At 46.2% G+C, this 68,420-nt stretch overlaps 2 protein-coding genes across 3 annotated transcripts in view; one reads left to right on the forward strand and one right to left on the reverse strand.

The window, feature by feature from the left end:
* Positions 1-3,232: 3,232 nt before the first annotated feature.
* Positions 3,233-36,237, reverse strand: LOC141975605 (cryptochrome-1-like). 2 transcript variants are annotated; one of them, XM_074936116.1, is made up of 11 exons: positions 36,166-36,237; positions 33,664-34,096; positions 32,038-32,154; positions 26,639-26,789; positions 23,296-23,436; positions 22,052-22,222; positions 19,955-20,095; positions 18,968-19,119; positions 17,995-18,092; positions 12,810-12,920; positions 3,233-6,512 (listed from the first exon to the last, which is right to left on the reverse strand). In XM_074936116.1, exons 2-11 carry the CDS (start codon positions 34,083-34,085, stop codon positions 6,415-6,417), a joined length of 1,602 nt encoding a protein of 533 aa, XP_074792217.1. In that variant the 5' UTR covers positions 34,086-34,096; positions 36,166-36,237; the 3' UTR covers positions 3,233-6,414. The 2 variants fall into 2 exon arrangements, with proteins under 2 accessions (XP_074792217.1, XP_074792218.1); XM_074936117.1 differs by having other exon boundaries at positions 36,170-36,217.
* Positions 36,238-48,160: 11,923 nt separating this feature from the next.
* The window catches only part of UBE2T (ubiquitin conjugating enzyme E2 T), a 20,410-nt gene continuing 150 nt past the window's right edge, over positions 48,161-68,420 (forward strand). Inside the window, exons 1-7 of the mRNA XM_074935991.1 lie at positions 48,161-48,200; positions 58,037-58,149; positions 59,493-59,562; positions 60,264-60,369; positions 62,212-62,310; positions 62,515-62,598; positions 68,210-68,420. The exon at positions 68,210-68,420 is cut by the window's right edge and continues 150 nt beyond it. Of these exons, the coding sequence (XP_074792092.1) occupies positions 58,041-58,149; positions 59,493-59,562; positions 60,264-60,369; positions 62,212-62,310; positions 62,515-62,598; positions 68,210-68,338 (597 nt within the window). The 5' untranslated portion in view covers positions 48,161-48,200; positions 58,037-58,040 and the 3' untranslated portion in view covers positions 68,339-68,420. The remainder of the gene's footprint in view (positions 48,201-58,036; positions 58,150-59,492; positions 59,563-60,263; positions 60,370-62,211; positions 62,311-62,514; positions 62,599-68,209) is intronic.

Here is a 68,420-nt window from a genome sequence, read left to right on the forward strand (position 1 = left end):
CAATCTGGGTACCCTGAAAAGGCTTTTGGGAAACTGGCAGTTTATTACATCATTGCCACCATTTGGAATTACAAACGGTGACTTACCTGTGCATATATTTTACCTGCTTTAACTTCTCAGTAATTCTCATTTCCTTTTCTTAGCTAATAAACCTTTAGTTAGTTTACTATAGAATCAGCTGCCAGCATTGTCTTTGGTGTAAAGATTGAGTACCAATGGATCTGGGGTAAGTGACTGGTCCCTTGGGACTGGTGTAGTGTGATTTTTGGTTTAAGTACCTTTTATCACAAAGTCCAGTTTGTCTGGGTGGCAAGATAGACTGGAGAGTCTAAGGGGACTGTCTGTGACTTGATAGTAAGACTGGTATAAGATCCAAGAGTTTACATTTGTCACTGGCTAGGTGAAATCTAATTATAGAACACACCACCAGTTTGGGATATCTGCTTGTTTTCTGACAGTCTGCCCGGAGGCAGGCACTCTCAGTTGTGAGCCACTCCAGACAGTGTGACGGGGCAACTTTCCCAAGCCTGACTCCCTTTGTTCTTTAATGGATATATTCTAATCCAGCACGCATAGAAATTCAAGGAAAGGCCAAAGTGAGTACAGGAAGATGGACATCTCTGCCCCTTGGTGCAATCTAAATGGGGGTGGGGATGGGGGGGTGGGTGGTTAGCCTCATTAATAACCAAAGCTGCTTGATGTGATTTATACATGACTGTCTGTCAATACAGAAGGGTTTCTTGAAAATCTGTTTTTTAAAATGAGCCAAAACAAATATTGCCACTCTACCCGGTCAAAGGCCTTCTTTGCATCCAGAGATAACAGTAAATAAGGTTTGTATTCTAATTGGGTTGAAAGTACTAGATTTACTACACACTGAACATTATCTACTCCATGATGTCCAACTATAAGCTCCACTCAAACTCTGTGGATAAGTCTTCTCCATGACAATATAGATTGCAGACAATCTACTGGAGTGCTGAAATTGTGTCTAACTAAATTCTTTAGTACAGCTGATTATGCAACTTCTAACAGTGACACTTTGTATTATACATGCCAGAACCCTATTTTCAATGACTTAGAACTATTTTTTCCCCCAAATTCTACATTTTGAACTCTAGCGGCAAACAATATGAAGTTTGAAGTTTTAAAGTGTAGCCAAATTTGAGTTAACTCCATGCAAACAAACCCACGAAAGACCAAACTCAGGCCTTATCTAACAGATTACAATGTCAATGGAAAGATTTAGGGCCTGCTTCAATGGTGATGAAACAGTGGTTATCTGCTTGGTTTACTAACAGCTGAATGAATTTTCATGTAACTTTAAAAAAATCTTTTTGCTGACACCAAGTATAGAAATTTCCAAGCCTAAAGAAATATTTCTGAGTGAGTGAGAAGAGATGTTTGTAACTGGGCAAAAGTTGCAACTTCATCTGTAGGATTGACAACCACAAAATCTGTTACACAGTGAAAAAACTGAAAAAGAGTGGTGGTTCTGTAATCCAAATTAGAATTTGCAGTCCTTTGTTTCCTTCTGGCGGCTGGTCCACATGAGACATTTATAAGTCTGCTAATGTGTCCAGCTAATGGATTACATATAAAATTTTCAAAATGGCTAAGTGACTAGGCTCCTAAGTCCTATTTTCAAAAGTGACTTAGGTACTTAGGAGGGTAAGTTTTATTGAAAGTCTCTGGGGCTTAGACTCCTAACTCACTCAGTGATTTTTGAAAATTTTACGCTTCATCCTTTAGCTCAAGCTGTGAAGTTTCTACCATTGAAGGTCTTGGGTTTGAACCTTATTATCAATCCAAGCAGGGTTAGTGTGATGAAGTGGGACTGTTCTTAATGTTTCCTCTGAATAATGTGAGGGTGCCTCATTTTCCCCTATGCAGTTCTTAAGTATCTAGGTGGTGGGGTAAGAGTGTATGATCATTGCAGAGCCATAGAGGGCAGGTGTATGCAGGGGTCTGGACACAGAGAATGGCCAACACCCTGTTTCCTGGCAACTGATGGCCTGGCCCTTCCCCCCTGCGAGGTGAGAGCTAAAGGGTTGGAGGAACAAAGGAATCAGGTGATCTCCTGGCCCGGGAAAGGGACAAAGCCCAGAGGAGGAGGGGCTGGAGGGAGTTTCAGTTTGGGGCTGGCTGGAGACATGGAGTGAAGGGCAGACGTGGTCTGGTTCACTGCCCCCCAGAATGGACCCAGCTGAGGGATCCGGTTCTCTGCACCTACAAGCTCTGTTGTAGACCATGTTCCTGTCATCTAATAAACCTCTGTTTTACTGGCTGGCTGAGAGTCACGTCTGACTGCGAAGTTGGGGTGCAGGACCCTCTGGCATTCCCAGGAGCCCCGCCTGAGCGGACTCGCTATGGGAAGCGCACGGAGGGGCAGAGGATGCTGAATGCTCCGAGGTCAGACCCAGGAAGGTGGAAGCTGTGTGAGCTTTGTGTCCTGAAGACAGGCTGCTCACAGAAAGGAGACTTCCCCAGAGTCCTGACTGGCTTCATGGGGAGCAGTTCCAGAGCATCGCCCAGGGACTCCGTGACAGTTAGTTACAAAAATGTTGCCCTATGCAGGGCTTCAACTCCAGAAGACCCCATATGCTCAGGATGAGCTTCACCAGATGGAGGAAGCATGTAACTCACCCTAGGAAAGAAACTGCCTTTGTCTCCCTCCAGGGGCTAGTCCACAAATACAGGTTTATGAATCTGCTACTGTTTAACAGCTAGTGAATTTATTCTGTTAGCTCAAGCAGTGATGCTTGTGCTTTTAGCAGTGAAGGGCCCAGGTTCAAACCTGTGGTCAACCTAAAGGGAGTCAGTACAATCTCTTATTAACATTCCTGGGTCACCCTTTATTACATGATGTCGTTTAGAATTTAAGAGTGAGATCTTCACTCTTGCTCTGGCCAATTTACACCACGTAAAAGGAGCAGAGCAGAGTAAAAGGGCCCTAAAAGCTTGGATGCAGTTGGGGAAGGAACTGCAGAAGACAATAAGTAAGACGGCAAGTGTCCAATATAGGCAACTTTGGCCCCAATGTAAACACAGACCTTCGCAAAGATAAGCTGCATAGAAAAAAAATAGCAGGGGCTATAATAAATGTTATTCAGCCTGAAAGCACAAGGTTGGCTTTCTTTGTGTATAAAACAAACATAACATCAGACAATATGGTGAATTATTTTGTATTTAAGGCACTCATCACTTTGGTAGCTGAGTGCGCTTTGCATAGCTTAAATCCAGTCAGTACCATTGCCAAATATGAACAGTCAAACATCACACTCAAGAGAACAGAGAAAGGCTGATCAGTTGGCTATGTGCTCAGGATATCATAACTCCCAATAAGTGGGAAGCCTGCACAGCGGGATGTGTGGCCAAGTTTACATTTAATTATTGTTGGCCTTTTCCCGAGCAGTAGCAGATTTCAGGGTCTTTTAGGTCAGGTTCCCCCGGAGAAGAAATTGGTGATATGGATTTTGTTTATTTACAACCTGTTCCCAAGTCCTGTTCCCTTGAACAAGTGGTCACAAACTCTACAAGGGTAACTGCCTCCTGCAGAAACTTCAGCTAAAACACCACTGCTTTGTGACCAGGAAGCAGATGTCTCGGGTCTCCATTTCTTTTGGAATCTTTGTGCTCAATACATTGTTCCTTGCTCCTGCTTCAGCTTCTGGGCTTTACCTGGGAACCTCCATGTCTAAACCTGCTCACCTAGCACTACATAGCCTCAAAAGGTGAGTGTGGGCATCAACCCTCCTTCTGTGCAACTGCTTTACAATACAAAGGAACTTCAGAAAGTGTTAAACTGCCCACAAGAGAGTGTTTTAACCCACACAATCCCCTTACTAGCTGCTCGGGTACAATGACTAGATGGTTAATTTTAACTCTTTCTATGGAGAGTTTCATCCTGGGTGCCTATACAGATGCCCCCTGACTTATGCAATCGTTCCGTTCCGGAAAGCCTTGCGTAAGTTGGAAACATATACCCATACGTTACGCAAAAATTTCCACAACTCAAAAATCCTATTTCTGGTTTATGGAACTTTTTCCGTAAGTGCGTATTTGCGTAAGTCGGGTCTTGCGTAACCCAGGGAGCATCTGTACGTCAATGATTTAATGTGTATGAGATCAGCACCTGTTGGCATAACAATACCTTGTCTGGTGGTAATGAATTTCAGAGGTATTGAACTGCTACTAAAGGTCCTACCTCTGGCCATCCCAAGTGTCACCTTTAAGACAGTTAGTTACAGTGCTCTTGATAAACTTAGGTCAGAGAGGGAAAGGTGCTCTTTTAGATAGTGAGATTTTAGGTCCAGACCATATGGGGCTTGTGAGTAATGACTGACACCTTGTGTAGTGGGGTGAGTACCCCACTCCTGCCCTGATGGGGTTAAAGCAGCCCAGGAGAGGGCTGTGAATGGGAAAAGCAGGCTGATTGGGAAAGCAGCTCTGTGGCCACCTTAATCAGCGTCCACCTGGCCCTTATAAGAGGGCTGTAGGCCAAAAGTGAAGACAGACACTCTCTCTAGCTTCCTAGAGAGAGAAGGACCTGGCTGCCTGGGAAGCTAAGAAGGGTACCTAGGGTGGAGCAGTGCTGGGGAAAGGCAGAGGGAGCTGGGGAGCTCCAGCCTAGCAAAGCCCCAGGCTGAAGGCCTAGTGAAAGGCCTATGAAAGGGTCCTGGGGCTGCAGAGGGGCAGCCCAGAGATAGGCAGAGGCAGCTGGTTCAACCCCCCTTGCCGATGATGAGTGGTTCATAGACTGCAGTCTGCCCCAGGGAGCGGGGACTAGATGGTGACTGGCAGTGGCCACTGAGGCAAGGTGGGGGTAGAGGGTTGGGGGATCCCCTGGGTGGGAAGAGTTGGATTGTGGGTTACTGCTGGGGCAGAACCCGGATGAGGAGGGCACCGGGGTCCTGGAGGGACACGGGGGCCAGCGGCAGGCAAGACACTGGCTGCAGAGGGCACTCCTGGCCGGAAGGGCTGATTCCCAGGACGACCAACAGGAGGCGCTGCACCGGTGAGTCGTCGCCCCACGACACCTTGACTATGATGAGTCAAGATCCACATCCAAGCTCCCATTTCCACCTGCAGTTGGCAAAGGTTTTCTGGACACTAATGCAGTTTGTACGGCTAGGAGAAGTGAGGAGTCTAAACCCCAAGACTGTGGGTGTTGACCACATCTGAGCAGATGGAGCAGTAACAAATTGCACCAGTGCTTCCTCTCAAAAATACTTTCCCTTGCTAATGAGCAGCACCTCCATCTTCTCCCACATAAGCTTTAGAGAACTGGCTTTCATCCAGGTCCCCTGGCAACTACTGTGTCTGATGAAGAACCATAGAGCTGAATACCATCCGCATGCCATCTCTTCTCCCAGCAGCTTCATGTAGACTTTGTACAGCACAGGTGACAGGACTGATCCCCTTCAGGCCTGTGTAGCTATGGGATTTTATTCATTCCTGCCAGGTCCTGCAGATGTGCCAGCAACGTCTTGTCATGAGCATTGTCAAAGGCCACTGGATGATCCAGCATTATCACCAGAAATGTCTGACCTCTCTCCATGGCCCATTGATTGTCATGATTCATGCCATTTCCATACTAGGTTCATGGGCTCTTTGGGGTGAAGGAACTTGGAGATGCCAGATTGCTGATGGAGTTGCCCTTCCCACCAGTCCCTCAAGGAGCTGTCCCAGAGACACAGGAGGACACCGTGCATGATGGTGGATTGTTCTGTGGACTCCACTTTGCGTAAGTCAGAAAATTCAACAACAACAACAAAAATCTATTTAAAACAAAAAACTACCAACCTCCTCCCCAAATAAAACCCCCAACAAGACAATGGGCTACTCTACTTCTCTTTGAAATGTCACAAACATGATGTTTCAATTTAAAGTGACTTTTTGCTTGCATTCAGTTTTAAAAAAATCACTATCCCATATTTTTGCAGGAACTTACTGTGATGGCACATAGTGCTGTTATAGGAAACTGGGTGGCAGCCCCCGTTTCACAAGGTATTTAGCACGTCTAACTTTAAGTACACGGGTAGTCGTATTGAAACCAATGGGACTGCATGCGTGCTTAACATTTCCACTTGCACATTAGTACACATTGCTGAATCAAGCACTGTGAGCTGACAGGTAGGGTTGGCACACGCAACCAAGTGCAGTTTTAGGGCTGGTCTACACAGAGCAGTAATGTAAACGCTGGGATGGGAGTGGGATTTTTAAAGTGCACTGCATTACGCATTAGTTGGTCCGTGTAGAACGTGCCAGTGCACACTAAATGTTCTGAACTGTGCTTAAATGTAGTACAAGCCATTCATCCAGTACAATCACTAACTATTTACATGATTCCCCCAACAAAAGTCTGGATCTTCTCTTTGCCATTCTGCAGATCTTGGTAAGTCCTTACAGAATCTATGTCTGTTCTCTATTCCGGGCACGTTTTCCTTTCTTTGGATTTTCTTCAGAGAGTTCATGCTTTAGCCCCATTTCCATTGGATCATCCATGTCATCTAGGGAGGGGGAGAAAAAGGAAAAGCATAAAACCACTGCACAAAAGCAGCTTTGTGGGTAGAGCACTGGACTGGGACTCAAGAGATCTGGGTTTTATTTCCAGCTTTGCCACTGACTTGCAGGGGGACCTTGGGCAAATCACTTCCCCACACCGCCGCAAATTTCAAGTGGCTAAAGCAGGACACAGCACCACTCAGGTTTGGCCTGTCTGCCCCTCTGTAGATGGAGACAGAGGGACAGCTGGACCAAACCTGAGTGGCGCTGCAACCCTATGTGCCAGGTCACAATGCCACTTAATTTGGGGTCCTACGGCAAACTGTCATTCCCGCCGGCAGCCTTGAATGGGGGAAATGTTCACTTCAGCTGGGACGGAGAATTTTGGGGGTCAAAGCAGGAAAGACCTGGGACTGTTGGAAGGTCTGCTTCCCCTGCTCTGTGCCTCAGTTTCCCCATCTGTAAAATGGGGATAATGATACTGTTCTCCTTTGCAAAGTGCTTTGAAATTTACTTAAAGTGCTATATAAGAACTAGGTATTATTATTATTCCTATGGCTCTATCAGATGTGACGTTCAGTGATGATTGGTCGTAGGTGAAATCACAGAGCTCAGGTACAAACGTCTTTGCAGGCAATATGAATGATCTGGAAGCCAGGAACTCTGTAGTTTCACTGCTGGCTCTGACACTGACAAGCCATTTCTATCTGTATAATAGGGATAATAATACTTGCCTACATCACAGGGTTGGTGGGGGGATTAACTGGTGAATGTATAATTCTGACTGTGAGGAGCTTACAGCTAATATGCATTCATCTTGGCATGGTAATGCGCAGGAATGGGAATGATTTGTTCCGTCTGAACATACAAATTAATAAGTAGATGCTTAGTCTCTAAGGTGCCACAAGTACTCCTTTTCTTTTTTAGAAATATCAATCACTGTATATTTGATTACGGAATATCTACACTGATCACTGGAGGACACTTAGATCTAATGATACTGTTGTAGCTGTATTTCTGGGTGGGATTCCCCTTGTGCAGAGGGGCCAGCACAAGACCTGGTCCCATCACTTAAATTGTATTTCAAGGGCTTACGTGGGCCTTGAGTGGCACAGTGGATAATAAAACTTTCTGTGAGTTCAGGCTAATCCAGACTAGTTGGGTTTTCATCCATATTCTCCAGAGAAGCAGCAGAATCAAGGAAGCTGTAATTTCAGGCTGTCATTCATAGCCCTTTCTCTCCCTACTTTGTCAGCAGTGGAATCAAAGAGACACCTCCTTTCATTGTATTCACTTTGAAACCCACTCTGCCACCCTTAGTTGGAATGAATACTATTCACTGCCACTGAGCTTAACGGGACAAGTCTTCTGAGTAAGTACTACTTAACACGACCAAGGAATGTGGAATTTGGCCCAGGTGAAATAATATGAAAGAAGCCACCTATTTCACACCACTGTATTTAGCCAATGACTTCTAGAGGGTTTTTTTGTTTGTGTGTATGGCAGGAGGGATAGGGGAGAGAGAGGGCTTTTTAAAAGATCTTGTTTCACAGCCTATAAACCAGTTCTTTGTGAAATTTCTCAAATATATTCGGGTACCGACAGAACCTTTCAGATTTCCATTACCATGGGATACATACAATTACCAAAGAAAAAAGAATATGGAGAAACTTCTGTGTGGAATCATCTTCAGAAAAGATGACCCAGGAGAGATACCTTTGATCAAAAACTTTTATTTCCCTGTTCCAATTGTTCATTCACTAGCTATTTATACTTTATCAGCTGTCTTACAGCTTTACACATCTCCATACGATGTGCAGTCTCAGGTTTATTGTGTAAGATCTCCAAAAACATTTGATTCCCTTTGATATACATTTCTTTCTAGAGTCATGTGTTGCGGTTCAAATACAAGACAGGACAAGGCTTTAAGCAAGCAAGCAGGCTGGTCTGCTGACGGGCTGGTCTGCCTATCAGCTTTTCCACCCTCTCCTTTATTTCTCTCTCTCCCCCCGCGCCTTACATACTCCAACAGATAAAAGGAATACACTGGCTTTGTATAATATTCTTATTTACCAATTTCTATCTACCGCATTCCTTGCTCTCGGGCCTTGAGCCCAGTCCTGGGAGGCTTCCCACGGTTCATGTCATCTGGGCGAGATTCCAAGGTTCATGCCCTTGAGAGGAGCCGTGTGTGCACTGCTCCTACACAACACTCCGGGTGTGCCCTGAATGTTGCCAAGTGCATGAACCTTGCATGAATGCTACAGTCATGATTTTTTTTATCAGACCTTAAAAGAAATTGAGCAAATGTTGTTCTTTAAAGGCCCTGATCCTGCACCTGGATCTGCGCAAGCAGACCTCCATGCCCATGTACAGCTCAACTGAAAGGAGTACACAGAGAAGTTTCCCAGATAATTTTTGTGGTTCAGATTTCTTTATCCAATATATCACATTTGGAGCACAAGCACCACATTTACTTACATCAGGTGCATTTCTCAAAATATTTTAGGTCAGATCCTTAGCAGACGTCAATCAAGGGAGCTCCATTTCAAAGGAGCTATGCAGATTTACATCAGCTGAACATCTTACACTGAGTCTCATTAGTTAAGCGTGGTACATGCTGATCTATGAACATAAATCCCATAGTTACAGTATTAAGAAAAAAATTATTAGGAAGAAAAAATTGAGGCTTGAGTTGCAGGAAGGAATTAGACTAATTTGATTGAAAATGTTCACCTATTTCTTGAATCTGAATGGTGTGGGGCACAAGGGGCTTCAGAAGATCTCTCAGACATGCCTATACAATGTCTGCTCCGACTCCTTGATTCGTTATATATGGAGTTAATCCATTTTAGCAAAGAAGAGAAAAGATTAATATATTTAGTGTTGTAAGACAGCAACTCCACTCGACTCTGTCAAAGGCTTTTCTGTAACCATCTTTTTCATAACTTTCTCAAAAGTTTTCTCTAGGCTAAAATCTTCACGTGTGGTTAGCTCAAAGGTGATTTACCACACTGGATCAGATCAATGCTATATACAGTCCTGTATCCCACCTGCTGTCATACTGGATCAATTCAATGGAACATCTAATCTAGTACAATGTCTGACAGGTTTCTGGGGGATGCCCAATATTTGTGGGGCACAGAGCTCAGCTCTGAGGGGGCACACTAGAAGGCAAATGGCAGATTTTCAGTCCTTCTCACTTGTTGAGGTTGCATAAACGGTTGCCGAGCCCCCTCTAGCCATTAGCTTGGAATAACCTATGCAGAGGCACTGATATACACAAAAAGCTGATCAGCTGAGTAAGAGGAGGCCATTTTTGAAGTGAATTTTCAGACCAGAGCCACAATTTAAGATACCTAAGATAAAACTGTCTTTCTGATGGCTCAGCTGGAATATCTCTGAGCTAAGAGAAATTCTTTTACCTCTTGGCTTCAAATTGACAAATTCAGACTTCCTAATTTACCATTCAGCAAGATGGGACAAATTTCTACTTTGGTAAAATCTCACTTTGTATTAAGGGAAGAGTAGGCCTATGGCACAAATTATATGCCAAACATAAATTTAACAAGGAAGTTTATAGATTTCCACAGAAATAGGAAATTAATTCCCTAATAAACCTGGCATGGGAGGGAAAAGTTTAATCTACCTAGAATAAATATGATATTTTAATGATCTGAAACAAAAACACTGAACAGAGTTTTATAACTGTACAGTCTTCATGTTCAGCATCTTTCAATAAAGGCTCCTTAGTTTCACTGCAGCCCCTTGAAACACATGTCTTTAAAAGCAGTTGTACTTAGCAATTCTATTAGGTTTAACACTAACCACTAACAATAAGACCTTGACATCAATATGACACACACTCAGGAATAGGCACGGGTTCTAGAAAGAGCCCAGTAAGTTATGATTTCAAACAAACTCAGGCTGATATTTGACAGAAGCATTTCATTCTGACATCATCTAGCATTTTTCACAAGATTACAATAAATTTATGCAAGAAATGTAAAATGTGAGCCCTGTATCTTTTTCATTCTATATCCATGTCTATATCGATCTATATCATCCAAAATCCATGACCTTTGGGAAGGAATCTGCTCAGTCATACTCCAGATGTTTCAGTCCACAATTTTTTATGAACTCAAGGTCTCTTTAGAGTGTAATAAGCCAAGGAGTCTAACTAAATCCCATATTAAAAGTACACCATGCTCCTTTGTTCTTCCCAAAACAAAATGGATACTTAATATACCACCTCTGGAAATCTGGATGGTTCTGATGAACTCTTGTGAACACTCAGTTTCTGTGAGCTAACCATTTCGTTTTTACATTCCTCAGCAAATGTAACCCTTTCAATGCCTGTGCACATACAGAACTTTCTTCTGTTTCCATTCACTCCCACAAAGTTGTAATCCTTTCAATGACAGCATAAATGAACCCATTCCCCCTATCCCCCCCATTTCTTTGGGCACTATTTTTTTGTGCATTTGTGTGACTGTGTATATGTGCAATGGATAGAGAAGAAATGAGAACTCCGCATTCCTCATTGTTAAAAGACATTTTATACAGAGGTGATCATTTGGTCCACTGGTGACCAGATTTGTAGATTAGTATTTACAGTAGGTAACTGGTGGTATGTAATCTATATTGGCTGTACAGATGAAGTATACTGGCTGGTGAGATTGTAGTTCGGTGTAAGGGGCATATGGGTGGATACATACAGGATTATTTTATGTGTATCTCCTGTGTGACAGATATAGCAATTTCCTATAATATCTTTGGGAGATCTTACTATATTAAGTTTATGTATCATTGTGGGCTAGGGATTGTATGTGATTCCATGGGGGATGGTATGCACAGCCTGGACAGGAATTCAGAACAGTGGGAGGTGATTAGGAAAATTCACTCAGGTTGTAAAACCTCTAGAGAGGTACCACCTGATCAAGAAGCTGCACATACTGGTTCAAACTGGATTTTCTAGAGACCAGCAGACAAAGAAAGGACTTTTGGATAAATAGCCTGAGTTTAAACTGACTCAGGGGCTGTTTTCTGACCTAGCAAATGGACAGGACCATCTTTTCCAAAGGAGGCCCCAGTTCTTCTGGGGAAGGGTTGGAAGGATTTGACCTACTTATGAAGGTTCTTGTTCTGAGCCAAGATGGTTACTAACTTGTGACTGCAGAAAACCCCTTGGTGGGGTTTGAAGGACTGATCACCTGCCAGAGCCCTTGTTGGCGTGATCTCTGGTAAGCTTGTTAGCATGGGTGTGGGTTCTTTTACTGTTTTTAATGTGTTTTCTCTATAATGCTTTAGCAGAAAGAGCTGTGCTGTAAGTTAACTGTGGATAATTACACTGTTTATAGTCTGAGGAGAGAAGTAACGCAGGTCTGCTTAGGCAGTCTGACTTTGCTGGGGAATTCACATTGTAGGCTGGGAGCTGTGCAGCCTGGAAATACCCAGGTCAGAAGGAGAGCGGCACGTGTCTCCGCCCAAGAGAGGTATTGGCTGGGGATCCAGAAGCCTAAGAGTGGGTGACCTGGCTGGACCACAGAGTGGGAATACAGGTGAGTTTGCCCTGAACTATGACAATCTATAATTCATTGTGTCCTTCTGAGCAGGTGTGGAAGGGCATTAAGTGCACCTTGCTGAATCGAGTACTGAAAGCACAAAGGTAGGTTTAGAGTACACGGCCAGGTGCAGATTTATAAACCCATTTGCAAATCTCTCTGAAATGTCTTACAAATCGAGAAATGAAGTAAAATCCATAATATTACTATATGCATATTATAATGTTCACATTATTAAAAACAACCGGTACACATCTGGCATTTCAAAGAAAGAGTAACTTATAATAATAATAATTATTAAAACTCTTTCTTAAGATGAGTTAACACCAGCTGGGATTGAACAATACCACTGTGGCTAAGAGCGCGTTTTATCATCAGTAGAGCCCTGCAAATCTGCAGATATCTGCATCTGCGGATGTGGTTGTATTGTTTACCCTCTTTGCGGATTGTGCATAGGATGCAGATCCAAATTTTTGTATCCACGCAGGGCTCTAACAGTGAGATAGGGTGCTGGTGCCGATATGGATATGTATAAAATGTGGAGTGCAGATCATGGTCTGATACAAGTTAATTATTGCAGCTGCAGATCCACTTTTTTTTAATCTGTGCAGAGCTCTAATGATCAGTTATCTGCACAATTCCAATCACACTGAAAGAGAATCACACTTTAATTCACAGCCACGGCTAGTACTTGTATTGCAAATCACACTGAATGTGCAGTCTCTTAGCTTATCTTACCTCTTGTGAGCTGTGCTGTTCCATACTGTTCTTCTCTGACCTGTTTCATGAGCTGCAGATTACGGTCACTGGCTTCCTTGTGGTTTACCATAGGGAGTGGGTAATCTTGACCTGACAGAAAATATCGGCAGCCATTTCTACAAATGTGATTTATTTAAACACTATCTTTTCAAAAGGATTTGCACCAGAAATTAAAGTATTCAGGCCTTTTTATTTTTTACTTTTCAACTGAATACCAAATGGTAAGCCCGGGAAAGCTGGGAATTAAATTCCCCCCTGTACCGAGGGTGTATGCACCACTTCAGTCTGCGTTTTCTGCTAGTCTCTGCACAAGGGTGAGATAATAAGATAACCAGAAACAAGAAGACCTTAGTGGGACCCAAGAGCTTCTGATGCCAAGTGGCAAGGGGGGTTACAGAAATATCCTGATTCTCAGTATGTACATTCTAGTTCACCAATGAATGTTGTGTGAGATCTTAAATGAAAGCCGGGGTAAAGATGAGGATACTACATAAGGATAATCTATCAGGAGTCTATATATATATACATACACACTGAAAATATGTTTTAAAGTCTGTATTAAGGCAGAGTTGACAAACAGGTTTTCTGTCAGACAAGGGATGTTTATTCACTGGTTTCTCTGTTGAAATGTACGTGAAGTATTGTCTCACTCACAATGGGTCTCCCACTACCTGTTTAAGCTGAACGCAGATGAAGGATTGTAAGAATTTCAGAAAGGAACTAACAGGTCGAGAAACACAGCAGAGGATTATCTTGAGATACATATCAAGGCTTCACTGGACTTTATCTGGGAAACAAAAAAGACACCTCATTATCCTACACCTAGGAAGTAAATGGGCAGAATGTTTGCATTAGTGAAAATGGGATCACAACTAACCTCCATTGAAATGCTGCCCCTGTGACGTTAGTTTTTTGGGGGGGCGGTAAACATTTTTAGACAGGTTAGCCTGGTAAGTTTAGTCTCTAGAAAGCATGTGATGATTTTGTTTTATACATAACTTTTTATTTCCATTATCCTTACTCACTATCTCTTGAATCTTGAGTCTTTGGTAATACATGTATCCTTGTTTTCACTATCAGTGTATCTCAGTGCTGTGATATTGAGCCAGGTGCTGATCCTGCATTGAATCGCACAAGCTGGCGTGCGCACTGTCCCCTTGGGGACAGCAGACCTGGTGATTCTCTGAGTGTTCTGTGGATAAGGGGCAAGACGCTATAGGGGATCATGTCAAAGGGGCCTGAAGACTGGGGGGCACCGGTTGTTAACCTGCAAGGCAAAGTCAGGGCTGGCATTGCCCAGAAGAGCGTGGTTAGCTGGCAAACAGGCTGGTGATGTCAGGGAGCCGACACCCAGTTAAGCTCCAGCAAGTCTCCTTTGCGTTGGAGGCAGAGGTGTAACGAGGTGACTCACGGTCCTGGGCACCACAAGAACCGTCACACCTAGGTCTTAGTTCCCCGCGTGTCTCTGACGCATCGGGAAGTCCAGTTCCTCCACTGACTATGGTTGCTTGCTAGTTGTGGTACTTCCTCCCCGGTGACGCCAGCACATTCAGTATCCCCCGTCACTGTCTTCTGCCAGCTCTTTCTTGGCTTACTTTGCTTTTTTCTCCCGTGGGTACCTAATTCAGTGCTTGCTTAGTACGCCTCCCGTCTTCCATATGGTGCATATGTCCTAACCACCTGAACCTTCTTTCTGTGAGGGTATTTTCTAATATGTCCTGTTCTGTCCACACTTTTGCTCTTATATTTGTTATTTTGTCTTTCTATGAAATGTGTAATATCATGCTCAGCCATCTGTAATGGGCAGCCTCCAATCTCTTTTTGTTAGCCACTGTCATTGTCCAATTCTCTACTCCATACAGCAGCATGCTTAGTACAACTGCATGGTATAATCTAATCTTTACTTTGGCATAGAAACCTCTGTTTGACCAGATGTTCATTCTTCCAGAAGTGGTGTTTGCTTTTCCTAGGCTCATATGAATATCTGTATCACAGCCACCTTCAAATGTCAGCACACTCCCCAGATAGCTCCCCAGAACTCTTCTACCTGTTCAATTTATTTTCCATCCACCTACAGCCTTGCATCTGTTGTCCAGCTTACTTCCTTCATAATCTTGGTTTTCTCTGCATCTACTTTCAATCCAACTTTTGCTGCTTCTTGTTCTAACTCTGATGTAAGGGCAAACATTCTGGTCCACGTCATGCTTAGTAAAGCAATGTCGTCGGCAAAGTCAAGGTTGTGTCACTCATCTCTGCTAACCATCTTACACCATCCATAATGCCTTTTGTTGCCTGTTTCATCACCCAGTCTATTGCAAATGGAGTAGTGATAACGCACTCTTGTCTAAACTCCTGTCACAATACTGAACCACTCACCCAGGGCTGTATCCAATCTTACCATGAATCGACTTCATATAAACTCCTTATTATGTGGATCAGCTTTGTCTGGTATCCCATAGCTTCTAGCAATATTCCACAGGGTCTGTCTGTGGTCACCACTGAATGCTCTCGTTAAGTCAGTAAAGTTGATCAAGATGGCCTTTTGCCAAGCAGTAGCTTTTTTGATGCTCTATCAAAGACTGAGTATCACTTCACAGAATGATCTCCCTGGATGGAAACCAGCCAAGAAGTTGAGTTAATTAGAATAGTTATTTTAAAATATATTTTGAATTTTTAGCCTGGCAAAACCTGCCTAATGGAAACAGTATTGGTATTTGGGCACCTTTTGGGCAGAGACCATCTTTTTCTTCTGTTTTTGTACAGCGCCTAGCACACTGGCACAGTTGCAGCCGCTACTTGAATATTGTGTCCAGTTCTGGGGCCCATGCTGCAAGAAGGATGTTGATAAATTGGAGAAGAGTCAACAAAGAGCCATGAGAGCCATGAGAGAGATTAAAGGATAAGTGATTGAGCTTCTGGAATCTAGGTATTTAGCTTAACAAAAAGAAGAGTATGGGTTGACTTGATTTCAGTCTATAGGTACTTACACAGGGAACAAATATTTAATAATGGACTCCTCAGTCTAGCGGAGAAAGGTCTAACACAATCCGATGGCTGGAAGTTGAAGCTAGACAAATTCAGACTGGAAATAAGGCGTACATTTTAACAGGGAGAGTAATTAACAATTGGAACAAGGGTTGTGGTGGATTCTCCGTCATTCACAATTTAAAATCAAGATTGGATATTTCTTTGAAAGATCGGCTCTAGGGACTATTTGGGGGGCAGGTCTCTGGCCTGTGCTATGCCGGGGGTCAGACTAGATGATCCCAATGGTCCCTTCTGGCCTTGGAATCTATGAATTGGGGTCCTGATCAATAATTGGGTCTCTAGGTACTACCTCAGTGCAATTACTACTAATTCCCTTACACTCTTTGAAATCCCAGCCAAGATATCATGCTGCTATTAGGCGCATATATAGAGAGGGACAAATTACAGCTGTTCCAGTGCATGTCTGCTAGGGATGGGAGAGAGGGTGCAGATAAACCCTTCCCTCTTGCAGCAGGTCCATGTTGGAGGTGTTGGTACTTTAGGCTGCAGACAACTAGGCCACTGGTGCTGCTGGTTATGCTAGTGGCCCTGGAAGAACTATGTCTGGGCAGGACGTTACTGGGATTAAGATTGCAGCCGTGATCTCTCCATAGGTCTCATGCTGTATTGAATGGCCCCTCTGCTGGAGGAGCAACCAAGAAAGGCCCTTGAGGCAGAAGTGAGATTTGGAAGCTTGATCCTCTGAGTTTCTTTGTTCTCAGCATCAGTTTTAGCATTCATAGAATCATAGAATATCAGGGTTGGAAGGGACCTCAGGAGGTCATCTAGTCCAACCCCCTGCTCAAAGCAGGACCAATCCCCAATTTTTGCCCCAGATCCCTAAATGGCCCCCTCAAGGATTGAACTCACAACCCTGGGTTTAGCAGGCCAATGCTCAAACCACTGAGCTATCCCTCCCCCATCTCTTTGGCCCGGTGGCTTGCTTAGTAAAGCTCCGAGTGTTGTGCCTGGCATTATAGCCACGTCTATCAATAGGAGAGGGGACACTTAAAATCAGAGAGAGAGAGAGTGGACAAGTAACAGCTGTTCCTTGTTGAAATTTGACATAGCTGAACTGTTCAGTGATAGAAATCAGTTATGCTTTTGTCTGTGGCTTTCTTACTCAAGCACTCAGAGAGGATGCTGCTGGCATAACCACAGCAGGCTTGCTTGTCATGTATCTATCTTAGGTACTTATATGGCCCCCGTTTCTATAGTATCTCAGTGCTTCACACTCTGTAACGTATGAATCTGCACAACACCCCTGTGAAGCAGGGAATTCTGTTTTCCCCATTGTTCAGATACAGAACGCACAGAAAGGCTAAATGAGTTCCCTAAGGTCACAGAGGAAACCTGTAGAAGAGCAGGGACTTAAACCCAGGTCTCCCATGTCATAGGCACCTGCCCTAACCACGGGCTACCCTTCCTCTCCCCGGTTCATGCCTCAAATACAGAGACACAGCAAAATCCTGGCTCCATTGAATAGGAGTTTTGCCATTGACTTTCCGGTTTGCAGCCACAATCTCAGCAAGTTTTCACTGTGCAAAAACCATTACAAATCCCCACAACCCTCCAGCCCCATCCCTCTTTATCCCAGTGTGAAGACACCACAGAGTGATGTATAGCGGCATATTGAGAGGCAGGATGGCTTAGTGGTTAGGGTGTTAGCCTGGGACTTGGGAGCAGTAGATTCAGTGCCCAGCTCCACCGCAGACCTCCTGGGTGAGCCTGAGTCCTTTGTTTCTCTGGGCCTCAACTCCCCATCTGTAATACAGGGATGACAACACAACTGTAACTCACAGCGGCAGAGGAGGATACGTTGAACATTGCGAGGCATTCAGATACTATAGCAATGGGGACCATGTGAGTACATCTGACAGACAACAGCCTGAGGGACTGCATTAGGTTTGGCACATGAGACAATATTAAGGCACAGCAGACCCTGAAGGCATATTGCAGTTTGTAATAACGAGTCATCTTTATCGGAGAGCTGAAACAATCGAAAATGTTAGGCTAATCCATTTCAGAATGTAAGGGCCAAATGCTTGCTGAAAATGTTACGTTTTCATCTCTAGCAAATACTTATTTCACACAACCCGTATCAGTAGCAAAATCCTTAACACGGCCTCAGAATTACCTATAATACATCCTGCCTGCTTCTGGGCCTCTTCGGGTGCTGTCCAAGGCTCGTAGATGTACTTGGAAGGAAAATTCGTTAGCACGGGGAGGTACTTTCTACAAAAAAAAAAAATATACACACACACACTATATATATATATATATATAAATTCTGTAGGCAAATACTTGAGTATTACAGTGCAGGGCACACAAGAGTGCTAAGCAACCATGTTGGTATTTCAGCATGTCTCTCTCAACTGTATGAGTTTGGGACAGATCTAAATGAATCAGACAGCAGGAGGTGGCAAGGGAAAAAGGAGAATGCATGCTTAGACACAAATATCTAGTTAGCGCCTGATCCTGTTCTTACTGAAGTCTATTGTAAAATTGCCAATTACTTAAACATGAACCTGCTCAATATTTTTATCAGCAATGATGGGAAACTAATGATCTACAGTGTTTTTCCATCAGCAACTCTCAAAATGTATTACAAAGATGGTCAGGAGCGGGATCCCCATTTTACAGATGGGGAAACTGAGGCACAGAGCGGGGAAAGTGACTTGCCCAAGGTCACCCAGCGGGTCAGTGGCACAGGCAGGAATAGAACCCAGCTTTCCTGAGTCCCAGTGCAGGCTTCTGCTAAAACGCACAAGGACAGGACCAGAAAGCGTGGTAGGGATTGATAAACTATTGCACTAGAGAAGAAGGATGGCCCAGTGGTGAGGGCGCTGGCCTGGGACTTGGGAGACACACGCTCAATATCCCGTTCTGCCACAGGCTTCCTGTGTGACCTTGGGCAAGTCCCTTAGTCACTCTGTGCCCCATCTGTAAAACATGGATAATAGCTCTGCCCTACCCCACTGGACTACAGGATAATGACAGTTAAGACTGCAAGGTACTCAGATACTACAGTAGCAGGGGCCAAATAAGTACCTAGAATAGTAAAAAAAAAAAAAAAAAAAAAAGGGTTGTTACATTGTGTGTCTTCTTACCGGATATATTGCCCTTCTGGATCTGTGCGTTTGCCAAAGCGGACCGGGCAGAAAATGCGTGTGTACTGATGGAAGAAAGCGCTGGCTGACAGCCACATCCAGTTTCCTGCATTGATGCTGTAGTCTGCATCTAACAGCATCTCTTCAAACACCTGTATTTCATGAGAAATTAAAGAGAGAGAAAATAACACATCTTGGGGGTGGGGAACATTTATGTGGCAAGGAAGTAAAGAATGCAGGTCTGTGAAATAAAGGGCAAAGGCTGGTAAAAAGACACTGGAATAGGGTGCTACCCCTTTAAGAGCAGCTGAGGCTGGGAACTATCGGGATATATTACTAGAAGGAAGTCAGCCTGGGCAGGCTATGGTGAAGGAAAGACCTGCAGGCACCTCGGGGATCTAGGAGCTGGTTAGGAGGCATCAGTAGAGACTATGCTGATTTGTGTATATGTATTTGTTTTTCTCTCTTGTGGCTAGTAAGCTGGAATTAGGCTTTTTATACCTGGAGTCAGGATTCAGGAGACCTGGATTCTACTCCTGGATTTGCTACGGGTCTGCTGTGCGACGCTCAGCCCATCACTTCTCTTTGTGCTTCTATTTCCCCTCCCAGTCTTGGTCTGGTTTATTTAGATTATTAGCTCTGCAGGGCAGGAACTGCCTCTTATGACGCATTTATCTGTTCAACGTCTAGCACAACAGAGCCCATATCTCAACTGGGGCTTCTGAACACTATTGTATTAAAAATAATATAATACTTCTAATGTAACCTTACCACAGGTGCACAATATAATAAAACATTGCCATGGGTGCAGGGGACTGGACTAGAGGACCTTTCGAGGTCCCTTCCAGTCCTACAATGCCAGTCCTTCCAATTCTACAATTCTATGCTCGACAATTCAAATCCTCCAGAAGATTTGCATTTCACAGGGGCTTCTTCAAAGCACCTTTAGGAACAGGCCAATGAACAATGAAAGAAAAGATTGCGAACCTTCATGCCCTCTTCCCAGCTGATCCAGAGGTCTCCTCGAGTCAGGAAGCAGGCAACAGCATGTCGAGCAAGGTGGTGAATCCAACCTTCCTGGTGAAGCTGAGTCATGATAGCATCAATCCATGGAAACCCTGTCTGAGCCTAAAACACACAGAAGATTTCAGTCCTCCTGCTCAATACACACAGTACTCCATTCCCTCCTTCACCCCCGGAATTGCTTCTTCTCTCTTGCCCTTTCTTTAAACACACAGGCCAGTCACTTTGTCAGAGGATCAGGCATTAGGGGCCCAAACTGGAACCCTTGTTCACACTTAAGAGTGACTTCGCCACTGAGGTATGGGATATTCTGGCACAATGGGCTAGGGAGCAAGAATGAGAATGATTTTAGAACAGTGGTTCTCAACCTATTTTGTATTACCTGGGACGCAGGTTGAGAACCACAGCGCACCCCTCCCACCCTCCAGTAGAGTGGGGCAAGGAGTGGAGCCCTGGGCTGGGGGCCGGGCAGCAGGGACCCTGGACCCTGCTTTGTGGAGCTGGGCAGCAGCCCCAACCCTGGATCCCGCCGCGTGGGGCCGGATGGCAGGGCAGCCAGGTGGCAGCCCAGACCCCGGCCCTATGGGGCCAGCTGGTAGCCCCGACGCTGACCCCAGACCCCTGCGGAGCTGGGCGGCAGCCCCAGACCCTGGACACCCGCTGTGTGGGGCTGGGTGGAAACCCCGGGCCCCCGCCACACAGGACTGGCTGCCAACCCGCAAACCCACTGCGCCGGGCCAGGCAACCCGGACCCCGCCGTGCCGGGCAGCCGGGAACCCGGACCCCACTGTGCAGCTCGGCAGCCTTTAATTGGGCTATGGGTTTAGAACTGCTGCTTTAAAGCCTAGTGCTTAGGGCACTCACCTAGGATGTGGGAAATCCAAGTTCATGTACCTACTCCAATGACTATTTATATACACAAACTGGAGCAGCATCAGCAGGAGAGATTGAGAGACCAGTGGCTTGGGCCCTCACCTGCGTCGTAGAAGACCCATGCTCAAATCCCTTCTCCACGTCAGGGAGAGGGGGGAATTGAACCGGGGTCTCACATCCCAGAGGAATACCATAACAACTGCACCAGAAGTTATAGGGAGCAGGCCTCCTCCTCCCCACAAAGTTTTTTGGGCCCAAACTATTCAGCAAATTTGTTTCGAGTCAACCAAAAACTGCATGTTTCAGCAAATAAACTATTTGTCCAAATTTTTTTCCCCAGCTCTGTGATTCTCCCCTGGCTAGCAACTTGCATCATCATAGACACCTGTGCTAAACAGGTGTCAAGCATTACCGAATCGGAATGACAGCACTTTGTGGAGACAACATAGGATGCAGGGTTGTGAAGGTTAAACCTGTAGCAGTAGGTCATCAGGGCCATAAGAATATGCAAATGATAAAAATGTTAATGATGGTTATATGGACACACTGCACTGAGGGGCCTGGAGCGGGCTCTTTGTTTGTGTATGAGAGCTAGGTATTAATAATTATCATTGTGTACCTCTTATACAGGTTAGGCTCCCTGGGTTTTATTTGGTTGGTTGGAAAACTCTCCGAAGAGTCAGCAGGAAATAAAAAATACCCAGGGGCCATGACGGGTGAAACATTACTGCAAGATCCTGGGGCAGGAATGCCAGCAGAGTCCTTCATTCCCATCTCTTTTAGAGGCAGATATTGAAGACACTGTTAGATCTCCTCCTCTTTCAACCCTTCTGAATTTTCTCATTGGGGTATTACAGACCATCAGGAGAACAAGCGGGAATAGGACTCAGAGTGCCCTGGCTTACAGCCCTGTGCTCAGGTGTCTAGAAGGTGGATGGGCTATATTAAATTCTCTGGTCAATATAAATCTTGATGAAATCAATCTCTTCTTAAGTATTTAACTCTCTATCGTACTTTGGGATACCTTTTGCATGAAAGATGCTCTATAAAATGTATGTTGTACCCAGTGGCTTGATTTTATTTAAAATGCTATTCACAGTCCTATGGCATACAGTGTGGTGCACTAGAAACAGCCAACAAGAGAAATGAATGTATCGGTTCTCCTCAAATGGGAATTCAGCCCTTTACCATTCTCCACTTGTAGAGTCTCTCTGCATCCTGGTACCAGTTGATCTGAAGGCAGATGGGGTTCCCCGCCATTCTGGTAAAGTTTGGTGTTGCTGATGCCACAGTATAGAAAAATTCTCGCCATAGAAGCTGTCCTTGAAGTGATACAGGTGGCAGAGAGTGGTTCTTTGACTGCAACAAAGACACAGTGCCAGAGCCTCAACTTGTGGAAGTCATCGTAATTCCCTTGACTGCAGCTGAGCTGCAAGAGGTTAACCAGCACATGAGCTGGCCCAGACAGCACAGCTGAAAACGTCAGCGAGCTTTATAGCCTTTCCCTTTTGAATCCAAGGAGCCAAGGTCTGAAACAAAGTTTGCAGCACCGAAACAGAGTGAGCTGGAAACCCCTAAAACTCAATATTCCCTGGCCAGCTGGGATAATTTTCTGCAACACCCTGACCTTCTAGGATAGATTCATACCAGGATTTCTTCCCGAAGCAAAAATAAAACCCCTACGATTCCTTAAAGCAGACACGCACGGACTGGTCTCTAGTTGCTCGGATTCACGCACTGAAGAAGAGTAGCCGTTTTTAAACAGTTCATGAGGAAACCCTGGTTTATGTTAATGAAACAGTGAAGTCTCATTCCCACAAATGGACCCCTGCGCCCATGCAGACTGTGACACAGTCTCCATGTAGGGTGGCATTTTCCAGGCTTGTTCTCAATGGTAATTTCTTCTCAAAGAAATTGTGCAAATTCTGTACATCTGTTTTTGAGTTATGCACTGATGGAAACTGACATGTTTGCATACACAAGATTTAAGATTTGCAAAGGAGGACAAACTTGATGTTGTTTAGCTTGACCTGCAGCCAAAACACCCATAGGTCTTGTCGACAGAGAACCTTTGGGACGTCACTCTGGGACGACACCTTTAGCTCAATTTTAGCTGGTTGAGCTACACCCTAGGCTTCTCCTCCTCCCACCAACTCAATCACTTTAAAGCCTGTACTAAAGGACAATTGCTTTGTCTTGGCTACAGTTTTAGCAAGTGTTCGTTAGATGGAGTTTGGTAACACGTGCTAACATCACACCTTGAAATCCTAGTCAGGGCAAGGCTTTAATCTGTTTAAGGATAATATTTCAAACAATATCGAAAGCCACTTTGCACTGTTAATACGACTGTTGCTGAGGAGGAGACTAGTCTGCTCTAGGAAACTGTTAGATAACCATTGCGTTGGCTTGATTTGCCCACAGTATTTTCTTACCTGAGCATAAATGTTTGATAATCTATAAAAAAACCTCCGAACTGACAAACAGCCCAAGCTGAAATAGGGACTCAGTCCAGTAGTACTTGGAAGCAGAGAATTTGGAATTGTTCTTGGTTTAGTAAAATTTGCTATCCAGCCCTAAAAACACAAACAAACAAACCAATTTTAGGCAGAACACCACAATGTATTTCCTGTTAATGAAACAGAAAAGAGCTGCGGGCAATTGGCTTCCCCACTATACTCCAAACACAGGCCACACAAGTTGTGCCCCTTCCTGGAGTTGGGCATTATACGTGAAAAGAACTCAAATCAAAATGAAATACAAAATGTAACCCAAGTCTTTTCCTTAGACTTGGATGACCCGGGGTTCCTCCTTGAGGAGAGCTCAGCCCACACTCTAAACCTCCCATGGAAAGCCACTCCCACTTTTCTTATGGCTAGTAGGGAAATTTCCCCACTACAATAGTGAATCAGCAAAAGCCACTTTCCAGCAGTATCATCACCTGCCTAGAGGATGAGGCTTTAAAGCCTGTTACAAGAACCCATTTGATACCTATGAGACAAGCCTATCTAACCAAACATTGCACTAGAAGGTGACATGTGAAGTCTCTACTGAGAGCCTGTAGCCCACTGGTCATCAGAATCACTTCAAAATGAATGTATTGATAACTGTTTGCAGTTTTGTTGTAGCCATGCTGGTCCCAGGATATTAGAGAGACACAGTGGTTGAGGGAATATCTTTTATTGGACTAACTTCTGTTGGTGAGAGACACAAGCTTTCAGGCTCCACAGAGCTCTTCTTCAGATCTAGAAAGGCAATCTGAGTGTCACAGCTAACTGCAAGGCGGGACATATTGTTAAGCATAAGGACTTAACACAAGTTACAAGAGCCTATTCAAGATATAGTGGGAAATTAACATCTCTGCAGGCATAGGACAAAGGAGGGCTAGTGGGTTACAGAGTGTTGTTACGAGACATAAAACCAGTATCTCTACCGAGTCCATGATTTTTAGTGTCTAGCACAGTTAGGAATTTAAGCTCCCAGGCTCATCTTTATGAGTTAAGGCAAGTCACCAGAAGGTGATAAACATGCTTCTGTTAGGCAGGAGGAAAGAGACCCTCATCTCTCTCTGGGAGGTCATGTGTGTATTGTATACGTTCTGCTACACAATGGAGGCCCATCTACAGTCTGAGCTGAATGCTAATCAAGAGACTGTAAAGTCAACAAGAAAGGAGCACATAGGAAGAAACAACTGGGGGGGGGTGGGAAGGGGAGGGAATCCTGTTTATAAATAAAGACAATGGGTTGTTGGGGGTTTAGAGACATGCTTCCCTCTTCCCCCAAGGAGATGAACTCTCAGTGTGTTCTGTCCTATGAAAGGAGGGTCACAGCCAACCTGGCTGGAAAACGACAAAGGGACTTTGAGTGAGCTAAACTTCGTTGGACAGGAGGCATCTTGTTAATTTAAGTCTAGGCTCTAGGATATGTGTTATGATCGTATTTTACATGTAACCATTTGTTTCCAATACTTTTACTTGCTACTTCTCAAATCTCCATTTTGGGTTAAATATAGTTTTGCTTGTTCTCACTGTAAACCTGCCTAAGGGCTGTGTGTTAAGGGGAGCTGTGATCTGAGGCATTTTTGGTAAGCAGGAGGGTACTGTTCCTTTGGGAGCAGTGAATCTGTGAATACAGTGCGTCTTCAATGGAAAGGGGGCTGAACCCTCCAGGGAGATGCTCAGAGGGCTCGGGGGTTGGAGTGTGCCTACCGCTAACCTATAGAGTACAGAGAGACAGCGGGGCCTGCATAGGCCTAGAGAGGAGTGCTTGTGCTGGCTAGTGGAGTTGGAGAGCTGACCCCCGGCAGGCACAGACAAGATGTCCTCATGCTAAGGGCAGGTGGTAGCGAGGTGCCTCGCGACCCGGGGTACCCCGGCAAGCGTCATACTTGTGGCTATGGAATTGGCTGCGGACCGTGCTCTAGACTCTAAACTTTCATTTATACGTGACCTGGCCCTTAAAGTTGCAAAGCAAACCTTCAAAATATGAACTGAAAACAAACTAAGGCAGAGATGTCTTCCAAGAACAGTGGGATAAGTGGAATAATTCCACAGTCTAGGATAATTGCTCTAAGAGAGGGGTGAACTATGCCATTTGTTAATTGGGTGTTAACTCTGAAACCTAATTTTGATCATTAATGACATTATCAACTATTTTGCTGATGATTTATTTGAGCAAAAATGGCCAGCTAATGAGCTTTTCCTACCATCCTAAAGAGCCCAGCTGGCTCCTCAAGGACCAAAAACCCCTACTGCCTCCTACCCAGCTACCAACAATCTCCAGTTTTCCCCATGACAACTGCTGCAATGCAATCATGTGTTCTCAACACACAATCCCATGGCACCTTAAAGTGACAGTCTGGAGGAGGTATGAAATAAGCTGAATTTAATATAACAATAAATAACTCAAGGGAGACCTGGTTGCTTGCACTGTATATTTTCTCATTTCTTTCAGTAACAACACCTCCAGTTTTGAATTTCCCTGAAGCTGCGGCAGAATTTCCTGTTTGTCACACTGCAGTATTACGGAGCCCCGCGGTCATTCTCACGGAACACGGGGCTAGCTTGCAGCAGGCCCCATGAAGCCTTGCTTAGAGTTCATGGCATATGAAGAGCCATGCCACCCTGGTTTATAAATGCATCTCCTAAACTGACCTGCATCAAAAGGGACCGGGATAAAGACACTGCATTCCAGCTGCTGCCCCAGCTCATTCCTCCCAAGCTTCTCTGTGCACTATAATCCAAAGGCAACAACGACATCCGAGGTAGAGTGGCCATTGTTAAGTCAAGTACCAAAGGCACAGGAAGCCCCATCTGGAATACTTAGTTCTCCAAATACATCAACCTTCTGTGTGAGGCCAGAGACCAGGCTGCTTCTACTCTATGGGCCCTCCAAACCTCAGGTTCCCCCAAAAAGCTGACAGGTCTTGTCAGAGGAGTATTCTGAATTTATAAGAGGCTCCACTTGGGTGTGACTGTACCAAACTACACATCTTTTCCACTTAGCCTGGTGGGTGGCTTCTGAAATGCCAGGAGGACGTGAGTTGTTTGCTTGGAGACACCTATGCCAATGGATGTCAGCCCTTCCAGGAGCCAAGAGTTGGGATGAAGCAAGGTGCTTTGGTGCTGAGTGATCCTTAAGGGCCAGCCTCTCCGCCTGCTGGGCTCAGACCCAGCCATCTGCAGCAGGGCTAAGGGCCATAATCACCTGGGTCAGTTTGGAGCTATTAGCCAGCAGAGCAAGAGGAGAAGGAACGCGTACAGAGAAAGCAAGACTCACCTGATTTTTCAAGTGTTGTTCTAGTCGCTGTAGCCCTTCAGTTTCTCCCCCTCTCCAGGGGGACTGGCTCTCTCGGGGGATTTCCAAATCCTCGGGGAGGGGCACCCTGTAATCTTCAGCCAGGCACAGCTCAGGAGGAGGCTTACATCTCCTAATTTAAAAGAGAGGCTTCTTTCAAAGAGAGACCATGATGAAGAGGAGGGAGGAAGAGCACTTCCCATCCGGCGTGCCAAGGAGATCACTCCTGTCTCCTCTTCAATCATGGTACAGGGCAATGCCACCAGAGCAATAAGCAGAGCAAGAGGTGTAATGTAGTCAGGAGTCCCCGTCGGCAGCCTCCTTGAAAAACGTTAGCGGGGAGTTGTGATCAGGAGGTGGAATGAGCTACTCCTGCAGCCACTAAAGAGACAGCAGCAGCATAGTGAAAAGTCGGGGGACATGCCTCCTTCACCTCCCATGGCTGTACCTCTGAGCAGACCCTTCCATGATGAATGAGTCCAAACAAGGACACAGGGAGACCCACCATGGGGTGACACTGGATCTGGGAAAGCCAGGGTGAGCAATAGGATGTGTCTGAGCAGGGGATGTGCTCACCCCAACCTGTAGTGGTGGCAAGGGTGGGGACATGGACAGATCATTGCCACTGGGACGGGAGTGCAGAGAGGCAGTTCTCAGTCCCGTAGGATGCAGACAGAGGGAGACAGGAGAGCAACGCTCAGGTCTGGGTCCAGCAACTGGCCTGCTGAGCTCCCTGCCGCACAGCCCTTGCACGGCACACCGTTTCACTCCCAGTCTGCTGTGTTTGTGGCAGAGAGGGCCAAGGTGCTTTCCTTCCAGCCCCTCTTCCCCAGCTGTCTTCTCCTAGTCTTGGAGACGGGGAGGGAGAGCCTCCTCCCCTCCATCCTCAGGCTTGTAGCTCCTTAGGACAGGTTCCAAGCCCCCTGTTCCTGCCCTACCCTGTTGCTGTCTCTCCCACCTCTGGAGATGGGCCTCCCTAGGCTGTAATAGGTTTTATCAGGAGCAGGAGGCAAAGTCGCTCCTTTCAACTGTCCTCCACATCTGTCCCTTGCTAATCCATCAGGAGGTTCCCCTCTGCGCCTGCCCTTAAGGGTGCTCCTGGTCTCCCAGGGCAGTGGCCCCTTGAGCAACCCCACATTTCTGCTGCTGGGGCTGGCCCCACCCCCTGCGATGATGGATGCGCAGCGGGGTGGGGTGTCTCCCTTCAAATAGGAAGGAAAAGAAGAGGGTCAGTCAGGGGCCCTGAGACATCCAGCACCCACATCAAAAAGAGAGTTAGGTTACAAAAGGCCTTTTTACTCACCCTGAAACATGGGCACAGCCACGTTTCAGTGGCACCTGGAAAGGAACTGGAAGGCAGTGCAGAGCTCGGAGCACTGGTGTAATGTGAGCCCTTCAAGGAACACAGCACTAAGCAAGCATGAGCCTCTTTAACTTTCATCATGTGTTTAAAAAGATAACCAGGAATTAAAACAATAAGGAAAAGTAAACAGAGTGTAAGAGAACCCATAAGTCAGTCTATCTATCCACTCACACAGCTCTAACCACTGTAATCACAGAATCATAGGACTGGAAGGGACCTCGAAAAGTCATCTAGTCCAGTCCCCTGCACTCATGGCAGGACTAAGTGGGAGTCTCACCATAATCAATCAATTCTATCCTTGCCACACCCCTGTGAGGGCCATGTTACAGATGGGAGCTCAAGCACAGGGTAGATTAAGTGACTGGCTTGTGATTACACAGGAAGTCTGTGGCTGAGAAATTCCAGCCCAATGCTCTATCTACTACACCATCTTTCCTGCCCTGGTGCAACTCCCCTCTGGATCACTAACTTCACTGCTTTCAGACCAAAATAAAAAAATGTATCTCTTTGACTCAGCTTCCCTCAGTAATATCTGTGTGCATGAGAGAAAACACACATGCACACAATGTACTTTCGTCTGCTACATCAGCAAGGTCTGATGAAGTAAATGCCCATGTAACCTTAATCATGGCCCCTTGTGCATTAAATGAATAGAGTTTAGATCCCAAAGGGGCCACTGTGACCATGTAGTAGAACCCCTGGCAAAACCCAGGCCACAGATTTTCACCAAGTGATTCCTGCATTAACCCTGTGATTTCCGGGTTAGCTACAGTGTATCTTTTAGAAAGAGACAGCCAAAGATTCCAGGTGATGGAGATTCCACCACATCCCTTAGTCAGCCATTCCCTTCCTCCTTCAAACGCACAACAGACCCACCAACGCTCAAGAAACCCATGCTAGTTACATCAGGTGGTGCCAACTACTACCCAGGGCCAAACTTCCCATTCCTAAGCAAGCTCACAGAAAAGTTAGCTAAATGCAAACTACAAGCTCATCTAACTGAATCCAATAATCTAGACCTGGCAGCATTTGGATTCAGGCCCAGAGAGGGGACTGAAACTGCTTTAGTGGCACAGATGGATGATCTCCTTATGTCAATCGATGAAGGACAAACATCCATTTTCATCCTCCTGGACCTCTCTGCAGCATTCAACACTGTCAACCACTGGGCACCACTGTCTCACCTGAGAGAGGTGGCAGGGAAACAGGGCAGTACACTAAAATGGTTTCAGTACTTCCTGGAGGGATGCACCCAACAAGAAGTGATGGGAAACTAAACCTCCACTATTAGACCTCTCACCTGTGGAATGCCACAGATATCAATTCTCTCTCCAGGACTTTACCACACTGACATGCAGCCACTAGGTGAACTGGTCAGAAAACATGGACTCAGCTGCCAGCAATATGATGGTGACACGCAGCTCTATCCATCCTTCACCACATATGACCACACGACTACCACCAAGATGGCCCAGTGCTTGGATGAGATCAGCTCATAGATGAAGTGTAGCTGGCGGAAGCTGAACCCGAGCAAGAGAGAGGTGATGCTGGTGGGCAGAGCATTTTGAAGAATTTGGTTGAACGTTCACACCCACAGTTGGTCAGTTCAGTTCACAGTCAGGAGTACTCTTGGACTCCTTGGTGACGCTAGGCTCTCAGACAGCAGCACTCACAAGTAATGCTTTCTATACTGTCCGATTGGTTAGGAGACTCCGTCCCATCCTGGTGGATGATAACCTGGCTTGTATTCAAGACTTTGTCACTTCTCAGTTGGACTACAGCAATGCAACACACCTGGGCATGAGCTTCAGCACTTGAAAAACAGAACTAGTCCAGAACACTGCTAAGTGTCTCCTTAGCATCACAGGCTACCTGGAATATATGACACCCATCCTCTGTTCCCTACACTAGCTTGCCATAGAATGTTGAATCCAGTTCAAGGTCTCAGTCCTTATCTTCGAGGCACTCCATGGCATGGCCCACAGTATCAAAAAGAGCCTAAAGCTCCAGGATGTAGACTGTGGTCAACAAATCCACTCCTCTGGTCCAATGGAACTATCTACTGTAAGGGTAAGGCTTGTCTGAGCAGGAGACAGAACTTCCTTGGAGGTCAGACTGAGACAGTGGAATGAAATCCCCCAGGAACTAAGGCCCATCACAAACCATATCACCTTCCACTCCAAGAGACCTTGCCTTCTCTAACAAGCACACAGTAACATGTATTTTTTTTAAAAATATCTATTAAACAAGACATTCTACTGCATATGCTTTTCCCTGGGGGAGAGAATGAGAGACCAAGCAACACCCGATGGATGTTTGTCACTGCTTAATGCACTGTGGGATGGTGCTGAGATATTATGATGAGACGCATGACATAAGACTTATATAGAATAGAGTTGTTCCAGTGGTTAATTACCTTCACTTGTAAAAATTTATCTGATTATGTCTAGCTTCAACTTCCAGCCATTGACTCATGTCATGCCTCTGTCTGCTAGATGAAGGAGTGTTCTGCTAATAGAAGACACTTCCTGAAGTAGGTCTTTATAGACCATGACCAAGTCACTGTCTTCTCTTGGATGAACGAAATAGCTTGTGCTTCATTAACGTCTCACTGCAGTGCAGGTTTTCCAGACCTCAAATTAAGCTTGTAGCTCTTCCCTGAACCCCGTCAATTATTTCAACATCCTTTTTAAAGTATGGACACCAGAAGTGGGCACAGTATCCCAATAATGGTCTCACCAACATCACATACAGAGGTAATGCCACCGATATTCCCTTGCTTACACATCCAAGTATCACGGTCTTTTTGTTCTGTGTTTGCCCAGTGCCTAGCACAATGGGGACCCGGACCATAACTTGGTCTCTTAAAAATATCTATTAAACAAGACATTCTACTGCATATGCTTTTCCCTGGGGGAGAGAATGAGAGACCAAGCAACACCCGATGGATGTTTGTCACTGCTTAATGCACTGTGGGATGGCACACTTGCTATAAAATAAATAATAAATAAAAATAATAATGCAGTATTAATTATTATTATTATTATTTTAGCCCTCTTAGCCACAGCTGCACATTCTTTATACATACAACCCATTATTTAATTACATGTTCAAATAATGCAATATATCATCTAATAGTGCAGAGGTGGGCAAACTATGGCCTGCGGGCCACATCCGGCCCGTGGGACCCTCGTGTCCGGCCCCTGAGCCCCTGGCCCAGGAAGCTCACCCCCAGCCCCTCCCCCGCTGTTCCCCCTTCCCTGTAGCCTCAGCTCACTGTGCCGCCAGCACAATGCTCTGGGCGGGGGGGCTGCGAGCTCCTGGGGCAGTGCAGCTGCAGAGCCCGGCCTGACCTGGCGCGGTAAGGGGGCAGGGAGCAGGGCGGGTTGGATAGAGGGAAGGGGAGTTTGGGGTGGTGGTCGGGGGGTGGATAGGGGTCGGGGCGGTCAGAGGGCAGGGAACAGGGGAGTTGAATGGGGGCAGGGGACCTGGGGGGGCAGTCAGGAAGGAGGGGGGGGTTGGATGGGGCGGCGGGGGTCAGTCAGGGGCAGGGGTTCCAGGGGCAGTCAGGGGACAGGGAGAAGGGGTGGTTGGATGGAACAGGGGTCCAGGGGCAGCAGTAAGGAAGGAAACGGGGAGGTTGGATGGGACAGCGGGGGGGCAGTCAGGGGCGGGGGTTCCAGGAGTAGTCAGGGGACAGAGAGAAGGGGTGGTTGGATGGGGCAGGGGTCCTGGGGGGGGAACGGGGGAGGCGGGTTTGAATGGGGCAGGGGTCCTGGAGGGGGGCTGTCAGGGGGCGAGAAGGGGGGGCGGATGGGGGTGGCGGGCCATGCCTAACCAGCTCTCCCCTAACCAGCTCTCCATACAATTTTCAAAACCCGATGTGGCTCTCAGGCCAAAATGTTTGCCCACCCCTGCGATAGTGTCATTTAAACTGGCCAAATCCTTCCCTCGTGATGACAAGAGAGAAAGAGCTCTTTACTGGGTTGTCTGTTTTTGCTGTATGAAAATTACTTACTGGAAATCCTCAGCTATAAGGTTTCGTACAGGCATGTCAGGGTCCCCGAGTACAGAGAGAATATGAAGAAATCTTTTGTATGTCAAGGGGGGAGTCCCACCATTCATGTCCAAAATCCTGAGCAAGACAAGACAAGAGCTCTTGTAGTATGAATATAAACCAAGTAGAAAATGGAAGTGGCAGGTGTCAGTCATGCAGGCAGAGCTGATGAATAAACTGGCTACAGCATAGAGATGGAACATCCCTGTAATGAGGTTACCGGTACAGATGTCACAGTCCAGTGCGTTCATGCAAAGCCCCACTGACTTCAGCGGAATTCTGTGCAAGTGTCCAGGTCCACTTGGACCAATCCACTTGCAGGGTTGCAAGTTTTACAATTTTTAAAACACAATATGAATAGAACTGGAAAGACTTGGTTACCCATGTTGGTTTCCAAAATGTTTTTTATTTTTAAATCCACTTAAAATCTTTGCACTAGCAAGAAATTTAAAAGAAAATGGAATTCTCCTGGTCACAGATGACACCTGCAAGAATGAAAGGCCACACAACCCTTTTTGTGGGATGTGGTATGTAGAGGAGTGGAGGAGAAATCAGCCTTACGATGGAAGATAGTGACCACTCAAGGCCTCGATCATGCAATTTGCTTTGTGGGGGCAGAGCCCAGCACCCAGATGGAGTGCCAGTGACTAAAATGGGCCTCTCTACTGCCACAGGGAATTCTCCCCATGGAGAACAAGATGTAGTTTCAGAACATGAGAGATTTCCATCTCTCCATAGCAACCACGAGCAATCATAAATTTAATCCTCTAGCCCAAAACAATTGAATTAACCTATCTACTAGCAATCCTCAAAACATGCAGACAGGGGAAGTTAAAATGCTGATGGTACCCTCCTTTGCTGTCACTTCTGTCCAGCAATCAATTACTGAGGCCCCAATCCTGTAAAGGCTTATCCACACAAATATGTTTATACATGCAAATACCCCTTTGAATTCAACAGGGCGCATATGTTCATCAAATCTGTTCACATATACAGATTTGCTCACATGCGCAAATGTCTACAGGATCAGGGGTTTATTAATTAATAATGCAAAACACGATTTGATCTCCAAAATTCGTAATGAATCTCTAGTGTCTGCAGCCATTCAGTTTTGAATAAACCGCAAACAGTATCTGACTGGTGGTGTTCGCATTTTCATTTCTTTTGTGGGCAAAAAGTTAAGCTGATTAGAAAACCCCTCATGCTTGAAAATAAACACTGATATAATCAGATGAAATGGGTAAAAAAAACCATAACTGCACCCTTCCCTGCCGATTTAGATTTTGTTTTTTAAATAGTAGATTATATAAAGGATTGAACTAAACCCAATAGCCAAAGAGTGCATATTAATAAAACATTTACATTATAACTAGCAAACCAAGTCACAGCCCCAATTCCAATTCATGTGCATTCCCTCCTCTGCTCTTTATTGACGGGCACACAATGTTACATTCACCCCAGGAAGCTCAACCCTCTAAAAGCTCAAACATTAGAATCTACAAGAATCAGAATCACTAGGCATTTCCCACCGATATTTGTTAAAGCTAAACATAAACAAAAGATTGTTGCCCTGTGGCAGTTACGTACCGTCTGATGTCATACAGAGTGTGGCCCATCAAAGAAAGCACATCAAATCCCATCTCTCCCCCCAGAGCTTGTATGGTCCTCTCCATCTCTTTGTAAAATGGTTCAATCTCAGCATCTAGAGTCACCTGGGTAATGTTCCACTTTTTAACACGGTCTCGAAGAACCGACTCATACTCTCCTTGAATAACCAGTAAGCAAGAGCCCAGTTTAGTTAGGTTCCTCTGCAGATCCTCGAGAGACTGCAGCAGGAAATGCCAGCGCAGAGTTCCCATATTCATTGCAGACATCAGGAACTTTCTATCCAGAATGTAGACTGGATACACAACCTCCGAGGACTCCAGTGCGGCCAGCAGAGTTGGGTTGTCATGGAGCCGAAGTCCCTTCCGGAAGAGATGAATGGTCCGGTGAGGCATGTTGGGCATTTACTGGAGATCTGTAAAAGAGGGAATTCCTGAAGTGGAGGGATTTCCAAATCCCCATTAAAGAGGGAAGCCCATTAACAGCTAAAACCGAACTATGAACAGTTGACAGAACTGTAAGAGAACTGATCGATACACGCAGCACATTAGCACTGCCAGAAGCTTTCCGCAATTAGACCAGGCAGGCTCTAGATTAATATATGACACCTTGCAACACGGGCACAGCAGAGACAGTGAGGTTCTTGGGGACGTGTTACAACAAAAGTAATATCAAATAGCTGGAACAGAGCATCAGATAGGCACATTTGTTCTTACAGATGTAATGAACCCCCCCCCACCAAAACACACATTCCTCCCCTCCTATTTCCCATTACACACTTCCCCACATAAAATGCACCAGTCTCCCACAAAGCAACGTATGTCCCTTCATTACAAATCAGCAGAGAATCAAAATCAGACGAAACTCTTTCCCGTCTTCGCCCTCCACTCTGGCATAGCGCCCAGCCTTCAGCAATAGTAATAACTACATCTGGTGCAAACTTTTTGATAGGACAGTTTCCCTTCGAAAAATACAGTTTTGTTGAAATGGAAACATTTCGTGGGCACATGTCAACTTGGATGAAATTATTCTATGGGGTAAAGTCAAAATGTTTCCTTTGGATTCATTTCCTTTAGACTTTTAATATAATATAAAACATTAAACATAATTATATATAATTAATATTATGCACATATATTATATTTAGTGTTTTAATATAAACATCTAAACAAAACAAATCACAATGAAATGGCTTGATACTGTAGGAACTGATGTTTTGACACTATCAAAACACGTTTTGCCAGAATCGTTGTTTCGTGGAAATTTTCAGCTTTTCATTCCAAAACTAATAGCTAGTTTTTATCTATCACTATCACTTTATATCATTATCCCCATTTTACAGAAGGGAAAACGAGGTACAGAGAGGGAAAGTGATTTGCCCAAGGTCACCCAGAAAAACCAGTTGCAGGTCCTGGAATGCACATTCAGGGCACATTCAGGACGATGCCACTCTGGGAGTGGGACTGTCACTTCTAAGAGAGGAGGGGCTGCCCCACCCTCACTGGGGGGAGCAGAAGCAGAGGATTTCAGTATTGGGATAGGGGTTAGTAGGATCCTCATATCACAGCTGGGGGAGGGGAGGCCTGGAGGACCCCTCTGTAACTACCACTTAAGGGAGGCTCCTGCTCCACTATCCATGGAGGGGCAAAGGGCCAGGGGATCCTGGTGTTTGTGTTTGTGCGTGCGTGTGATAGAAGAGGAGGAGGGATTGTGTGTCTTTCTCTGTATGGGCAGTGCCCAGCACCATTGGTCCTGTGCCAGGAGCCATCTCACTGCTTGGGGGGGGGACAGGGCAGGAGACCCCCTTGCCACCGCTGGGGGAGCGCACTGCTGGGGGGGACATGGCAGGGGGGACAGGGCAGGAGGCCCCATTGCCACTGCTGGGGGGAGCGCACTGCTTGGGGGGGGACAGGGCAGGAGGCCCCATTGACACCCCTGGGGGGATCTCGCTGCTTGGGGGGGACAGGGCAGGAGGCCCCCTTGCCACCGCTGGGGGAGCTCACTGCTGGGAGGGACAAGGCGGGAGGGACAGGAAGGAGGCCCCATTGCCACCCCTGGGGGGATCTCGCTGCTGGGGGGGACAAGGCAGGAGGCCCCCTTGCCACCCCTGGGGGAATCTCGCTGCTGGGGGGGGGACAGGGCAGGAGGCCCCATTGCCACTGCTGGGGGGGGACAGGGCAGGGGGGACAGGGCAGGAGGCCCCATTGCCACCCCTGGGGGGGATCTCGCTGCTGGGGGGGGGGACAGGGCAGGAGGCCCCCTTGCCACCCCTGGGGGGTGAGGACCCCACCGCTGGGGGCAGGAGGAATTCCCCACGGTCAGTGAGCAGAGGGTCCCAGCTGTTTCGTGGAGGGGGCGTGGTGGAGCGGCGGCGACCACGTGGTCCCCCTGGAGGCGGGGGGGGGGTTCGGAATGTCCCACTCTCACTGGGAGGGGGGGTAGGGAGAGCCCATTGTTCTCCGGGGGGGAGGGGGGGCTTGTTACCTGCCTCGCTCCACGGCCCCGGCGTCTCCAGCAGAGCCGGCCTCGCTTCCTGCTTCCGCCGGCGGCGCCGCCCCTGGGAGGCCGCCGCGGTCCGTGCTGCCCGGCGAGCCTGGGCGTGACAGGGGCGATGGGGGACCCCCGGGGGGGGAGCTATGGGGGACTCCTGGGGTGGGGGGAGCTATGGGGGAATCCCGGGGAGGGACTGGGGGGAGCTATGGGGGGACTCCTGGGGTGGGGGGAGCTATGGGGGACCCCTGGTGGGGGGAGGGATGGGGTAGGGGGAGCTATGGGGGGACTCCTGGGGTGGGGGGAGCTATGGGGGAATCCCGGGGAGGGACTGGGGGGAGCTATGGGGGACTCCTGGGGGGGGTTGGGGGAGCTATGGGGGAATCCCGGGGGAGGGACTGGGGGGAGCTATGGGGGGCCCCCGGTGGGGGGAGGGACTGGGGGGGAGCTATGGGGGACTCCTGGGGTGGGGGGAGCTATGGGGGAATCCCGGGGAGGGACTGGGGGGAGCTATGGGGGACTCCTGGGGGGGGTTGGGGGAGCTATGGGGGAATCCCGGGGGAGGGACTGGGGGGAGCTATGGGGGACTCTTGGGGTGGGGGGAGCTGGGGGAGCTATGGTGGAATCCTGGGGTGGGGGGAGCTATGGGGGGACTCCTGGTGGGGGGAGGGATGGGGTGGGCAGAGCTATGGGGGAATCCCAGGGGAGGGACTGGGGGGAGCTATGGGGGGACTCCTGGGGTGGGGGGAGCTATGGGGGACCCCTGGTGGGGGGAGGGATGGGGTAGGGGGAGCTATGGGGGGACTCCTGGGGTGGGGGAGCTATGGGGGAAATCCCAGGGGAGGGACTGGGGGGAGCTATGGGGGACTCCTGGGGTGGGGGGGGATGCAGGGAATGACACTGCTGGAGTCTGTCAGGACTATTCCATGGTGGATGATGATCCTGGGGCTGGGGGAGGTAAGAGAACTGGGGTGGGGCCATGGAGTCTGAGAGTGGGAATCAGCTCCTGGGTGTTTGATTGTTGAGGGGGAATCGTTGCGGGCAGGGAGTGACACTGAGACCAGCACACGCTTTTTCCACTTTTAAAGACAGATGGAAAATAAGAGGAGAAAAGTCGACATGGGCCATGCAGACCTTACACAATGCTTACAATTGTATATTGTCAGTGGGTTTCATTTTGATGAGTCCTAACCTTTCTTTATCAAGATTTAGATTTCAGAAGATAAGCTGCCTGACCCATAGCCCAGTTCCAAAAGAGGAAGGTTACTAGAATTCCTTGTTTGCAAGAGGAATAAGACCATTCCCAGGTTCAGATTTACAGTGGAGATGACGAAATCTGTAATAAGTTCTGTATTTATTTTTATTTTGCTGATGAATGAATGTTGGAGCCATTGGCTTTGTTGTCCCCTCCCTCGTGGGGTCTCAGGGACCAGGCTCCAACCCAAGCCCGAACATCAACACTGCAATTTTCAGCCCCATAGTCTGAGCCTCGTGAGCCTGAGTCAGCTGACCCAAGCCAACCACGGGTGTTTTACTGCAGTGTGGACATATCCTTAGGGTTTTTCCCATTAGTTATTTTTATAGGGGTTTTATACTGAATTTTCCATGAACTGGTGACATGTTTCTCTAAGACATTTTACCCAGCTAAGATCAAGTTGGTTTCCTCAAAAGTATCTGGATTATATAAATAGTTTTTTGCAGGTGAGGGTGTCACAGACCAATAGCCTCAAAGATATGGCAAATACTGAATATTTTAAAAATTGCTATCTTAAGCAGGATTTCAACTGGTTGACAATTGCTAACGATGATGTAATTCAAACTTAGTTGAACTCAACTCTGTGGCTCGAAGGTAAGCCTTGCACCTGACTTATGCAAAGACCTTGGAGGGAATTGCTGCAAGGTGGAGCAAGCAAATTGGCAAATCAAGAGTAAGGCCGAGAAGCCTCTCCTCTCAGGTCAACAAGTCATCTGAGGGCAGAGTGACGTTCCAGAATCTCCAAGACTGATCACCTTGTGGAGAGGAAGTCACTAAATCAGCAAACGGGCCATTCCAAACTTTGATCCAGTCTCCCTGCATCTGAAGGTCCTCTAGAAAGAAGTGCTGAACCATCACTGTCTGGCTCCTTGTCTGTAGTTCCAACTCCTATCCTACAAGGTCCAGAAGGCTGCAAGAGATGAATAGTGTGCAAATCCACCGTCAGTTTAAATTAGCTGTTACCACTCAAGAAAGATTTGGGAGTCATCGTGGATAGTTCTCTGAAAACATCTGCTCAATTTGCAGCAGTAGTCAAAAAAAGCTAACAATGTTAGGAACAATTAGCAAAAGGATAGATAATAAGACAGCAAATGCCCTTCTATAAATCCAGGGTATGTCCACACCTTGAATTCACATTGTGCAATTCTGGTCGCCCCATCTCAAAAAAGATGTATTAGAATTGGAAAAAGTACAGAAAAGGGCAACATAAATGATTAGGGGTATGGAACAGCTTCTGTATGAGGACAGATTAATAAGAATAGAACTGTTCATCTTGAAAAAGAGATGACTAAGGTGGGATATGATAGACGTCTATAAAATCATGAATGGTTTGGAGAAAGTGAATAGGGAAGTATTGTTTACCCCTTCACATAACACAAGAACTGGGGGTCACCCAATGAAATTAACAGGCAGCAGGTTTGAAGCAAACAGAAGGAAGTACTTCACACCATGCACAGTCAACCTGTGGAACTCGTTGCCAGGGGATGTCCTGAAGGCCAGAAGTATAAGTGAGTTCAAAAAAAGAATTAGATATGTTCTTGGAGGATAGGTCCATCAGTGGCTATTAGCCAAGATGGGCAGGGATGCAACCCCATGCTCTGGGTATCCCTAAACCTCTGACTGCCAGAAGCTGGGACTGGACGACGGTTGGATCACTAAAAAAATTGCCCTGATCCATTCATTCTCTCTAAAGCATCTGGCCCAAGCCATTGTCGGAAGATAGGATACTGGGCTAGATTGGGCCATTTGTCTGACCCAGTCTGGCTGTTCTTATGTTTAAATTTCTGTTAGCTGTGAGACATCCCAGTCTTTTAATTTCTTTCTTGTCTGGCTCTGAAAGCGTGGCTGTCGGCGTGCATGGAGAGTTTTGCCTGGGCTTGCTTTAAGCCATGAGAACACATTTTCAACCTCATAACGATATACATGAAATTACAACCTGTAACATTACTGTAACAACAATGCTCAGTGCATCGTGAGCCTTCCAAAGACACCCGACATGACAAACCTTGCACTGGATACCACACAATCATATTATAAGGATGAACATGGGGGCGCAGGGTGTTCCCCTGAGATAGAGAGTGTCACAGGGACCCTCTGAGTTACCCTCCCAGGGACACTTCCTACCACTGCTTCTCTCTGCTTCTGGTCCCAGATAGGGGAAAAGAAAACCAAACCATCATCCCCGAGCAAGCTCACAGTTCAGTCCTGCTACTTCAGGGAGGCGTCTCTAGCCTCTTGGCAGAAGCCTTCAGGGTAGCTCTGTACTCTTTCTGCCGTCTGAGCTGGGGTTGCTCCCTTTTCAATCTTTTCTCCAATTGGCGCATGCTCTGCAGGTTTAACGGGCTAGCTGGGCCCAGTATTGTCCTAACCCCTTCCATCCCAGTATGGGGTTTGTATACACCGTTACAAAAGGGTTAGGGTTTGCCTACGTGGGTAAGTTATACCAGTATAAGGTAAGGTGTGAATTCAACATGCTGTAGTTATATCATTAGAGCTCCCCATGTGGAAACTTACTCCGGTTTAAGAATGACTATTTTGGTTTAGCTTTAACCTCTGCCAAAATAACTAGCTAAATAGAAAAAAGCACTCTTATACTGGAGTAAGTGTCCACATGTGGAGCTCTATTGGTGTAACTACAGCACTTTAAATTCACACCTTGTCTTACACCAGTGTAATTTCCCTCTGTAGACAAACAATAAGAAGGATGCTTTATTATTGGCTCTGAGGATCATCTGATCACCTGGCTTCAGTATTGGGCTACTTGATTCGAATTATAGATTTGATTGACTTTGGTCAAATTCTTTAGTAACAATCAATAACCAAACACAGCTACCTACTTAGGAACTTACTTTTGGTACTAATCTGTTGATACAAGTCCAATCCAATATTGAGGCATGACTTGTTGATTCGATGGAGTTATTTGTTTAGTACTAATAATGATAGTTTAGCTTCAGTGATGATTTTTTGCTTGTTTTTTAAATCTTAATTTAAGAGTTTTAATACAATTTATAAAAAAGAAGCTGGTACTGATTGTTTTCAATAAGCAACATGGGTCCAGAACCTTTAAGGCCTAAACTGGATACCAGCCTGTTAGATTAAAAGCCAGACCAGAACCCCCTAATAAGTTTATGGTTCTCACAAAATGCATTGGATGGCTGGGGTATATGGGGGTAGCAGGTCTGGGGACATGGCCAGGGACCTGTAGTGCTGTCCCACAGGACTTGGTGGTGGGTGGAGCAGAGATTGGCTCACATGGGGTTCACTTCGGATGGGGATTGGGCAGGGACGGGGAGGGTCAGTAAGGATCACAGTAACATCATTATTGCTATATTGGATATAGAAGCAGACTGGATGGGAGCAGGGTTCCCCCTAAAAACACTGCAAATACCCCATGGCCATGAGTCTGGCCCAGTGAGAGAGAGTGTCATTTCCTGGTTTGCTTGCAGCCTTGTTAAGCATGTTTCATGTTATTTACCTCTTTCCTGGTGATCCTTGGGCCCTTCCCAGAATCAGCTGCTATCTCCTTTCTGGGGATCTTCAAGCGATATGCGAGGATCAGCCCTGGCTCCTTCCTGAGGATCTCTCCTATGTGGCACCAGCTTCCTTATATAACAAGAAATTAAAGAACGGGGTCATCAGACAGAATTTAGGTCACTCCAGCTCTGCTGGCAAAGGCTGCAATTGAGATTATACAATTTCATGTGACTAATACAAGCAGAGGGAGGAACCTTTAGTAAGCTTTAAACAGTCAGGTTACAATAGGTCGGCTTAGGATCTCAGGGCAGAATCCACAAGCAAAAAGAAATGCAGCCTCATTTCCTCTATATCAGCTGGTATACTTATGTATTTTGGCGAATTTTAAAATGTTTGTCCCGAATGCATTAAAGAGCTGAGTTGATACTGGGACTGGCAGCATCAGCAGTAAAGATGTCAGATTTTCTTACCGTGAAGTGCTCACATCCTCTAGTGAGTGGGTTTGGGTTAGTTAACTGCTTTGCCGTGACATCATGATAGTGCTTTTTTTTGGTCTCATTTTTTTTCAGAGAGAAATTACTGAAAAATTGATAGGAAATGTATTATAAACTAGATCTAATAGCCCCACACTGCACTGTTGTTTTTAAATGCTGCTATTCTATACTCGGATTTGATCAGCATGTTCAAAGCTCATACGGGACACAAAAGACTGAAAGGCGGTTGAGCAGTTATTGGCTAGGGAGCTCCATGCCTTCTGACACAACCAAAGAAACCTCTCTCCAGTCAGTGGTTCTCAACCTGCGGCCTGCAGACCACTTGTGGCCCAATCAGCACAGAGCTGCAGCCCATGTGACGTCATGCTCAGGACCATTCAGTAGTATTGGATGCGGCCCACAATGGTAAATAGGTTGAGAACCAATGATAGTAGGATAGTGTTCAGAGCTGTAATAATCTATGAGAAAAGACGTCATTTGGGTCTTGACACCAGGAAAATGATCTGTAGCTGCCAGCTTCTTATTACACGGTCTCAGCCCATTACAGAAAGTGTATTTTAGAGAGAACAAAACCTATCAGACATTTTCAACATCACTTTATGGCTGTGGAAAAGCTGTGGCTGAAGAAGTGAGGTATAAGATTAGCTTTATAAGTGGTAAGACCCATAGTCACTGTTTTGTTACACCCTCTTAGGTCATTTGCTGAGAAAGCTTTGCCCTTTAGCTTGACAGTTTCATAGTTCATGGAGAGAGGGAGGCTTGGGACAGTTCCTTAAGCATTAAAGTTGAGTGCTGAGATTTAATAAAAATCACCAGAAACAGCAAGTCCTGGGAAGTGTAAAGATACTCACTCTGTAATGTTAACCCCCTGTTAAACAGAGATATGAGGATGACATTACTGTATAATGTTTCTCTAAAAGCTCATTGTTGTAATAATTATTGTTTTTTCTCTGATATTTACATGGCAAAGATTTGTAAACCTGTTCAAACTTCCTAAATAAAGAGTTTAAAAAAAATGAGTGCAGAGGTGGAATCTGAACCGCTGGGTTATGGGGAGCCAGCATAGTGAGCAGAGTGCTTAGGGTGATGTACTCTCAACCAATGACAGTGTGGAGGTGGGCTGTTGCATTCTGGACCAATTAAAGCTTTTTATAATGTTGGGGTGCTCATTCCTAGAGTGAATGGCAGTAATCCAACCTGGAGAGCATGAAAACATAAAATATGGCCAGGTCAGCGCTTTACAGGATGGGTTGCAGTCTTCTAGCCAGCAGCAGATTGAAGATGGCATTTTTAACAGCCTTTAAAGACTCTCCCTTTCCTTTTGCATCTGAATGGGATCTTTTTGAGGTGGTGTCTGTTGTGTACAAATGATAGGATGTGCTGTTTGTAACTTAATGGCTTTTCTCCATCGGCTGCCATGGCACCTTATGCTGCTGTGATCTTGTTGGCTATTGCAAGCTAAAGAAGTTTGGGTACATGGATGGGATACCACCTACAAATACCTAAATTAATTATAGAAGATGGAGAGACACTAGACCAGTCCTACTTCCAGTGCAGGATTGAACCATACACTTCAATATCTAGTGTTTTGCCTCAAGGTTTAGTCCTAAATTTAATTTGAATGTGGTGGTAGAATGGATTCACTTCAGCCTGACTCTTGTGAGTTTGAAATGCATAGTTCACTTTTTTGCAAATAATTCACCTTCAGATAAACATTGGTCCTCCACACATATGTATATAGATATCCCTTTGCAAATGCTTTGATCCTTGAATTTCATACAGTGGAACCCAGTTTATCATCATCACACTTGTTTCCTGGACACCATATTGCCTCATAAAGCAACACCGTCGCCTGAAACATAGACCAAGGCCACGGTGCACCACACTTATTGAAGGGCTCTGGGCTGGGTTGAATAAATGCTGCACTTGTGTAATTTTTAACCAGTCATTTGAACTGGATTTCTTTTTTGTTTATATATTACCGGGGAAAGTATTAGTGTGGCTAGTTTTAATAGTAAGGGCACCTTCAAATCAATTGGAGAATGTCTACCCAGCAGGAAGGAGGTGGCATTCCCAGCTTGGGTAGATGTACCCACGCTAGCTCTGCTTGAACTAGCACCTAAATACAGCAGCGTGGGCCAGCTGCCTGAGTCCATACCTAGAGTGGCAGGTGAGATTGCACATGGGCAGCCAGCCCGACCCTCTGCAACTACGCGGCTATTTTTAGGTGCTAGTTGAACAGAAGTAGCACAGGTACCTTACACCTCCCACCTGCTGTGTAGACAAACCCCCATATGTAATATAAAAATAAACAATGGGATACTGTATTCACAGGCTTTTTTCATGTTTAATTCAGTAAAGAAAACAATTTGTGAATTTGTCCGAATCAGCTACAGAATTCCCACCTTCCTGCACCAGAGAAAGCACGGATAGCAGGCACCATTGCATGGGGATTGCTTCAGAATACAAAGGAATTATGTACAGGGCCCTGTCTACCTCAGGATGCACTAGGACCAGATTCTGTGGCTAGGCCCCCTAAATTCAATTGCAAGGACTCCCTAATGCTGCAGCAAACCTACCAAACAATTTGTTATATGCCCTTATCTATGCCCAAGCCACAGAGGGTATGTTATAGAGTTTAGGTACCTATCCTGTTCTCTAGCTTGTTACAATGCATACTTTGTGCTCTGGAGGTCCCCAATTCATTCCTTGGAATCACATAAGGTAGCAGCTGTTATATTAATTCACTGTATACCCAGGAAATACCCCATCCCCAGTCATCCAACAGCAGCAGCTCGAGCTGGAAATAGTCTCTGAATTACAATTCTTACATGTTTAGTTTCAATGATAGATTGGTTTTGTTGTGTTCTTCATTCGACGCTGCTCGGTGGAATCCAGCAGTTACAGTGTTGTCTGAGTGGCTTGGCTTAGAATTTCCTTCCTTCACAGCATGGGAGCTAGGAAACGGGGGGGGGGCGCCTTGTCGTCAGCGTCAGCAATTCATCTTCTCGGCCCCCCCCCCCGCCCATGCCTTGGCTGCTGCTCCGGTCTCTAGGCTGCCTAGCAGCCCAGCCTGTGTTTTAGACTCCCCACGCTCCCCTAGCTGAACTCTAGCTCTTGTTCCCTGTCCCATTCCTGCCCCTCCTCACTGAGGATACATAATCCAATTTTCTCCCTTTTGTGAGGAAAGTTGCAGAGCGAGAGGCAGCTGCAGGCAGGTCCCAGTAGGGCAGGGAGGCAGAAAGCGAAAAGCTCAGTGTCTGGCAGCAGGAAAAGGATAAATTCAGCAGGAAAATGTGGATTTCTGCGGTATCTTGGAAAAATGCAAGATTCCACAACTGCAGAGTCCAGGACTCCACGGGCCCCAAGTGAGACGGCTGGGGCAGTTTACATCTCGTAGAGCCATTGTTAGAGCTTCTCTGCAGATTCAAATAGGCATCAGGTAAACCAGGGTTTGTCTACACATGAAAATTAATCTGGAATAAAATAGGGTATGAATTTAAAGAGGATTATCTATTCCCAATTAACTCACATATGGACACACTTATTCTGGAATAAACATGCTTTATTCCAAATTATTTCTTAATCAATCTAATTGAGAACAAGGCACTCTTAGTTCAGAGTGAGCGTCCACACATGGAACTATTTAGGAATAGTTATTTGGGAATAGCTATTATGGCATAACTCCAATGTAGACAAGCCCGTACACACAGGTCATGTTTTGAGATTATTTTCCCAAATGGAAGAGCTAGAAATTTAATTTTGTAAACAAAAGCTGATATTCTGGAGCATGGTTCTATAGCAACGACTGAAGCTGATATCGCAGAATCACACAATACATGGGGCCTTGTTTAGTAAAATACCATGCACATATGGTGCTGTCTAAATAATAAGGCAATGGGTTAAATAAATGTTTGTTTGTCTGTATTAGGGCTGTTTTGTAGGCTGCAGCCTGTCTTTGTCCAGAGACATTTGAGGAATTCAATCATTAATTGAAATTTTATCTGAATTTTTAGGGAATCAGTTTACAAAGAATCACAAAGCCCAGGCTGAGGCGTCTGGAGACTGGTACAAACATTTACTAGGCTGAGACTTACAAATATCCAACCAGCCCTGCTTCCTGACTGCCCCGACCCCTATCCACATCCCTTCTCCCTGACAGGCCCCCCTGGGACTCCCACACCTATCCAACCCTTCCTGTTCCCCGTCCCCTGACCGCCCCCACCAGACCCCCTGACCCATCCAACCCTCCCTGCTCCTTGTCCCCTGACCACCCTCTCCTAGGACCTCCGCCCCTAACCGCCCCCCAGGACCCCATCCTCTATCCAACCTCCCCTGCTCCCTGACCCCTATCCACACCACCGCCCCCTGACAGGGCCCCCGGGAGTCTCATGCCTATCCAACCATTCCCTGCCCCCTTACCATGCAGCTCAGAGCAGCAGGAGCTCGCAGCCCTGCCGCCCGGCCAGAGCCAGCCACACCGTGCTGCCCGGCAGGAGCAGCGGCCCAGAGAGCTGAGGCTGCGGGGCAGGGGGGACAGGAGGGGAGGGGCCGGGGACTACCCTCCCCGGCCGGGAGCTCAAGGGCCAGGCAGGACGGTCCCACGGGCTGTAGTTTGCCCACCTCTGCTTTAATGGATATCTTTGGTGTCTGATAAGCAAGGGAGCCATATAGCTGAACTTGGTCTGTTGTTGCCATCATGTAAAGAGAGACTAAAGCCCCATCTTCCTCTAGTTATAACTCAGTCAGGGGACTCATTTCAGCGTAGCAGCCGTGTTAGTCTGTATTCGCAAAAAGAAAAGGAATACTTGTGGCACCTTAGAGACTAACCAATTTATTTGAGCATAAGCTTTCGTGAGCTACAGCTCACTTCATCGGATGCATAAAGTGGAAAATGCAGTGAGGATGTTTTATACACACAGACCATGAAAAAATGGGTGTTTATCACTTCAAAAGGTTTTCTCTCCCCCCACCCCACTCTCCTGCTGGTAATAGCTTGTCTAAAGTGATCACTCTCCTTACAATGTGTGATAATCAAGGTGGGCCATTTCCAGCACAAATCCAGGGTTTAACAAGAACGTCTGAGGAACAGTGGGGGGGGGGTAGGAAAAAACAAGGGGAAATAGGTCACCTTGCATAATGACTTAACCACTCCCAGTCTCTATTCAAGCCTAAGTTTTTGGTTTTTTTTCTCACCCCTCCCCCTCCCTCTCCCCCCCCCCCCCCCCCCGTTCCTCAGACGTTCTTGTTAAACCCTGGATTTGTGCTGGAAATGGCCCACCTTGATTATCACACATTGTAAGGAGAGTGATCACTTTAGACAAGCTATTACCAGCAGGAGAGTGGGGTGGGGGGAGAGAAAACCTTTTGAAGTGATAAACACCCATTTTTTCATGGTCTGTGTGTATAAAACATCCTCACTGCATTTTCCACTTTATGCATCCGATGAAGTGAGCTGTAGCTCACGAAAGCTTATGCTCAAATATATTGGTTAGTCTCTAAGGTGCCACAAGTACTCCTTTTCTTTTCAGGGGACTCAGTTACCACATATTTATGGGATGACCAGGTTACAACAGGTTGTAAATCTGTAGCCTAGATGCTGCTTTGAGAGAGTGATATATTATTAATTACAGGTATTTGTATTGCAGTAGGGCCTAGGAGCCCCAATTAGGGACCAGGACCCCATGGTATAAACACAGAACAAAAAGACAGTCCCTGTCCTTTGTGGGGAGGATAGGGGAAGCAAGGATTCACCTCAATCAGTTCTTAAAGTGGTCTGAATAAAGTGTGTGGGGATCTATCAGAATCGAGGAACAGCAGCTTTGGAAAGACAATGCTTAAAGTGCACCCCTCAGTGAGCCAGACTGATTTAAAACCTTATTTTTGCTGGGTCTGCGGCCCCTGGCAACCCTCCCCATGGCACAAACTGACCTTACACACTGATCACAGCCAGCTGCACCGTGACTAACCCTGAGCATGCAAAAATTTATGAGTCAGACCCCCCAAATCACAAGATTTAAATATATATATATATATATATAAAATCCCAGGTCTCTTTCCCTTCGCCTTCTCACGTACAAGCTTTTGGGGGTGACGAGACTCTTGCTTCACGACGGGCGCCAGGCGTTTCTCCACCCTCCTGAGAGTGGCTGCAAACCGGGCTGGAGAGCCTCAGGCAATCTCCTGACCGTAGCAGCTGGGGTGAAACCACCCCCCTTCCATGAGTGCATGCTAGTGCTAGCATGGGGGAAATTCTCACACAATCCCCTGACTCCAGCAGCTGGGTCAACCCCCAAATATTGATGTGTGTGTGCATGCACTCGCATGTGTCCATGTTAAAGTGTGCAAACCCAGCCCAGCCCACCCCACGCACCCCGTGGGGCTGAACCCCCCCTCCCAGTGTGGACGGGGCTCGAGCCCCACCCGGCCCTGGCAGGGAGGCCAGTGACCTCTCTCGCCCCGCCCTCTACCCCTCTGTGGGGAGGGTGCCCGCGAGGAGGGGTGGGCGGGGCCCCGGGACGGCTCCTCCAATCCCACACCGCGTCGCCTCCCCGCTCCCAAGGTTTGAAGCCCCGGGGCGGGGCCTCCGGGTCCTTGTCCGGCCAATCAGCCCCGCTCTCCCCGCAGATGGGCACCTCTGCTCAGCGACTCAGAGTGGGCCTGGCTGGTTGCTAGGCGCCGCGGGAAGTCCCGCCCCTGGGTTTCGCCTGGCGGGGCCGTCACTCGCGTCCCACGTTTCCCCTCGCGCCCCCCCCCCCACCCCGGTCAGTTGTTTGTGGCGCCGCCGCGAGGCCGAGGCTGCGCGGGTGAGTGGGGGGGCGGGGCGACCTCGCGCCGTACCGCACAGTCACCCCTCCCCCACAGGGGTCATGGCGGAGGGGGGCAGTTAGCCCCAATAGGGACTGACCCTGACCCTGGGAGTGGGGTGGTCCTAGGGGGAGGTTAGGGGGGCAGGGAGGAATGGGGGGCAGTTTCCCTGAAGGGGAGGTGACCCCGACTGTGAGGGTGGGGGGCAGGTGGCTCCCCATGGGGGAGTGAGCCTGGGAGTGGGGTGGTCCTAGGGGGAGGTTAGGGGGGCAGGGAGGAATGGGGGGCAGTTTCCCTGAAGGGGAGGTGACCCTGACTGTGAGGGTGGGGGGCAGGTGGCTCCCCATGGGGGAGTGACCCTAGGAGTGGGGTGGTCCTAGGGGGCGGTTAGCCCTCGCGGGGGAGTGACTCTGACTCGGGGGGCAGGGAGGAATGGGGGGCAGTTTCCCTGAAGGGGGAGGTGACCCTGACTGTGAGGGTGGGGGCAGGTGGCCCCCATGGGGCAGTGACCCTGGGAGTGGGGTGGTCACAGATGGGCAGGTGGCCTCCCTGCAGGGGGTGACCCTGACTCTTGGGGTGGGCTGGTCATGTGGGCGTGGGGGGCAGTCAGCCCCCATGGGGAGTGACCCTGATCCTTGGGGCAGGTTGGTCGTGGTGGGGGGATGGGAACAGTTACTCCCCATGGGGAATGTCCCTGAACAGGGATTTCCCTACCTTCCCCCTCCCCTGGCCAGCGTTGCTAATTTAGTCACTTTCCAGCTAGATCAGGGGTGGGTAAACTACGGCCCGTGGGCTGGATCTGGTCCCTCAGGGATTTGGATCCGGCCCGTGGGATTGCCACCGCCTTGGGCTCCGGGAGGCGGCCACACCATGTCCCTGGAGCCCATAGGCCGGGGGTGGGGAGAGCTCCGCATGCTGCTCTTGCCTGTGGGTACCTCCCCCAAAGTTCCCATTGGCCAGGAACGGGGTACCGCGGCCAATGGGAGCTTCAGGGGAGGTACCCACAGGAGAGGGAAACACGCGGAGCTCTGTGCCTCCCTCTCCCTTAGCGGCCACGCAGGGACGTGGTGCCAGCTGCTTCCCGGAGTGGCGCGGCAGGGAGCCTGCCCTGGCCCCGGTGCACGCAGCTGCCACCCCGGAGCCACTCTAGGTAAGCGGCGCCGGGCCAGAGCCTGAACCCACCCTGTACCCCAACTCCATGCCCTGAGCCCCCTGCTGCATCTCGCACCCCTCCTGCACCCCAACCCCCCTGCCCGAGCCCCCTCCTGCACCCTGCATCCCTTCTGCACCTCAATCCCCTGACCTGCATTCCGCTCACTTCCTGCACCCTAACCCCCTTCCGTGAGCCCCCTCATGCACCCCGCACCCCTCCTCTGCCCCAACCCCTTGCCCTGAGCCCCTCCCTGCACACTGCACCCCCTCTCACACTCCGTCCCTGCATCCCAACCCCCTGCCCCAGCCCTGCAAGTAATCTCCGCATCCAGATGTGGCCCTCGGGCCAAAAAGTTTGCCCACCCCTGAGCTAGATCTAGTTTTTTAAAATTTCTAGTTGGAAAAAAAATTCATTTTGTTGTTTGGAAATTTGAATTGAAGTTGAAACATTAATACACGCTTTAAAAGCATATATATGATAAAATCTTCGTTCTTGGAAATGCTTACTAGGTTTGAAACTATGAGCAAAGAATAGCTGCCTCCCACAGCTGTTTGTTATGACAGTGCTGGCTCGTTCATTTCAGAGAGGTTGGCTGACCTAATAATTTCAAATTATGATTTATAAACATCACTAAATCATCATAAATTCAAATGCTGATGTTTATTGGTGTTTCATGATGTTTAAAATGTGAGGCCAAGAGTTAGCGCCGAATTGCCTTGCCGACATATGAAAACTTGAAACTTATGAAAACTTGCTTACAGTAACTGGGCAGCCACAGTACGCTTAACTCCTTTATTGAAACTTCATGAAAGTTTATGCATATATATAGAAGGAATTAATATAATTTCTTCTTGGGATGACTAGATTAGTGTGTTTAGGGACTTTGCTCTAGTATGCTAAATTTGTGACTGGGAAACTTATAGAAATATATGTTTCCTATTAGGCAAGGTTTTTAAAATGCCTTATTTGCCAAGGTCATCTCGCATTGTCGCTATCTAGAGAGGTCACTATCTCTGGGAGTTTCTGTACTAAACACTTTTATTATAATTTTTCAGAAGTCAATTGAAATTAAATACATTAAAATTTTTTGATATATTTTGCTTTAGAAAGCTAAAACTGTTTGTAATTTGCATTGTCCTAACAAAAAATTAATTTATTAATTATGACAGTCTGTACTCTTATATTCACCCTTTTTACAAGTCTATGATAAATTTTGTACAAAGTATTCCTTGTGAGGTATCACTTGAAAACTCATAATCTGTTGAACTTTATTGTCCTGGTAAAATGTGTGGCAACATTGTATGCAAAGTTATAAAATTCTATTTTATAAGGCATGTTCCAAGTCTGGGGAACCAGCTTCAAACCGGTTCCCCAGAGACAAAAGACTAGCCAACACTTCAGCCAGGTGTCAACAAAATCAGATGGATTATCACCTGGTTAATTGGCCATTCTTTGGCAGGAAGAAAGGACTGAGTGAGAACTTTACATATTGACAGCAAAACAGATGGAAGTTTCTGTCCTCTAGACTCCTGTCACCTGAACCCCAGCTGGAGATGATCTTCAAAGGGAAAAGAGAACTGTAAGAAATGAGGAGAGAAACCCCAAAACACTCCTCCCTTTCTCTTTGCTCACAGCATCAGAAACACCTGAAGGACCACTGAACTGGGGAGGCGGAGGGAGCTTTGCTGAAAGGATTCTAGCCAGCGAGACTGCAAAAATAGGGGGAAAGAAGTGGACGTGTTATTCCTTGACTTTAGCAAAGCTTTTGATACGGTCTCCCACAGTATCCTTGCCAGGAAGTTAAAGAAGTATGGGCTGGATGAATGGACTATAAGGTGGATAGAAAGTTGGCTAGATTGTCGGGCTCAGTGGGTAGTGATCATGGCTCCATGTCTAGTTGACAGCTGGTATCAAGCAGAGTGCCCCAAAGGTCGGTCCTGGGGCTGGTTTTGTTCAATATCTTCATTTATGATCTGGAGGATGACGTGGACTGCACCCTCAGCAAGTTTGCAGATGACACTAAACTGGAAGGAGAGGTAGATATGCTGGAGGCTAGGGATATGATACAGAGGGACCTAGACAAGTTAGAGGATTGGGCCAAAAGAAATCTGATGAGGTTCAACAAGGACAAGTGCAGAGTCCTGCACTTAGTTTGGAAGAATCCCATGCATTGCTACAGACTAGGGACCGAATGGGACAGAGCTAGGCAGTAGTTCTGCAGAAAAGGACCTAGGGGTTACAGTGGACGAGAAGCTGGATATGAGTCAACAGTGTGCCCTTGTTGCCAAGAAGGCTAATGGCATTTTGGGCTGTATAAGTAGGGGCATTGCCAGCAGATCGAGGGACGTGATCGTTCCCCTCTATTTGACATTAGTGAGGCCTCATCTGGAGTACTGTGTCCAGTTTTGGGCCCCACACTACAAGAAGGATGTGGAAAAACTGGAAAGCGACCAGTGGAGGGCAACAAAAATGATGAGGGGACTGGAACACATGACTTATGAGGAGAGGCTGAGGGAACTGGGATTGTTTAGTCTGCAGAAGAGAAGAATGAGGGGGGATTTGATAGCTGCTTTCAACTACCTGAAAGGGGGTTCCAAAGAGGATGGATCTAGACTGTTCTCAGTGGTAGCAGATGCCAGAACAAGGAGCAATGGTCTCAAGTTGCAGTGGGGGAGGTTTAGGTTGGATATTTGGAAAAACTTTTTCACTAGGAGGGTGGTGAAGCACTGGAATGTGTTACCAAGGGAGGTGGTGGAATTTCTTTCCTTTGAGGTTTTTAAGGTCAGGCTTGGTAAAACCCTGGGTGGAATGATTTAGTTGGGGATTGGTCCTGCTTTGAGCCGGGGCTTGGACTAGATGACCTCCTGAGGTCCCTTCCAACCCTGATATTCTATGAAAAGCATGTGGCGAGAAAGACATTGTACTTTGAATTCACTTAGCCTGTTAAGTAAGTTATTAGTTACATATTGCCTTTTATTTTTTGTAACCAATTTTGACTTTTATGCCTCATTACTTGTAATCACTTATACTCTTTCTTTCTGTGGTTAATAAAAACTTGGTTTGTTTTTGTCTAAACCAGTGTGTTTGGATTAAAGTGTTTGGGAATCTCCACCTGAGAGAACACGGTTTGTGCATATCACTTTCTGTTTATGATATGAGCTTGCATTGTCCAGTAGAGTGCTGGGCAGTACAAGATCCATATTTCTGGGGGGAAGTCTGGGACTGGAGAGTTTTCTGGTGTTCTGTAGTTTAATTCATGAGTGACGGACTATAGCACTCATACTGTGTAGCTGGGAGCAAGTTATATGCTGGAGGCTGTGTGTGAACAGACCAGGAGTGGTGGTTCTCACAGTGAAGCAGTGTAAAAGACACCCCAGGTTCAAAAACTGAGGTGAGACAGCTGTTCTACAGTCCAGATTGTACCCTGGGTAATGGTCACATTCTTATCTGTTTTATAAGTTGCTGGTCAAAGTGAAAATGAAAGATAAAACAGTTCAACATTTTTTCCATTCAAAGGCCTCAAAAACCAACCAAGATGAAGAACATACCAAGAATCAGGGCTATATCAACATGTCATCTGAAGGTTCAAGTGGCGTATCTACATCTGAACTGTCCGAAGCACAAATAAAACTGCCTACTGAAGAAACCGTGTCTCCACAACCTGAAGGCAGTTCCCGATGTTTGTCTGTCAAATTCTTTCCATTTATTGAAGTTATAAAAGATGGCTACTGGTGCATTTCTTGCAAAAAAGCTTACGAAGAAGGAAAGCTTCCCACTGCTACAATTGATAATACTGGAGGAGCTTGGTTTGCCAGACCGATCAGCAAAGTCAATGCTGATAACCTACATGAAAAGGCTGCAAAACACCAAGCCTCTGTACTGCATCAAGTTTAGAAGTACTTAATGAGGTGTGACATTATTGATATAATCTGGGACCATTTAGATCATTGTTGCAAACAAGGTCCTGTAGTGGCACCAAATCTTGAATAAAGGGGGTCAAATGAGGTGTCTAAGACAAGGTTATGGTTTGCTGGTTATGATTATGCTGTCTATATGTGTGTATCATTTTGTAGTTAAAGTTAGAATATTGGCTCTATACTGTCTGTATTTCAAACTTGTGCTATACTTCTGGGGAACACTCCAGACAAGTTGGTGTCAGCTCTGCCCAGCCTGCTGGATGGCCCATTAAGGACTATCAGCTATACAAGTGACCCATTGAGAGAAGGCAGACACACTTTGTGACTCAGCAAGGTATGCAGGGACATGCCTATGGACAGAACTCTGAGGTTTTTCCATGCCATGTGATGGACAGCTTGTCCTTGGGACAAAGAAAGAGAGACCACATGCCAAGAGACTATAAAAAGCTGCTGCAGCTCCTCCATCTTGTCTTCAATCCTGCTTCTTATCTCTGGAGGAACTTTGCTACACTGGAGCATTGAACAAAGGACTGATGACCCATCCCAGCTGCGGATGTTCTCCAGAGACTTGATTTGAACCTCCAGTTTATTCCATCACTGCTGCAAGCCTGAACCAAGAACTTTGCCATTACTGTATGTAATTGATTCCATTTAACCAATTCTAGCTCTCATCTATATCTTTTTCCTTTTATGAATAAACCTTTAGATTTTAGATTCTAAAGGATTGGCAATAGCATGATCTGTGGGTAAGATTTGATTTGTATATTGACCTGGGTCTGGGGCTTGGTCCTTTGGAATCGAGAGAACCTTTTTTTCTTTTACTGGGGTATTGGTTTTCATAACCATTTGTCCCCATAACAAGTGGCACTGGTGGTGATACTGGGAAACTGGGGTGTCTAAGGGAATTGCTTGTGTGACTTGTGGTTAGCCAGTGGGGTAAAACCAAAGTCCTCTGTGTCTGGCTGGTTTGGTTTGCCTTGGTGTGCATAGAAACCCCAACCTTGGGCTGTAACTGCCCTGCTTTAAGCAATTTGTCCTGAATTGGCACTCTCAGTTGGGTCCCGCCAGAACCAGCATCGTTACAGTGAGGCCATTAAGAATGCTGAATACACAACACAGTTTGTGGGAATAAACATGGCGGTCGCATCATACTTTCTATTTAAGCAAGAAATACCGCACACTACAAACTGTAGGTCAGTGTTAAGTGCATTGTCACTTGTTAACTCTGAAGTTAGACACTGGTTCTGAACAAGACCGGCAAATGCTCACTATTTTTCTGCAAGAAACTCAACTAAGTGGTTAGAAGCATGTGATGCAACTGTGAAAGACTCAGCAGTTGAAAAAGTGAAGAATTCTCTTGCCACATTAAAAAAATTTGCATACATGGCTGATGCAAGTGGGCGTCAAGTATTAAGTCATTGTATACATTATCTTGATGTCAGTGTTGGCCAGTAGATGCATTTCTAGATGTTCAGGTTATAGAAGACACATCGGCTGCATCTGTGACAACCCACATCTTAGAAGAGTTAAATGCTTGTAAATTGGACCCCAACAGATGGCTGCTTGTGCATTTGATGGAGCAGCAAACTTCTCTGGAAGACATGGTGGAGTACAAGCTTTGCTCGGAGAGAAGTGTAACCCTAATCTCTCCTATACACACTGCAAAGGCCATCTACTCCAGCTAGCGCTAGTACGAGCTGCAGAATCTTCAAAAGACATTCAAAAAGCCATAATTGTAATGTCTTTGTTATACTCTTTTTTTTTTCTCTCCAGCAAGAGTCCAAAAAGAGTGAACGTCTTGGAAGAAACAGAAGATGCTCTGGGACTGAAGTTCAAATTAGTCCAAGAGCAAACCCACTGGCTTTCTCATGAGTGATCCTTGGCTGTTGTTTTAAAATTACTGCAGCCCTTATTACTGGCTTTGGAAAGTATCTACCAAGAGGGGACAGATCTAAGTAGTGAGGCTGGTGGACTACTTTTGCTACTACGTTCAGAGAAGACAATCGCTATTCTCTCTCTTGTAAGGCTACTGTTGAAACCACTTGGGTCATTGACATCTGCTACAACAGTAGTAGATCTTTGTCCAGCAATAGAAGCTACAGTTGGATCAATCAGAGAAATATCCATTGAAAACGTACTGGAAGAAGCAAAGACTTCAGTCCAGAAGTTGACTAATGACTCTTCCTTAAGTGAAGAGGACAAGAAGTGTTTGTTAAGCTAGCTGAAAAAGTACATTGACTTGATTCTTACAAATCTACAATAGCGACGTCTGGATTCTACTCAACCTCTGTGTAGATTTTACAGATCCCTGTCTTATAAAACACTGACAATTGAGTGGAGTGAGGCACTGCCAGCAATGGGGCTGCCATGTGCTCAGGACAGAATAGAGAATTTAAATGCAGAGTGGAATGTCATGCAACGAATGAATGAAGATTTGACTTCAGCTTCTTTTTTTATCATCACTAGTGGCTCTACCCAATCTTTGTGCTATGTTTCCTGGGATGAAAGAAGTAGGAATTTGTTTCTTGGTACTCCCAGTCACAACAGCTACAGTTGAGCATTCTTTTTCATCATTTAATAGGATTTGGTGTTATGAAAGAAGTTGCCTTCTGCCTGATCATGTGAATGAACTAATGAGCCTATCAATTGAAGGACTGGAAGTACTGAACACATGAGAAGCCACCAAAGATGAATGGACTGCATTTGAGAAGTTCATTAACAGAGTTGTGCAAAATTACAACAAGAAATCAAGAAGGATGTAGATGTAGTGCTTCACAGAAGGCTTGAATAGCCAATTTCATTTGTGTGATGATTTTAAAACGAGTTAAATCTAATAAAATGCTTGTGGAACATTTTTCAGTTTTTACCATGGTGCCATACAGCCCACCTTTGTCCTCGTGGTCTCGCCCCTTGGCTCTCACCCCTCTGTAAATTCAATCACGCCCTCTAATTTCAATTCCTGGGGAAAACACAATGTGGGGTGATCATCGGGAGAAGGGAGACAGTTAGCCCTCATGGGGGGGGGGGGGGAGGGAATGCTTGATTCTTCCCCACAGCTGGGTGGGGGCAGAGGGATACATAGTTATCCTGGTGGGGAGTGACCCCTTACCACCTCCCCCCGCCACACACACAGGGGTAGATTGTCCATGCTTTGAAGTAGCCACTGACATGGAGTGCAGGGAGGCTATAATTTCTGACAGGTGAGACCCCCCCTCCCACCCCCATATTAGGAAGATCCTGATTACTAGCCGTCTATCTTGCTGCAGGCAGGGTTGGACCCGTTTTAATTCCCACTTGCCAAAATCTGTTCCCCATTGCCAGTAACTACTTTTTGGCAAATTAGTGACATTTTCGTGGTTCTCTGTCTTGTCCCAGCTGGTGGGTAAGGATGTTTTTGTGTTTGACTGGGAATATTCACGGAGATTGCTCAGGACAGTTTTAACCACATAGATTTGTACTGTATTGCAGCCACAACATGCTTTGGTCCCAACAGTCCTGATGGTCTCATAATTGGTTACTCAGCATGGTTGATTATTTTGAACCTGTGTTGTACATGAGCTGGCTTATAAGATGGTTTGGTCAGTTTTTAATTAGATAATCATAGAAATGTAGGTCTGGAAGGAACCTCAAGAGGTTATTTAGCCCAGTGGTTCTCAATGTTTTTGGGCTCAGGACCCATTTGTAAATGTTTATGGTCCATTGTAACCCAGTAAATAGTCTGGGGATGGAGGCCTGGGGGTGGTTTGGGTCGGATCCTACATGGCACTCATCCCACAGTGCTGGCTCCTGCAGCTCCTGTGCTGTGGGGCTGGCTGGGCTTGGCTCTCTGGTCTGGGTGTTGCAACCACAATTTGTGTGAGTGGAGTTGTGACCTGGCTCATGGGGTTACAGTGCCACTCGCTCAAATTTGGCCTACCCAGACTCCCGTCGTCATGATGCCTGGGCCAAACCTGAGTGGCGCTTGGACCCCAGAGGCTGCAGTGCCTGGAGCAGGGAGGCAAGCCCAGCCAGCCCCGTGGGACAGGAGCTCTAACGTGACCATTTGAAACGCTCTGATGACCCAATTTTGGGTACCGACCCATAGGTTGAGAAACCCTGATCTAGCCCATCTTCCTGCCCACCCTGCCCTGCTGAGGAAGGATTAATAAAAAAAAGGTCAAAATTCCATGCTTTAGCCAAGATCTATACCTGGGATAAAGCATATTTTTGTTTTAACCTGGTTAGTACAGTTTAATAATATTACCTAGCTTTTATCTAGCACTTTTCATCACTAGATCTCAAAGTGTTCTACGAAAGAGGTCAGTGTCGTTACTGCCATTTTTGCAGAGGAGAAAACTGAGGCACAGAGGTGTGAAGTGACGTGCCCAAGGTCATGCAGCAGACCAGTGGCAGAACTGGGACAAGAATTCAGGTCTCTGGAGTCGCAGCCCATTGCTCTATCCATTCTGGTGGACCAAGTCATCTTACTACCTGGTTGGGCTACGTGAGGGTGTATAAAATTTGGTTCTTGCTGCCATAGAGACGAGATGTTTTTAAAGAATTCCAAGGATCGTTGTTATTTTTCCTAGCTCTGCGTCACCCTCAACAGAATAGCTTCTAATATTAAAGGCTAAGTGCTGGCTGTTGATGAGTATTTAATGGCTGCTTCAAATGACTGTCCTCCTTGCGCAACTGATGTTTGACTTCTTATTGTGAAAGGCAGTACCATATCTACAGTATGAAAGGTGCTAGCTATAAGGTGCTAATTCTTCTTACAATATTTCAGCACGATGCAAAGAACTTCACGACTGAAGAGAGAGCTGCATCTGTTGACCACAGAGCCTCCCCCAGGCATTATGTTCTGGCAAAACAAAAACCGGATGGATGATCTACGAGCCCGTATGTATTATCATCATGGTTTGGGTTTTTTTGTTTTTGGTAGGTGTTTCACCAAAATTCTCTCTGCTATGATAATGTTTACTGGGCAGCGTCTTTGCAAAGCCTCCTGGTGACACGTTCACAGGAGTGAATATTTTGTCTGTACTTAGCAATTTGGGGATGAAATTAACCCCAGTCCATGAAATTTTTGTTTGATTCTTGTCTGCTCTTCTTTTTTTTTCTTTTGGAATTCCCCTTCTTTATGTTCCCTATTGATTGGATTCCTGGTCATGTGGCTAGGAAGTGTGGACCGGGGGGAGTAGTTAAGGAAACAGCCACACTGTGGTATGCTCCCTTTTAAGTTCTTAGGGACTTATGGTTCTTCAAGTGACATGAGTTACTGTTGCTAGAAGTAGCCGTAACCCCCCTCTCCTGGCTTTTCAACACCGCTGAAAGAATCTGTGAATGTAGGGGGTTGGATGTGCTTTGCTAACAAGGTTTTATAGATGGCTTGGAGACTCTGGTTTCCTGCTACGAGGAAGGCCAGGCACCCACAGAGTTTTTCCTCCATAACTCGGCCTTTGGCCCTTTAGATTAACTCCATTTCAGGCACTGACTTCCAGAAGAAACAATACAGGGGAGCACTATTGAAGGTTATGGCCCTGTAATCCTAAACATTAGCTTTGCCACCTTATCGAAGAGACTGCTTGGGTCTCTAGGCCAATTCTCAGTCCTGGTTCTAGGACTGAACATTAATTCAACGGCTTTTTCAACTAGTGGCTGAAGTTCACCATAGTTATTGTATCATGCTCACAGTCTGAACTTGAGAAATTTTCTCTCCTTCAGAAGTTGAAATTGGCCATGACTCCTGAAGTATGAGAAGGGAGCAAGTATCAAGGCTTTGCTTGGGTGTAAAGATAGAAAGGTCAGCCACACGGAAGGAATTAGTGAGACAACATAACATACTCTTTCTTCACTGTGCAGAGCACTTGCTCAGCCGAGCTCCAGCAATATGATTTTTGTCAGTGAAGCGGTTCCAGCCTGTAACAGTCCCATGCTTTTTTTTTTTTGCTTCCAGAATTAGATATCTAATGATTGTTTAGCCCCTCCCTAGTTCCCACTTAAAACATAGGGGTTATTGACCTTATTGCACAGCAAGGTAGAACAAAATGTTTAGTGACGAGGTGGCAATGGTCACTTCTTTTGGCAGATCCAGACATTGCTACAGTTAGAAACGGTGTGATGGGAATGCACGACTGTAGGAGAAGCATGATGGGAGTGTGTGTGTGTGTGGGGAGGGGGGTTGGGGGGGGGGGACACTTACTCATTTTGAATGTAATAGTTGTCTAATTTTTTTCTTTAAGAAATTTTGGGTGGTGCAAACACGCCATATGATAAAGGAGTTTTCAACTTGGAAGTAGTTGTTCCTGAAAGGTAACTAAATCACAACATCTAGGAAGGTGGGCAGAGGGGGGAACACACCTAGTAAGAAGGATGTTTATTTTTACCTTCCTGTCAAACATGACAGTTTGTGTGAGATACGAAGAGGTGGTATCCTGTATATTAGGAGGATTGGAGCAGTGGGCATAAAGTATAATAGTTTGGTTCTTTGTCTTCAGCCTCCCTTTTTGTGATATTATCAATCAGTTTTTAGGTAAGAGATTTTATTAATGTACTTATTTATTTGTAATAGGAAGATTTCACTTTCAAACTCCCAAGGTGTGTAACAATGCACAAAAAAAATCTAGAAATACTTTGTCAGGATCCTTAAATTATTTTGATGCCTTTAAATATTTTTGAAAGGAAAAAAAAGGACCAGTATGGTGCATAAGTAATCTGAGGCAATGAGAAGTTAGCTTCCCAGCGAAAGGGAATTTAATGCTGTGCAAAGGACAGAAACCAAACTGAAAACAGTCAAGGCCATTGTGTTAGAGGGCATGGCCAGAGATGGGGCTGTTTTCTCCAAAAACTTGCTGAGGAGAAGATGGTTGGAATTTGCAGGTGGCTGGGGAGAGGACACTATAGTGTTGTTTGTGGTAATGTGGCAAATGGAATGCTAATGGAACTGAAAATTCAATTTACCGGTAGATTATATTTTAAATGAAATCTGTTCCTTTAAAACCTTTTCTTTAAAGATATCCATTTGAACCCCCGAAGATTCGCTTTCTGACACCCATCTACCATCCCAACATTGACTCTGCTGGAAGGATTTGCCTGGATGTTCTCCGATTACCACCCAAAGTAAGGCAGTGCTACTGTAGTGGGGATCAACAAGGTTACAGATGATGCTAAACTCCCCTATTGTCCTGGCTGTAAAAAGCATCACTGATATTTAATATTGGCTCTTGTTTACTCATGATACAGGCGACTATATAATGCATGCCATTGGTTACTCACTAAGACCTATTTTTCTTTGCTTTTTTTTAATGCTTTAAGGGCTGGGATTTTCAAAGGGACCTCTGAGTCAGGTGCCCCTCTGAAAATCATAGACTCATAGAATATCAGGGTTGGAAGGCACCTCAGGAGGTCATCTAGTCCAACCCCCTGCTCAAAGCACGACCAATCCCCAACTAAATCATCCCAGCCAGGGCTTTGTCAAGCCTGACCTTAAAAATATCTAAGGAAGGAAATTCCACCACCTCCCTAGGTAACGCATTCCAGTGTTTCAGCACCCTCCTAGTGAAAAAGTTCTTCCTAATATCCAACCTAAACCTCCCCCACTGCAACTTGAGACCATTACTCCTTGTTCTGTCATCAGCTACCACTGAGAACAGTCTAGATCCATCCTCTTTGGAACCCCCTTTCAGGGAGTTGAAAGCAGCTATCAAATCCCCCCTCATTCTTCTCTTCCGCAGACTAAACATCCACAGTTCCCTCAGCCTCTCCTCATAAGTCATGTGGTCCAGTCCCCTCATCATTTTTGTTGCCCTCCTCTGGACTCTTTTTCCAATTTTTCCACATCCTTCTTGTAGTGTGGGGCCCAAAACTGGACACAGTACTCCAGATGAGGCCTCACCAATGTCGAATAGAGGGGAATGATCACGTCCCTCGATCTGCTGGCAATGCCCCTACATATACATCCCAAAATGCCATTGGCCTTCTTGGCAACAAGGGCACACTGTTGACTCATATCCAGCTTCTCGTCCACTGTAACCCCTAGGTCCTTTTCTGCAGAACTGCTGCCGAGCCATTTGGTCCCTAGTCTGTAGCGGTGCATGGGATTCTTCCGTCCTAAGTGCAGGACTCTGCACTTGTCCTTGTTGAACCTCATCAGATTTCTTTTGGCCCAATCCTCTAATTTGTCTAGGGCCCTCTGTATCCTATCCCTACCCTCCAGCGTATCTACCTCTCCTCCCAGTTTAGTGTCATCTGCAAACTTGCTGAGGGTGCAATCCACACCATCCTCCAGATCATTTATGAAGATATTGAACAAAACCGGCCGGAGGGCCGACCCTTGGGGCACTCCACTTGATACCGGCTGCCAACTAGACATGGAGCCATTGATCACTACCCATTGAGCCCGACAGTCTAGCCAACTTTCTATCCACCTTATAGTCCATTCATCCAGCCCATACTACTTTAACTTGCTGGCAAGAATACTGTGGGAGACCGTGTCAAAAATCACAGCCTGGATCCTGATACAATACAGATGTAGATGACAGATGACACTGCGGGTCAGTGTCAATTAAGTTGGAGTGAGATCTCCTCTGTGTCACTAGAATTGCTCTCTTGAAATGGCCCAAATAGAAGCTCCAGGGCTAATTGGTCTGAGCTCTGTGCCTCTGTCTGTCTGTGATAAAGGAAGTTAGCACTGTAGCTGTGGTGAATCAAAAGAGTGAGAGCCAGTTTGGTCCTGGAATGTTTTTCTCCTTTGTAGGAGAGGCCATAACCTTATTGGTTTGAGATCCACTAACCTGGCATCAGATGTCTTCCCTGCTTTATAAACTGACCAACTGGTGGTAACCACGTTATGTACTGCATTGAGGTCTGGAAACTGCAGAGGAAAACTTGTTTTCTGTATGTCAGCTAATGATCAGACTTCTCCCTGTTAAGCTCTGTTTTTATTGTTCTGTTTCTGTGAAGGGTGCATGGAGGCCGTCCCTGAATATCTCCACATTGCTGACCTCCATACAGCTTCTGATGAGCGAGCCTAACCCCGATGACCCCCTTATGGCAGACATAGTATGTACTCTTCTTTTGTTCCCTTGGTACAAATGTGGGAGCATGTACTCTTCTTTTGTTCCCTTGGTACAAATGCGGGAGCATGCAAGTTAGCGCAGAGACTATATGGTACTTGTGCTCACTCTTCTATATAGGGAACTAAGAGTGTTTGCAGGTGCTTGATTAAGTGTCTACCCTCCTTGTCTCTTGCTTTATTATTTCTAGTCCTCGGAGTATAAATACAACAAGGAAGTGTTCATCAGAAATGCCAAACAATGGACTGAGAAGTACGCAAGCCAGCAAAATAGGGTAAGAAATGTACCATGCTTTGACTCTGCTACAAAGGAATTGGGTGTAGGCTAATCTTCACATGTATAATCTTGCTAGTCCTCAGGGAGTAATGTGAGTGACGCAGTTATAGGCATGACTTTCAATGCTGTTCTTTTTTTCTTGCCTCTAACCCACTGACCCCAGTGCATTTTTGGATGTCTATTTCAGGTTCCAATTCCAGTATTTTTTTATTGGGAGTGGATTGCCTGTCTTCATAGAATTGAGTCCCTGGGTTGCCAGGGCTGTGATTGTGCCATAATGTGAACTCTTTGAATTTAACTTCGCTCTTTCAGAAATTTTTGTTTATTCTGTTTAGGTAAAGTTTACTTTGTTTCCCTACCCACGTTGTCATAGCTAGAGATTCCTGTGTAAGTGGCCTTGTATACACTTAAAGCTTATACCAGCAAAAGGACTTTTTTGCTGATATAACTGTAGCTAGGTGTACGCTATAGACTGCTACTCGGATAACTATGTCAGTTGGGGTGTGAAGAGGTGTGTGTGATCCCTGAGTGACGGAGCTGTGCTGGCAGAAGCCCTACTGTAGATGCAGGTATTCCAGCAAAGCTGCTCTTCTGCCAGTATAGTTTTTGTCATTTGTGATGGCGTTGGAGTGGTGGTTTTACCATATATGTAGACCATATTCTGCTGGTGTAGCTGTGTCCACACTAAGTGTGCTTTCCTGGTATGGTATATTGATATTCTTGTACCAGTAAAGTGCTCCTAGTGTAGGCATAGCTTGTGTCTACACTAGGGCTCTTTGCTGGTTATAAAAGCGTTCATTTAAAAAAATCACACCCATAACTGACATTATTATGCTGGCAACATTTCTAGAGTTTACCTGACCTGTGTCTCAGGTGTGTCCTTCCACTTCCTGTGTCTGCTCTGCATGGACTTACGAAAAGTGTCCTGGGATATTTTTAAGAGTTGTGGTCTGCCCCAATGTCCTTGGTCAAAATGTCCCTTCCTATTGTACTTGGTGCTGGCTTTCTGTTTGTGTAATATAAATATACAGTTATATTTGGGAAATGTGAGGTCATATGCAGATTATAGAAGGGGATTATGTCCTTTTAACATGGGGATTGCTCATGACATCTGTCACAGAGTGGCTAGCCCCTGTAACTGAGTAAGTCCAGCTCCCCTATGCCAGAGCAGGTGCTCCCAGCTGAGCCCGGTACGGGGGCAGGGTTGCACCTGACGCTAAAGAGGGAGTTCCACTGGAGGGCTGGCTATGAGAAGGAACTGGCTGATAGAGAGAGAGACAGGAAATTGCAGGAGGCAGGACTGCCAGAATCCCTGTCGAGGGAAGGTATTGAAAGCCTGAGATTCAAAGGATGAGCTGAGAAAATGTTTTTGTTGGTTTGTTTAAGTTTGGGTGTGGCACAGTGTTTTGGCAAGCTGGGGAGAAGCTAGGCACTATGTGTGTACACACGCTGAACTGAGGGTCCCTGCCGCAAAGACTTTGCAGTCTGAGTGTATATATAATGAGAGACAGTGGCTGGATACAACAAATACATGGGGGAGCACAACAAAGTAGTGCCATGATTCTGATTAGAGTAGAAAGCAGAGGACAGGCACACCAGCTGCCTAGCCAATGTTACGTGTTTTGTAAGCATTACAAATGTTCTAACCCTATATACACAGGTGTGGAAGGTGCTGGTCACTCCTCTCTGTGGTTTTAGCATGTGGGTAAAACATATAGGGCCTGCTATTCAACCCCTTTCCTTATGTGTAGCTCCTGAAGATGGAGCTAGACATTTTAGATCTCCAACAAATTTATACTAGTCATAATGGACTGTGCCTCTAGCTGCCCCAGTGCTGTGGTGACACTCAATGGGGGCAAGGGAGTGGGCTGTCAATCCACTGAAGACTTTCTGGAAGGTGGGTTTCCTTAGTATAGTGTTTGTTTGGGAGAGATCTCTTGTGCTGAAGCGTATTAGTGAAAGGATGAGACGATATAACTAGCCATCTTTCTGCACCCTCACCTGATGGAATGCCATGGTCCGGAGACTTCCCAGAACTCCTTTGGCAACATTAAAAACATTTTCAGATAAAGTATTTACCTGAAGTCCTATTAGCCACCCTAAAAGTAGGCTCAGCAGGAGTTCCCTGGGATTTTACTCTTTGAGCAAGCTCCTGTATGTGTACAAGGTTGAGGCCCTACTAGACCTAGAGTGAAAGGAGTGAGGGTAACAGGTCTGTCATAGGGGCGATGGAGGAGAGATTGCCTCTTGCACAACATGAGACAAATGGTTGTAGGCGCAGAGTGCTAGGGCAAGTTTATAGAGATGAGGTCTCTTGAGGCAGAACAACATGCAGCCAGCCACTGCCCGTTTCCACATGCTCAGCAAAGAGACTGTTTTAGCATTCTCCCCTGGACACAGTGGGAGGGAGTGGGAGCTTGTGGTGGAAGAGATGCTCTAATTTCTCACCATATCAACTACAGAGAGATCGAAGAGGGCTCCTCAGGGTCTGATTTTTCCATTGTCCTGTACCTTGTGCTGTCACGTAAGCCAGTGTAAAGTGCTCAGATGGCAGTGTTACTCACTTTGCGCTGCTGTGAATGACTGCACCAGGTGCTGGGCTGTGGAGAATCAGGTCCTAGATGTGTAGAGGAGAGGGAAAAGCAGGGACCCTGTTACTACCCCCCACAACTAGCTGCGAGGACGGATCATGACTCAGAACTCTTCATAGTGCTTGATCAGAGAAGTGCAGCAACCGTGGAATAGCTTCTGTTTGTTGACCCTGCAACTAAAATGGTTTTAACAAAGGAGTCAAAAGCAGCCTGCAGCCTCAGTTGCTTAGTGTTTCCTTTTTCCACTCAAATATCCAGCAAGCTGTAGAGGAAACAACTAGAATTGTTTTGCAGTTGTAACAGTAGGAGGCACCTGCACCCATGACAATTGTCTGACTTCTGGAAAATAGCTGGGCAGTCTCGTTCCCCAGACTAATGGAAGTTGTTGGTGCTTGTTCTCCAACTTCCCTTCCTCCTGGAGAACGCACTTGCCTTGTTCCTCCAGTAGGTGGGGTATTTGGTTTTGTATTCTCTCGGCTTCTTGTGGCAAAGGGGAGACAAATGGGGCATGATGTCTGACAAAGTCCTTGCCTCCCAGCTCGGCAGGGCTCTGTGCCTGCCCCTGGGATCACTGCTTCCACCAGCCCCTGTTCTACCTGGGCCCTGTGCTCAGCTAATCCTGCCTTTCCGTCACATTCCCTTTTTGTCTTTCTCCCCCAAGCACCTCTATGGGCACCCTGTACACCCCAAACATGCTCCCTGATCCTGCGTGCCATGGAGCCATTCTGCTATCCCAACACCCCATTTCTTCCGATGATCTCCCCTAACCTGACCACTCTCCTCCCTTAAATTAGTAATTTACATCACATTTTAAAACTATGGGGAACTAACTCTATATAAACAATCAGCCTTGTGACATTACTTTGTGTAAGCCTTGTCCTCCCCATCTGCATCCTTGAGCATTGTCTGTCCCAAAGTCCTGTCTGACTTAAACTGTAAGCTCTTTATGCAGGGATTGTTTTTTTCATTTGAAAGGTCTGTCTCCTATGCATACAGGTCTTGGTTTTGTGCCTGGCAGGTCCATTGCAATGTAACTGTCACGGGAGACCGTGAATGGTGCAGGGTAAGGAGATCCCTTGGGTAACAGTCTCTCAGCCCCATAGATAAGAGCAGTTAAAGTATTACTAGAGCGCACACTTGAAGACTGCCTCAACCCCATCTCAAGGCAAAGGCAAGCAACCAGTTGGGAGGGGGATTGGGGAGAAGGTATAAAACACTAAAAGGCCAAAGAAATGCCTGTCCCTGACCATAGCACCCCCTCACTCCTTACCCCTTCCATGGGGTACAAAAGAGATGGGATGAAGACCCCCAACCCCCCAAAACAGAACATGACCATAAATTGTAAGGGGTGGGACTATGGGCGTGCATCTCAGGTCTAATTATGCCTGCTGAGGAGGCTGGGACAGGACAGTGGGAAACAAGGCTCTGCGACGTTAGAGTTATGGGACACATGCTTGCTGAAAACTAACCCCAAAAAACATTGCATTGCCTGCACTTTGGATTTCTGATTGTCTGCTTTCTGTCTGCGAGACAAGAATCAGGGGAGAGGGTGAAGGGAAAGCCCTCTAACGCCGTAGACAACGGCTTCTTTCACTATGCAAACCTGATTTGTTCCCTGAACACTGTCCATCTTGTGCACTGAATGAGATGGGAGTCCTCAGGAAAAATAGTGTGTTATCATGTAAAAGCAGCAAAGAGTTCTGTGGCACCTTATAGACTAACAGACCTATTGGAGCATAAGCTTCCGTGGGTGAATACCCACTTCGTCAGATGCATGTACTGGAAATTTCCATGTGTATGTGATCATGTAATTAAAGGGGAGGAGGGGAACTTAGGGTAGGTCTACACTAGAATGTTAGGTTGACCCAGCTATGTCACTCAGGGATGTGAAAAATTCACACCTCTGAGAGACGTAGTTAAAGTGGCGTAATCCCCAGTGTAAACAGTGCTAGGTTGACAAAATAATTCTTCTGTCCACCTAGCTACAGCCTCCCAGAGAGGTGAATTTACTACAGTGACAGAAGAACCCCTTCCATCACTGTAGCAAGTCTCTACACTACAGCTACGCCACTGTAGCGTTTCTAGTGTAGACGTAACCTTGTTATGGCTGTGGGGGGGAAACAGCCTTGAAAATGTGACCCAAGTGTCGCCATCTGCCTGAGTGAGAAACAAATAGGTCTCAAATGTGAGCTGCCCCATTTGTCTCATGGGTGATGACCCAGATGCCAGTGATAGTACTTTAAATGAAGACCTAGTTAACTAGGGCTGGTTGACATTTTCATAGGAATATGGTTTTTGGCACATTTCTTGATTATTTTTTAATGAAAATTTCAAAACTATTTAATTGAAATTTTTCATTTTGGTTTTTGAAAACCAATTTTTTGAAATTTTTTGATATTTTTCTTTTCTATCTTTTGTTTGCAATTAAATGTAGTAGAATGAATGTCTAGGGTTTGATTTCTCCCTCCCTTCCTTCCTCCCCCCCTCCCCCCAACTTTTTCCATTTTTTCCTTCACTCTAACTCTTCAGACTTCCTGAATTTTGGGAAAGTTCCAGAGTGGCGGAAGGAAACGTAAGAGTGGATGGGACATCCTGGCTCATCAAGTCCAGTCCCTGTATCACAGGCAACCCCATCAAATAACCTGGGTCATAAATTTATCAGACTCTGTCTTAACACTAGTTAGGAGCAATGGGGGTGAAGAACCTTTTGGGAGGCTGTTCCAGAACTCACTTCTCTGATGGCTAGAAACCTTCTAATTTCCAGCCTAAATTGATCAATTTATACACTTTTAGGGTTGGATTTTCATACAGTAGTCTGAAGTGCTTTGGGATATTTCCCCCCACACACTGTGTTATAAATGTGTAAGTCTGGCAGTAATTTTCTAAGAGGAAGTGCTAGTGTGTCTCCAGGAAGTGCACACTCCTTCTAGGGCAGACTTGATCTTCCAAACTGACTGTGAATGTTACAGAAAATAAAGATAACTTTTGTTTGAATCATTTGTGTCTCTTATGTACCAGGCTTCCAAAACTCCAGATGAGGAAGTGACCCAATGTGAAGCTAGCACTCCCAAAGAATCTGCCATCTCCCAGAAAAGGAAAGGAAATGATATGAGCAGGAAGGGGAAAAAACCCTGCCTCGATTCATAGAGGTTTTCTGTGTAAATAAACATTTTTATGAATGCGTAACAATGGCAGGTTTCACTTGTCTCCTGCTTGACCTAATACTTGC

Source organism: Natator depressus, chromosome 21 (assembly GCF_965152275.1).
Source record: "Natator depressus isolate rNatDep1 chromosome 21, rNatDep2.hap1, whole genome shotgun sequence".
NCBI classification, from domain to species: domain Eukaryota; kingdom Metazoa; phylum Chordata; order Testudines; family Cheloniidae; genus Natator; species Natator depressus.

Excerpts from the sequence above, each read along its gene's own strand:
- LOC141975605 (XM_074936116.1), bottom strand. The coding sequence starts at position 34,085 with ATGCCCAACATGCCTCACCGGACCATTCATCTCTTCCGGAAGGGACTT. Across the intron at positions 19,120-19,954 it reads GCTGGGAAGAGGGCATGAAG|GTGTTTGAAGAGATGCTGTT; the intron begins GTTCGCAATCTT and ends CATGAAATACAG. Across the intron at positions 18,093-18,967 it reads CCAGAAGGGCAATATATCCG|AAAGTACCTCCCCGTGCTAA; the intron begins GTAAGAAGACAC and ends TTTTTTTTGTAG.